At 47.7% G+C, this 72,089-nt stretch overlaps 2 protein-coding genes and 3 non-coding genes across 5 annotated transcripts in view; 3 read left to right on the top strand and 2 right to left on the bottom strand.

The window, feature by feature from the left end:
* Positions 1 to 3,722: 3,722 nt before the first annotated feature.
* TRNAN-GUU (transfer RNA asparagine (anticodon GUU)) lies at positions 3,723 to 3,796 on the top strand. The gene has a single exon. It is a non-coding gene; the product is annotated as a tRNA-Asn (tRNA).
* A 995-nt stretch (positions 3,797 to 4,791) lies between these two features.
* LOC142196866 (uncharacterized) lies at positions 4,792 to 35,767 on the bottom strand. The gene is made up of 9 exons (XM_075266847.1): positions 35,586 to 35,767; positions 22,744 to 22,815; positions 20,491 to 20,571; positions 9,860 to 9,955; positions 7,753 to 7,834; positions 7,420 to 7,607; positions 6,517 to 6,620; positions 6,252 to 6,372; positions 4,792 to 5,699 (listed from the first exon to the last, which is right to left on the bottom strand). Exons 1-8 carry the CDS (start codon positions 35,718 to 35,720, stop codon positions 6,261 to 6,263), a joined length of 870 nt encoding a protein of 289 aa, XP_075122948.1. The 5' UTR covers positions 35,721 to 35,767; the 3' UTR covers positions 4,792 to 5,699; positions 6,252 to 6,260.
* Positions 35,768 to 43,614: 7,847 nt separating this feature from the next.
* On the bottom strand, positions 43,615 to 43,688 carry TRNAN-GUU (transfer RNA asparagine (anticodon GUU)). Its single transcript has one exon. It is a non-coding gene; the product is annotated as a tRNA-Asn (tRNA).
* Positions 43,689 to 43,928: 240 nt separating this feature from the next.
* TRNAI-UAU (transfer RNA isoleucine (anticodon UAU)) lies at positions 43,929 to 44,000 on the top strand. Its single transcript has one exon. It is a non-coding gene; the product is annotated as a tRNA-Ile (tRNA).
* An 11,972-nt stretch (positions 44,001 to 55,972) lies between these two features.
* LOC142196867 (dystrobrevin beta-like) overlaps positions 55,973 to 72,089 on the top strand; it is a 21,778-nt gene continuing 5,661 nt past the window's right edge. Inside the window, exons 1-3 of the mRNA XM_075266848.1 lie at positions 55,973 to 56,062; positions 68,860 to 68,927; positions 69,034 to 69,114. Coding sequence (XP_075122949.1) covers positions 68,861 to 68,927; positions 69,034 to 69,114 — 148 coding nt within the window. The 5' untranslated portion in view covers positions 55,973 to 56,062; position 68,860. The remainder of the gene's footprint in view (positions 56,063 to 68,859; positions 68,928 to 69,033; positions 69,115 to 72,089) is intronic.

Consider the following 72,089-nt stretch of genomic DNA (forward strand, 5'->3'; position numbering starts at 1 on the left):
GAGATAGTGATGTGAGTTTGGGTTTTGTGGGGGTCCTGGGAAAAACGTATGTGCGATATTGTGACGAAAAGTAGCCTATTGCGCAATCCAGTGTAGTAACTATGTTTGTGGAAAATTTCAGCCAAATCAGTGGAGCGGGTTTTGCGTGATTGAGGAACAAACATCCAAACACACAAACCCACAAACATCCAAACACACAAACCCACAAACATCCAAACACACAAACCCACAAACATCCAAACTCACAAACTTTCACTTTTATAATATTAATAGAATTTTTAGCTATTGGGTTTTCAAATTGTTGGACCCTTTACCCTTTGGTTTGTTTTTTCTATATATAATTGGGTCAACTTTTGGCCTTTATTTTATTCTTAGAATCTGGATTTATATTTGCCTATTCAATGTTTGGAATAATAATTTATTAGTAGTTTTGATTTTTTATTTTATTATTTTTTGTTTGTCCATTTGGAATATTGTTTTTAATTGTTCTGTGTATCCTTTACTTGAATATTGTTTTTGTTTTTTTTGGTCTTTTTAACCAGTATATGCACTTGAAAAAGGGGCGTGAGGGCCCGAAACGCAGTGATTTAGCGTTGTGCACCTTTTAACCAATAAATTCTACTGTGACCTCCGAGCGCGGTCTATTGCCTTCTTCGTATCATTCTCTTTCCCGTTTCCTGCTCTTTGGACGCGCTGCTCCCTCCATCTATATACAAATAAAGAATTTCTTTACGTGGTCGTGAACGGGTCATAACCACATCAGGTGAGAGGCCATTTGGGTCACTATTATTACCATATATTTTGGATATCCTTCATTTTGGTTTCCACAAATATCTACACTAGAAGTCTGCTCGGTGTCTTCTCTTTTTTGTTTTGACCAGAGTTCTGCAAGGTTGAAGACAATCTAAACTTTAAAGGGATTCTACTATTAAAATACTTTTATTTTCTAGATAACATGTAGTAATAGCCATAACAAAGGCTATTCGTCTCCTACCTTTATCAGTCGCCTCTGGCTCGCCGTTCGGTAGAAATTCAGTTTTTTACCGATATGCAAATGAGTTCTCTCGCAGCACTGGGGGCTGTCCCCAGCGCTCAAACAGCACTGGGGGAGTCCCCAATGCTGCCAGAGAACTTTCTCCAGCGATGCCTCCATCTTCTTCTGCAACCACCTCTTCTTCCGGCTGGGGTCACACTCCGGCGCACAGGCCGGCCAGCGGTCATTTTTTTGAAGGCCGCTTACGTGCGCATGTGCAGTACGCTCCTGTTCTCCATAGAACTACAGGAGTGTACTGCACATGTGCGCATAAGTGTCCTTCAAAAAATGGCCACTGGCCTGTGCACTCGGCTCTTGCCTACGTCACAATGGCAGAGCCAACTGTGCAGGCGCTGGAGTGTGACCCCAGCCGGAAGAAGATGGCAGAAGAGGTGGTTGCAGAAGAAGATGGAGGCGTCGCTGGAGAGAGTTCTCTGGCAGCATTGGGGACACCCCCAGTGCTGTTTGAACACTGGGGCCCGCCCCCAGTGCTACGAGATAACTAATTTGCATACCGGTAAAAAACGGTATTTCTAAGGAACGGCGCGGCGGAGACCACGTCTAAAGGTAAGAGACGAATAGCCTTTCTAAAGGCTATTCCGACGTCTTAACCACAAAAAAAAAAGTTTTTAATGGTAGATTCCCTTTAAGTTTTTTCAGAACCATGAGCACCTGGCTGGTGTGGAATAGTCACTATTGGTTCACTACTGTGGTTCTCTGTTATCAGCCATTATCAGAGGATCATATATGTTCCTATATACAGCACTCGCTCACTGTTGTTCTCTGTTATCAGCCATTACTATTATATGTTTATTGGAGCATTAATCTATAGTAACCAGCCCGATTAGTTCTTTTATTTTCATTGGGGCCTTGGACACATGACAGCGGGATTGGTTGCTAGTAAATCCCGAGTTCCCGTGAAGACAGGATTGGGGCTTTACAGGAGGTTTTATTACCCTGTGATCAGTAACTGAAAACTGCAAAGTCTGAACAGCGCGCACACCCAGTGTAAGACAATCCTATGTTGTACTATGGCGCCATCTCCTGGAGATTGTCTGCACTACCATAACCTGTCCATAGAGAGTGCAGATAAACCGTATAAGGGCTAGTTCACACGTGGGCAAAGGGGAGGTTTTTGACAGCGGAATTCGCTTCAAAAACCTCTCCTTTAACATGGTGGTCTATGTAGACCACTAGCTTTTTTTTTTCCTCCTAGCGTTTTCCGCCTGAAGAAGCGACATGACCTTTCTTCAGGCGGAATACACCTGAAGAATTGCATAGAAGTGAATGGGAGGCGAAAACCGCGCGGTTTTCGCCTGCAGTTTCTATAGCACATATAGGAAAAAAAAAACCTAGCGAAAACCGCTAGCGAAAACCGCGTCAAAAACCTCGTCAAAAACCGCGTGGAATGCAAAAAACAGCGTCAAAAAAACTCCTCGAGGTTTTTTACCTCGCACAAATAAGCTAGGCGGTTTTCATGTGTGAACTGACCCTAAGACCTCATTCCGTCCGTAAGTTCGTCAGAGCTGCATTGTCTGGCACAATCCACTGCAATATTTGGGGACACGTGCAAAATCTTTAAAAAACCAAAAAAGTAAAATAAAACTACATTCACACAGTAGTCAGAGGATCAGGACAATGGACATCAATGTTTACCAGATTGACAGATACCTATGAAAGACTTTCCGTCTGTATCCGTCTCCATTGACTGTAATGTTAAATAAAACTCGTCATGTCCCTTCCGTCATCTTTATGTTGTTAGAGGCCAAAACTGTACAAATAAGGCTAAAAAGATGGAAGAAAAAACCCGTGCTCCCTATCTATAAAATAAAACTGTTATTACCTATTATTAAAACTCCAAGTAGATCTCACTAAGTGTAAATGATGACAGCTACAGCAGGGTTCTGTTACAGTGTGTCAGTATTTACTGCCTATGGGCCATGTGTGTATCAGCAGTGACACCTAGTGGCCAAGAGTGAGTCACCAGGACAGAAGTAATCTGACGTTTTGGAGCATTTAGGAGTCAATCCCATTACTGCTCTCCTGCAGGCTGCTCAAGTCTTCACTCACCACACCGGCTGATATTCAAGGAAAACCAAACTCTTATCATATAAGTATGTTCAAAGAATATGTGGAAAAGTCACTAATCTCCATGTCACTATTAGAAAACATTCTTTACCCTGCCTTTCTCACTCTGTCTACTAAACCTAAGAACAGGCTGACATGGCCCATTCTGTTGGGGGGTTTACTTTGCAGCAGTCACCTCGTTCACATCACAGACGAGACAGCTAGTGTTACAATGTAAGCTCACACCTCTAGAAGGATTTCAATAGAAGAGAACTGCTAAACTGATAAAATAAATAGAAATCCCAGCACTTAGCAGAGGATGGTTTCGATCCATCGACCTCTGAGTTATGGGCCCAGCACGCTTCCGCTGCGCCACTCTGCTGCCGTTGATTGCTGGCTGAGGAGAAGTTCTAACTTTTCTCTGAGCGCCATCAAGTCGATAACAGGGAGGCGCACTCTGTCTTGCCGTCCATGGAGGAGTTTAGCAGCCAAGCCATTTGTTGGTGATTAGGGGCCCACAGCTTTTTTTTGTTTTTCTTTTTCCATTTTGCTGTTTGGAAGGTCATCTGAGAGAGATGCCCTTAAAATGATGGACCTTTCCCTTAACACCGCCAGAAATGGCGTCTCTGTGGCGCAATCAGTTAGCGCGTTCGGCTGTTAACCGAAAGGTTGGTGGTTCGAGCCCACCCAGGGACGTTCCCAGCCTTTTTCCTTGCCCTGCATCTCGCACTTAAAGATGCTCATCTTGGCTGCGCTCTCCACTGAAAGAAACTTTTAAAAACCAAGTCATTGTAGATAGAAGTAGGAAGAAGAAGAGCCAAGAGCGCGGCGGGGAACATGCTTGCGGTCAGTTTGGAAGGTCCAATGTCATGTGATAGCAAAAAGGTCCTTCGAGCTGGAATCGAACCAGCGACCTAAGGATTGCTAATTTTTGACTACAGTCCTCCGCTCTACCAGCTGAGCCTTCATGGCATCATGTAGCATTTCCCAAATGAATGAAAAACAAGTAAGGCTTGATAATAAAGTCTTGGAGTTTTGGTGACGTCTTCTCCAATGTACTGAAGGTTCTCCGCAGCCACAGGAATGAAATCTGATTGGTCAGCCAAATACAGGTGGAGACATAGGGACTGAGCCACCCAAGGAGGAGGAATTAACAAAAAAAAACATGTTTTAGGGGGACACGGAGTCAGAGGTGGGTTGCAAGTATAGGGGTTGGATTCCTGCTATATGAGGTTTAGCCAAGGGAAGCTGGAAAGAGAAAGCAAAAAGGGCAGAGCAATGGAATCGGGATCCGGCTCGCTCATCTCCAATCCTGGGTAAAGCCTTATATAAGTTGTTCACCACCTGATCACTTGCACTGTCTTAGAGTCGGGCCTGGAGATAACACCACGGGACCAAAAATACCCATAGGGTCTGACAGACAGAAGCAAAAAATTTCCATGGTTTGGTCAGTATAGAAATGGCTGAAGTCCCACTGGATGATCTGTAAGGAGAGTTACCGTCTCTACAAGATCTAGGCCCCATAAATCTCAGGGGCCCCATAAATCTCAGGGGCCATGTCTTCCTATGGGCTGGACTGACTACAACTTACTTGTTAATGATGCAAACAGACCAAACACCTAAAATCTTCATAAACCAACGTTTTTCCTCATTTTAATCCTGGCACATCCGAAAGCTTCTGGAATCATCAATTAACATATTAATAGTTTATTTTCTCTTCTTTGTAAATAGAATAGAAAAATATGTACAAAATAATTTCATAAAAAAATCTGAACTAAACCCAGAAACCCTTCACCTATCACCACCATCCGGACCCATCACAGTATAAAAATAAAAAAGACTTGTATCAGGAGGAGCTGAGGTCCTGATAGGGAGAAAGTTGTGGGATTACTAAAGAAAAATTTGGTATATTCCATTTTTGTGTAGCCACACCCCTAACTTCCATGGCCACTCCCACAAACATGGTATGAACTGGATAGCTCCACCTTTGCTGCTAACTCCACCACCATTGCTAGTTTTACCTATTCAGACAGCTCCACCCATGCGAACAGCTCCACCCATGCAGACAGCTCCACCCATGCGAACAGCTCCACCCATGCAGACAGCTTCACCTATGCTGACAGCTCCACCCATGTAGACAGCTCCACCCCTCTGACAGCTCCGCCTATGCAGACAGCTCCACCCACACTGCCTGTGATCCTATAGCCCAGGCATGCCTGGTAAATGGGACTGGCTGTAGTTCCCTGGACAATGGGAATCCAGGAGGGCCGCTGGGCAGGTAAGATGTAGTAGGGGCCACTACGTTGTCCACATCAGGGACCCCCACTATTTATAAAGATATGACATACCCCAGCGATATGCTATGAAAGATCCTATAAGAGGTAAAATAACAGGGCAATAAGAGAGTCCTGGAGTCTTGTGGTGACGTCTTCTCCAATGTACCGGAGCAGAAATGAGAATCATCCAGTGCTCGGGGCCCTCACTGTCCTTCATAACACACACTGAGCAGCATTGGTCTCCGAGATGAGGGATGCGGGCCCTTTAAGGACTTGGGTTCCTGACTAATATCCCTAAGTATTATCCTGGATGTGCAACCAACCTGCAAGAGAAAGAAATGGTGACTATACTGTATACAACCTCTAGCTATTCCAAGACGGATTTGATCAAGAGAAAGGATTCTGCTTCTGAATTTCTAAAGAATTTTTCGGCTTCTACAAATTCCCCCATGTGAACCTAGCCTAAGTGAAGTGCGCCGCCATGTCCCCCTGTAAGTAGATGGTTGTCTGTGCCGGCCCCTGTGCCTGTTACGACCGTCATCCGATCTACTGTGCCTTCATTCCACCAAGAGCATCCCAAAACATGGGAGACACAGGGCAATGAGTGCCCCGGGGGACCCTACACCATCGCCCAAGTGCACCCCCAATACTGGGCCACCTCAAGGCCTCCAGGCATGACCAGAATAGCCTTCACCATCTTCGCCATCTTCACTCCGCTATCCCCAAGTTGTTGAACATGGGTCACCCTACAGTCCTATTATACAATGAGCCCTGGTGTATATTGTTGGGAGGGGCAGGTGTGATAAGTAGCAGCGGGATTAGGGGTGCACATACTTATGGCAATGTAAGGGTCTATATCACATCACACAACATACCGGCTGCTACTATGTGGAGTCCTTCACACAAATCCATTGTCGACGTGTAGAGCAGGCTAGCGCCCCCAGGTGTGAGTTCAGGTAGGCGCATCTCAGTAGGTGGATATTCGGATTCTCTATACTAGGAAATACAATTGTATAATCTATTATATGGGGTGTTATACAAAGATCCCCCCTCCATATATCTATGTCAGCCACATTGGCCATCACCCTGTTTCTCCGGGACAAGTATGGCCATATGGGTCATTGGGTCATGATTCCCTACCTGCCATCATACGGAGAGCCATTAACCCACATCCACCGATCCTCGTTGTTCATGCTGAGTCCAATCCAATAATTCACATTTTCCCGGTACCGTTTTATGGTTTCCTGGAAGATGAACAAGATTGTTATCAATGTACCTGCCCCCAAAAATCTACAGAAAATCATTATAACCTCAACCATCTTTTTCATTCTCTGACCTGGTTCCTTTGTCTTCTTCATCTCAATACCCCCCAATTTCCAGTTTGAGGGCAGTAAATGGATTTAAAGGGCATCTCCTCTATTATATACCGTAGATTACAGCTATGTTGGTGAGTATCCCTTTAAGGAGGACCTTTCACCACCTCCACAAATTTCATCTCTTTATGTCCTTTAAGAGGTCTCCCTCCACTGACTCTGGTGCAGTTGGAATTTTTTCTCTAGCCTCTACCATTCCTGAGTAATCTGCATTGTTAGTTTCAGCACTCAGGTGGGCAGGCCCAAGAAAGAGCAGTTAGTCTGGGACCCGCCCACCTAACAGTAGAGAGCCTAATTAGCATAATACATGCTGAAAACAATAACACTGATTGCTCAGGAATGGTAGGGGCTAGAGAAAAAATTCCAACTGCTCTAGAATCAGTGGAGCGGACTCTGTTAGAGGATGCAAAGAGATGAAGTTGCTGGAAGGTCCCCTTTAAAAGCAAGGGAACTGTGTAAAGAGGGGTTCTCCAACTAAATATCAGATTTTAATAAAATAAAAGTCAGGTGGAGATGCCCTTAAAGGTTTGGTACTCAAAGGTGAAGTAGTACTACATGGCCACAATCATTCACATTCCCCTTGAGGAGTGCGGTATGATGGGACCAGAGACAGGACTATGTGTATGAGGCTAAGGACAGGGTGAAGGAGGATGGGGTCAGATGAGGTCACCTCGGTTTCCTGGTCCAATAGTATGGCCAGTGTGGAGCCATGTGTTGTGCAGAACTCCAGGCTTTCATTCCAGGTGTTTCTGTCATCTGAGAAGTAGTAACAACGACCCCTAACCCAAATCCAGGAGTCTTCACATGGGGGTCCAGCAGGACTGAACTCCTTCACCGAACCCCGAGGTAACATAAAACCTGAAACCACAAAAATGGGAGGGCCTAAAAGTGTGAAAATTACTAATGACCCTGTACATACCCCATATATGCCCCACTCAACCGACCCTACACCACTTCACCCCAAGGGAATTGTCCCAAAAAATCCAAAAATGGTGTCACTCACCCAACAATACCCCTATTAGTATGATAGCGAACAAGAAGAAGGAACAAACAAGCAGCCACAGCGGCACCAATGTCCAACAGAACTACAAGAGAGAGAAATTACAAGACGTCAGCGCCATTATTAACCATGGTGTCCCCATGACAACACTCCCTGCTAACTAACGCTCCCTACTAACTAATGCTCCCTTCTAACTAACACTCCCTGCTAACTAATACTCCCTACTAACTAACACTCCCTACTAACACAACCTACTAACATTCCCTAATAACTAAAACTCCCTACTAACACTCCCTGCTAACTAATACTCCCTACTGATGAACAATGGATCCTCGCTTACCCTCCAAAACGTTTTTATTCAGTTTTTCAAAGACAACACCATACACAACACGTTTCGGAACAATGTCTAACACTCCCTACTAACGCTCCATACTAACTAACACTCCATACTAACGCTCCCTACTAACTAACACTCCCTACTAACTATCGCTCCCTACTAACACTCCCTACTAACTAATGCTCCCTACTAACTAACACTACCTACTAACTCTCCCTACTAACGCTTCCTACTAACTAACGCTCCGTACTAACTAACACTCCCTAATAACTAACACTCCCTACTAACTAACGCTCCGTACTAAGACTCCATACTAACGCTCCCTACTAACTATCGCTCCCTACTAACTAACACTCCCTACTAACACTCCCTACCTTACTAACCTAGTAGATAAAGAAGGGAGGTGTACAGCAGAATCCATTTGCTCAGGCTTACAGTCTGACAAGAAGCTGATTTTCAGACACTCAGTTGTGAGAGACCAAGAATAATGGTTGTTGGTCTTCTTGGACCTTATACACATTGCTGTATGAGCACCGCTGCTGCCTCTGCTGGTCGTGCGGTGACTGATCACGTGATGTCAGTGCTGGAGGAGAGCGGCTGGGCCTACATAGAGCCGACACAGTCCAAAAAGGTGCATGTGTTCAGGTGGCTGTAAGGTCCTTCAGCATGGTCATGTGACCAACAGACACAACATCTGACAAGAAGGCAGACAAGTTATGAGTGATCTCCAACTCCCCACCACTCCACATATTCTGCTGCAGCATAGACAGGGTAAGTTGGTGCGTGGTTTGGGCATCTATGGGCCCCCCATGGAGCCTCAGACCCCGGGCAGCCACCCAAACAACCACATACCTCCCAACTGCGGAACAAGCCCGATTATGGGTCCTGTCCCACAGTCCCGGTTGGCAGGAGGTATGTCCCGGATTGAATTCATTTGCGTCCGGACAAGACACAGATGAGTTGAATACAGGAGCGGACAGCCCCTACCTCACCACCTGCAGCTCCCTGTGCACTCCAGGAGAAGAGACAGAGCGAGGAGAGGTGAGTGATTTTATTATGTTAAACTTTGAGAGGGGGGACCAAATTGGAGGCAGATGAAGGGGGGCATTGAGCTGGAAGCAGATGAAGGAGGACATTAAATTGGTGGTAGATGAAGGGGGGAATTGAGCTGGTGGTAAATGGTGCTGGGGCAGATGGAGGGGGACATTTAGCTGGAAGAAGATGAAGGGGGACATTGAATTGGTGGTAGATGAAGTTGGACATTAAACTGGGGAAAGATGGAGGGAGAACATCAAACTGAAGACAGATGGAGAGAGAGTGACATTAAGCTGGGGTAGCAGATGGAGGGGTAAACATTAAACTGTGGGGCAACTGGAGGAAGACAATAAACAGTGGGATTAGCTGGAGGGAGACATGTCTGCCTCTAGTTTCCCCCAGTTTAATGTCCCCTTACAGCTGCCCCAGTTTAATGCCCCCCTCTAGTTGGCCCCAGTTTAAATTGGGGCATGAGGCGAGGGACTTCATACTGTAAGGCAATGGAAGGGAAATATTATAATGTGGGGACATATAACGTACGGGTGACTGTTGGCGTAGTCGACATAGAAGTGGGTGGAGCTAAATTTGCCTTGGCACGTATAGTGTCCCTCTTTCTGAAAGTTGGGAGGTATGGAACCCGATCAGTCATAGCCTATAGGAGGGATTACAGATCTGTATCAGGACATCCCCAACGATCATAAGGAAGATGACAGTAATGATGGCCGCCATTATCCTTACTGATCTCTTCTTCTTCTGCTCCTCCTTCTTCTCATTGTCTCCTGTCTCTCCAGAGTTATCAGTATTTAATTCTGGCTCTTGTAATGCCTCTCGCTCCTGTACAAAGAGACAACCCAATAGTAACCCAGACAATGCAGAAATCCCATAATACTACACAACCCCATCCTGGGATGTGAGGAGAGTGCGGAGTATGGAGTGTGAAGTATAGAGTGTGGGGTACAGATTGTAGGGTATGGAGTGTGGGGTATAGATTGTAAGGTATGGAGTGTGGGGTATAGAGTGTGGGGTATAGAGTGTGGGGTATAGATTGTAGGGTATGGAGTGTGGGGTATAGATTGTGGGGTATAGAGTGTGGGGTATAGATTGTAAGGTATGGAGTGTGGGGTATAGATTGTAGGGTATGGAGTGTGGGGTATAGATTGTAGGATATGGAGTGTGGGGTATAGATTGTAAGGTATGGAGTGTGGGGTATAGAGTGTGGGGTATAGATTGTAGGGTATGGAGTGTGGGGTATAGATTGTGGGGTATAGAGTGTGGGGTATAGATTGTAAGGTATGGAGTGTGGGGTATAGATTGTAGGGTATGGAGTGTGGGGTATAGAGTGTGGGGTATAGATTGTAGGGTATGGAGTGTGGGGTATAGATTGTAGAGTATAGAGTGTGGGGTATGGAGTGTGGGGTATGGAGTGTGGGGTATGGAGTGTGGGGTATAGAGTGTGGGGTATGGAGTGTGGGGTATAGAGTGTGGGGTATGGAGTGTGGGGTATAGAGTGTGGGGTATGGAGTGTGGGGTATGGAGTGTGGGGTATAGATTGTAGAGTATAGAGTGTGGTGTATGGAGTGTGGGGTATGGAGTGTGGGGTATGGAGTGTGGGGTATAGATTGTAGGGTATGGAGTGTGGGGTATAGATTGTGGGGTATAGAGTGTGGGGTATAGATTGTAAGGTATGGAGTGTGGGGTATAGATTGTGGGGTATAGAGTGTGGGGTATAGAGTGTGGGGTATGGAGTGTGGGGTATAGAGTGTGGGGTATGGAGTGTGGGGTATGGAGTGTGGGGTATAGATTGTAGAGTATAGAGTGTGGGGTATGGAGTGTGGGGTATAGAGTGTGGGGTATAGAGTGTGGGGTATGGAGTGTGAAATATAGAGTGTGGGGTACAGATTGTAGGGTATGGAGTGTGGGGTATAGATTGTAAGGTATGGAGTGTGGGGTATAGAGTGTGGGGCATAGATTGTAGGGTATGGAGTGTGGGGTATAGATTGTGGGGTATAGAGTGTGGGGTATAGATTGTAAGGTATGGAGTGTGGGGTATAGATTGTAGGGTATGGAGTGTGGGGTATAGATTGTAAGGTATGGAGTGTGGGGTATAGAGTGTGGGGTATAGATTGTAAGGTATGGAGTGTGGGGTATAGATTGTAGGGTATGGAGTGTGGGGTATAGAGTGTGGGGTATGGAGTGTGGGGTATAGAGTGTGGGGTATGGAGTGTGGGGTATGGAGTGTGGGGTATAGATTGTAGAGTATAGAGTGTGGGGTATGGAGTGTGGGGTATGGAGTGTGGGGTATGGAGTGTGGGGTATAGAGTGTGGGGTATGGAGTGTGGGGTATAGAGTGTGGGGTATGGAGTGTGGGGTATAGAGTGTGGGGTATGGAGTGTGGGGTATGGAGTGTGGGGTATAGATTGTAGAGTATAGAGTGTGGTGTATGGAGTGTGGGGTATGGAGTGTGGGGTATGGAGTGTGGGGTATAGAGTGTGGGGTATAGATTGTAGAATATAGAGTGTGGGGTATGGAGTGTGGGGTATAGAGTGTGGGGTATAGAGTGTGGGGTATGGAGTGTGAAATATAGAGTGTGGGGTACAGATTGTAGGGTATGGAGTGTGGGGTATAGATTGTAAGGTATGGAGTGTGGGGTATAGAGTGTGGGGTATAGATTGTAGGGTATGGAGTGTGGGGTATAGATTGTGGGGTATAGAGTGTGGGGTATAGATTGTAAGGTATGGAGTGTGGGGTATAGATTGTAGGGTATGGAGTGTGGGGTATAGAGTGTGGGGTATGGAGTGCGGGGTATAGAGTGTGGGGTATGGAGTGTGGGGTATGGAGTGTGGGGTATAGATTGTAGAGTATAGAGTGTGGGGTATGGAGTGTGGGGTATAGAGTGTTGGGTATAGAGTGTGGGGTATGGAGTGTGGGGTATAGAGTGTGGGGTATGGAGTGTGGGGTATAGAGTGTGGGGTATGGAGTGTGGGGTATGGAGTGTGGGGTATAGATTGTAGAGTATAGAGTGTGGGGTATGGAGTTTGGGGTATGGAGTGTGAGGTATGGAGTGTGGGGTATAGAGTGTGGGGTATGGAGTGTGGGGTATAGATTGTAGAGTATAGAGTGTGGGGTATGGAGTGTGGGGTATGGAGTGTGGGGTATGGAGTGTGGGGTATAGAGTGTGGGGTATAGATTGTGGGGTATGGAGTGTGGGGTATAGATTGTAGGGTATGGAGTGTGGGGTATAGATTGTAAGGTATGGAGTGTGGGGTATAGAGTGTGGGGTATAGATTGTAGGGTATGGAGTGTGGGGTATAGATTGTGGGGTATAGAGTGTGGGGTATAGATTGTAAGGTATGGAGTGTGGGGTATAGATTGTAGGGTATGGAGTGTGGGGTATAGATTGTAAGGTATGGAGTGTGGGGTATAGATTGTAAGGTATGGAGTGTGGGGTATAGAGTGTGGGGTATAGATTGTAGGGTATGGAGTGTGGGGTATAGATTGTGGGGTATAGAGTGTGGGGTATAGATTGTAAGGTATGGAGTGTGGGGTATAGATTGTAGGGTATGGAGTGTGGGGTATAGAGTGTGGGGTATGGAGTGTGGGGTATAGAGTGTGGGGTATGGAGTGTGGGGTATGGAGTGTGGGGTATAGATTGTAGAGTATAGAGTGTGGGGTATGGAGTGTGGGGTATAGATTGTAGAGTATAGAGTGTGGGGTATGGAGTGTGGGGTATAGAGTGTTGGGTATAGAGTGTGGGGTATGGAGTGTGGGGTATAGAGTGTGGGGTATGGAGTGTGGGGTATGGAGTGTGGGGTATAGATTGTAGAGTATAGAGTGTGGGGTATGGAGTTTGGGGTATGGAGTGTGAGGTATGGAGTGTGGGGTATAGAGTGTGGGGTATGGAGTGTGGGGTATAGATTGTAGAGTATAGAGTGTGGGGTATGGAGTGTGGGGTATGGAGTGTGGGGTATGGAGTGTGGGGTATAGAGTGTGGGGTATAGAGTGTGGGGTATAGAGTGTGGGGTATAGATTGTGGGGTATGGAGTGTGGGGTATAGATTGTAGGGTATGGAGTGTGGGGTATGGAGTGTGGGGTATGGAGTGTGGGGTATGGAGTGTGGGGTATGGAGTGTGGGGTATGGAGTGTGGGGTATAGAGTGTGGGGTATGGAGTATGGGGTATAGATTGTAGGGTATGGAGTGTGGGGTATAGATTGTAAGGTATGGAGTGTGGGGTATAGATTGTAGGGTATGGAGTGTGGGGTATAGAGTGTGGGGTATAGAGTGTGGGGTATGGAGTGTGGGGTATAGAGTGTGGGGTATGGAGTGTGGGGTATAGAGTGTGGGGTATGGAGTGTGGGGTATAGATTGTAGAGTATAGAGTGTGGGGTATGGAGTGTGGGGTATAGAGTGTGGGGTATAGATTGTAGAGTATAGAGTGTGGGGTATGGAGTGTGGGGTATGGAGTGTGGGGTATAGATTGTAGAATATGGAGTGTGGGGTATAGATTGTAGAGTATAGAGTGTGGGGTATGGAGTTTGGGGTATGGAGTGTGGGGTATAGATTGTAGAGTATAGAGTGTGGGGTATGGAGAGTGGGGTATGGAGTGTGGGGTATGGAGTGTGGGGTATAGATTGTAGAGTATAGAGTGTGGGGTATAGAGTGTAGAGTATAGAGTGTGGGGTATAGAGTGTGGGGTATAGAGTGTGGGGTATGGAGTGTGGGGTATGGAGTGTGGGGTATGGAGTGTGGGGTATAGATTGTAGAGTATAGAGTGTGGGGTATAGAGTGTGGGGTATAGAGTGTGGGGTATAGATTGTAGAGTATAGAGTGTGGGGTATGGAGTGTGGGGTATGGAGTGTGGGGTATAGATTGTAGAGTATAGAGTGTGGGGTATAGAGTGTGGGGTATGGAGTGTGGGGTATGGAGTGTGGGGTATAGAGTGTGGGGTATAGATTGTAGAGTATAGAGTGTGGGGTATGGAGTGTGGGGTATGGAGTGTGGGGTATGGAGTGTGGGGTATGGAGTGTGGGGTATGGAGTGTGGGGTATAGATTGTAGAGTATAGAGTGTGGGGTATGGAGTGTGGGGTATAGAGTGTGGGGTATAGATTATAGAGTATAGAGTGTGGGGTATAGAGTGTGGGGTATGGAGTGTGGGGTATGGAGTGTGGGGTATGGAGTGTGGGGTATGGAGTGTGGGGTATGGAGTGTGGGGTATAGATTGTAGAGTATAGAGTGTGGGGTATGGAGTGTGGGGTATAGAGTGTGGGGTATAGATTGTAGAGTATAGAGTGTGGGGTATAGAGTGTGGGGTATGGAGTGTGGGGTATAGATTGTAGAGTATAGAGTGTGGGGTATAGAGTGTGGGGTATGGAGTGTGGGGTATGGAGTGTGGGGTATAGAGTGTGGGGTATAGATTGTAGAGTATAGAGTGTGGGGTATGGAGTGTGGGGTATGGAGTGTGGGGTATGGAGTGTGGGGTATGGAGTGTGGGGTATGGAGTGTGGGGTATAGATTGTAGAGTATAGAGTGTGGGGTATGGAGTGTGGGGTAAAGAGTGTGGGGTATGGAGTGTGGGGTATAGAGTGTGGGGTATGGAGTGTGGGGTATGGAGTGTGGGGTATGGAGTGTGGGGTATGGAGTGTGGGGTATAGAGTGTGGGGTATGGAGTGTGGGGTATGGAGTGTGGGGTATAGAGTGTGGGGTATGGAGTGTGGGGTATAGAGTGTGGGGTATAGAGTGTGGGGTATGGAGTGTGGGGTATAGATTGTAGGGTATGGAGTGTGGGGTATAGATTGTAAGGTATGGAGTGTGGGGTATAGATTGTAGGGTATGGAGTGTGGGGTATAGAGTGTGGGGTATAGAGTGTGGGGTATGGAGTGTGGGGTATAGAGTGTGGGGTATGGAGTGTGGGGTATAGAGTGTGGGGTATGGAGTGTGGGGTATGGAGTGTGGGGTATAGATTGTAGAGTATAGAGTGTGGGGTATGGAGTGTGGGGTATAGAGTGTGGGGTATAGATTGTAGAGTATAGAGTGTGGGGTATGGAGTGTGGGGTATGGAGTGTAGGGTATAGAGTGTGGGGTATGGAGTGTGGGGTATAGATTGTAGAATATGGAGTGTGGGGTATAGATTGTAGAGTATAGAGTGTGGGGTATGGAGTTTGGGGTATGGAGTGTGGGGTATGGAGTGTGGGGTATGGAGTGTGGGGTATGGAGTGTGGGGTATAGATTGTAGAGTATAGAGTGTGGGGTATGGAGTGTGGGGTATGGAGTGTGGGGTATAGATTGTAGAGTATAGAGTGTGGGGTATAGAGTGTAGAGTATAGAGTGTGGGGTATAGAGTGTGGGGTATAGAGTGTGGGGTATGGAGTGTGGGGTATGGAGTGTGGGGTATAGATTGTAGAGTATAGAGTGTGGGGTATAGAGTATGGGGTATAGAGTGTGGGGTATAGATTGTAGAGTATAGAGTGTGGGGTATGGAGTGTGGGGTATGGAGTGTGGGGTATAGATTGTAGAGTATAGAGTGTGGGGTATAGAGTGTGGGGTATGGAGTGTGGGGTATGGAGTGTGGGGTATAGAGTGTGGGGTATAGATTGTAGAGTATAGAGTGTGGGGTATGGAGTGTGGGGTATGGAGTGTGGGGTAAGGAGTGTGGGGTATGGAGTGTGGGGTATAGATTGTAGAGTATAGAGTGTGGGGTATGGAGTGTGGGGTATAGAGTGTGGGGTATGGAGTGTGGGGTATAGATTGTAGAATATGGAGTGTGGGGTATAGATTGTAGAGTATAGAGTGTGGGGTATAGAGTGTGGGGTATGGAGTGTGGGGTATGGAGTGTGGGGTATGGAGTGTGGGGTATGGAGTGTGGGGTATGGAGTGTGGGGTATAGATTGTAGAGTATAGAGTGTGGGGTATGGAGTGTGGGGTATAGAGTGTGGGGTATAGATTGTAGAGTATAGAGTGTGGGGTATAGAGTGTGGGGTATGGAGTGTGGGGTATAGATTGTAGAGTATAGAGTGTGGGGTATAGAGTGTGGGGTATGGAGTGTGGGGTATGGAGTGTGGGGTATAGAGTGTGGGGTATAGATTGTAGAGTATGGAGTGTGGGGTATGGAGTGTGGGGTATGGAGTGTGGGGTATGGAGTGTGGGGTATAGATTGTAGAGTATAGAGTGTGGGGTATAGAGTGTGGGGTATGGAGTGTGGGGTATGGAGTGTGGGGTATGGAGTGTGGGGTATAGAGTGTGGGGTATAGATTGTAGAGTATAGAGTGTGGGGTATGGAGTGTGGGGTATAGATTGTAGAGTATAGAGTGTGGGGTATAGATTGTAGAGTATAGAGTGTGGGGTATAGAGTGTGGGGTATGGAGTGTGGGGTATGGAGTGTGGGGTATAGATTGTAGAGTATAGAGTGTGGGGTATGGAGTGTGGGGTATGGAGTGTGGGGTATGGAGTGTGGGGTATAGATTGTAGAGTATAGAGTGTGGGGTATGGAGTGTGGGGTATAGAGTGTGGGGTATAGATTGTAGAGTATAGAGTGTGGGGTATAGAGTGTGGGGTATGGAGTGTGGGGTATGGAGTGTGGGGTATAGATTGTAGAGTATAGAGTGTGGGCTATGGCGTGTGGGGTATGGAGTGTGGGGTATGGAGTGTGGGGTATGGAGTGTGGGGTATGGAGTGTGGGGTATAGATTGTAGAGTATAGAGTGTGGGGTATAGAGTGTGGGGTATGGAGTGTGGGGTATGGAGTGTGGGGTATAGAGTGTGGGGTATGGAGTGTGGGGTATGGAGTGTGGGGTATGGAGTGTGGGGTATAGAGTGTGGGGTATAGAGTGTGGGGTATGGAGTGTGGGGTATGGAGTGTGGGGTATAGAGTGTGGGGTATGGAGTGTGGGGTATAGAGTGTGGGGTATAGAGTGTGGGGTATGGAGTGTGGGGTATAGATTGTAGGGTATGGAGTGTGGGGTATAGATTGTAAGGTATAGAGTGTGGGGTATAGAGTGTGGGGTATGGAGTGTGGGGTATGGAGTGTGGGGTATAGAGTGTGGGGTATGGAGTGTGGGGTATGGAGTGTGGGGTATGGAGTGTGGGGTATAGAGTGTGGGGTATAGAGTGTGGGGTATGGAGTGTGGGGTATGGAGTGTGGGGTATAGAGTGTGGGGTATGGAGTGTGGGGTATAGAGTGTGGGGTATAGAGTGTGGGGTATGGAGTGTGGGGTATAGATTGTAGGGTATGGAGTGTGGGGTATAGATTGTAAGGTATGGAGTGTGGGGTATAGATTGTAGGGTATGGAGTGTGGGGTATAGAGTGTGGGGTATAGAGTGTGGGGTATGGAGTGTGGGGTATAGAGTGTGGGGTATGGAGTGTGGGGTATAGAGTGTGGGGTATGGAGTGTGGGGTATGGAGTGTGGGGTATAGATTGTAGAGTATAGAGTGTGGGGTATGGAGTGTGGGGTATAGAGTGTGGGGTATAGATTGTAGAGTATAGAGTGTGGGGTATGGAGTGTGGGGTATGGAGTGTAGGGTATAGAGTGTGGGGTATGGAGTGTGGGGTATAGATTGTAGAATATGGAGTGTGGGGTATAGATTGTAGAGTATAGAGTGTGGGGTATGGAGTTTGGGGTATGGAGTGTGGGGTATGGAGTGTGGGGTATGGAGTGTGGGGTATGGAGTGTGGGGTATAGATTGTAGAGTATAGAGTGTGGGGTATGGAGTGTGGGGTATAGATTGTAGAGTATAGAGTGTGGGGTATGGAGTGTGGGGTATGGAGTGTGGGGTATAGATTGTAGAGTATAGAGTGTGGGGTATAGAGTGTAGAGTATAGAGTGTGGGGTATAGAGTGTGGGGTATAGAGTGTGGGGTATAGATTGTAGAGTATAGAGTGTGGGGTATGGAGTGTGGGGTATGGAGTGTGGGGTATAGATTGTAGAGTATAGAGTGTGGGGTATAGAGTGTGGGGTATGGAGTGTGGGGTATAGAGTGTGGGGTATAGATTGTAGAGTATAGAGTGTGGGGTATGGAGTGTGGGGTATGGAGTGTGGGGTATGGAGTGTGGGGTATGGAGTGTGGGGTATAGATTGTAGAGTATAGAGTGTGGGGTATAGAGTGTGGGGTATGGAGTGTGGGGTATGGAGTGTGGGGTATGGAGTGTGGGGTATAGATTGTAGAGTATAGATTGTAGAGTATAGAGTGTGGGGTATAGAGTGTGGGGTATGGAGTGTGGGGTATGGAGTGTGGGGTATAGAGTGTGGGGTATGGAGTGTGGGGTATGGAGTGTGGGGTATGGAGTGTGGGGTATAGATTGTAGAGTATAGAGTGTGGGGTATAGAGTGTGGGGTATAGAGTGTGGGGTATGGAGTGTGGGGTATAGAGTGTGGGGTATAGAGTGTGGGGTATGGAGTGTGGGGTATGGAGTGTGGGGTATGGAGTGTGGGGTATAGAGTGTGGGGTATGGAGTGTGGGGTATGGAGTGTGGGGTATAGAGTGTGGGGTATGGAGTGTGGGGTATAGAGTGTGGGGTATGGAGTGTGGGGTATGGAGTGTGGGGTATAGATTGTAGAGTATAGAGTGTGGGGTATGGAGTGTGGGGTATAGAGTGTGGGGTATAGATTGTAGAGTATAGAGTGTGGGGTATGGAGTGTGGGGTATGGAGTGTAGGGTATAGAGTGTGGGGTATGGAGTGTGGGGTATAGATTGTAGAATATGGAGTGTGGGGTATAGATTGTAGAGTATAGAGTGTGGGGTATGGAGTTTGGGGTATGGAGTGTGGGGTATGGAGTGTGGGGTATGGAGTGTGGGGTATGGAGTGTGGGGTATAGATTGTAGAGTATAGAGTGTGGGGTATGGAGTGTGGGGTATGGAGTGTGGGGTATAGAGTGTGGGGTATGGAGTGTGGGGTATGGAGTGTGGGGTATAGAGTGTGGGGTATGGAGTGTGGGGTATAGAGTGTGGGGTATGGAGTGTGGGGTATGGAGTGTGGGGTATAGATTGTAGAGTATAGAGTGTGGGGTATGGAGTGTGGGGTATAGAGTGTGGGGTATAGATTGTAGAGTATAGAGTGTGGGGTATGGAGTGTGGGGTATGGAGTGTAGGGTATAGAGTGTGGGGTATGGAGTGTGGGGTATAGATTGTAGAATATGGAGTGTGGGGTATAGATTGTAGAGTATAGAGTGTGGGGTATGGAGTTTGGGGTATGGAGTGTGGGGTATAGATTGTAGAGTATAGAGTGTGGGGTATGGAGTGTGGGGTATAGATTGTAGAGTATAGAGTGTGGGGTATGGAGTGTGGGGTATGGAGTGTGGGGTATAGATTGTAGAGTATAGAGTGTGGGGTATAGAGTGTAGAGTATAGAGTGTGGGGTATAGAGTGTGGGGTATAGAGTGTGGGGTATAGATTGTAGAGTATAGAGTGTGGGGTATGGAGTGTGGGGTATGGAGTGTGGGGTATAGATTGTAGAGTATAGAGTGTGGGGTATAGAGTGTGGGGTATGGAGTGTGGGGTATAGAGTGTGGGGTATAGATTGTAGAGTATAGAGTGTGGGGTATGGAGTGTGGGGTATGGAGTGTGGGGTATGGAGTGTGGGGTATAGATTGTAGAGTATAGAGTGTGGGGTATAGAGTGTGGGGTATGGAGTGTGGGGTATGGAGTGTGGGGTATGGAGTGTGGGGTATAGATTGTAGAGTATAGATTGTAGAGTATAGAGTGTGGGGTATAGAGTGTGGGGTATGGAGTGTGGGGTATGGAGTGTGGGGTATAGAGTGTGGGGTATGGAGTGTGGGGTATGGAGTGTGGGGTATGGAGTGTGGGGTATAGATTGTAGAGTATAGAGTGTGGGGTATAGAGTGTGGGGTATAGAGTGTGGGGTATGGAGTGTGGGGTATAGAGTGTGGGGTATAGAGTGTGGGGTATGGAGTGTGGGGTATGGAGTGTGGGGTATGGAGTGTGGGGTATAGAGTGTGGGGTATGGAGTGTGGGGTATAGAGTGTGGGGTATAGAGTGTGGGGTATGGAGTGTGGGGTATAGAGTGTGGGGTATGGAGTGTGGGGTATGGAGTGTGGGGTATAGAGTGTGGGGTATGGAGTGTGGGGTATAGAGTGTGGGGTATGGAGTGTGGGGTATGGAGTGTAGGGTATGGAGTGTAGGGTATACATTGTAGAGTATAGAGTGTGGGGTATGGAGTGTGGGGTATAGAGTGTGGGGTATAGAGTGTGGGGTATAGATTGTAGAGTATAGAGTGTAGGGTATGGAGTGTAGGGTATGGAGTGTGGGGTATAGATTGTAAGGCTCTCAGTATACAGGATGCGGCTGCCCATCCCCCCTCCCCCTTGTACTGGACGGGTCTACTATCCATTATGCCTTATGTATAACTCCATCACTTACCTCCTCGACCCCATTGACCTTAAACCGGTTCAGCTCAATCCTGCTGCAATTGCTAATATTCGGAGCACTGGAATAATTTATCTATAAGAAAATAGCAGAAGGTCAGAGGGGACAATCCTTGTCCTATATATGGAAACGCTCTCACTGTAAAGAATCCCTGTCCTATATATAGTAACCAAGTTACAACTTACAGAATAAAAGTAGAAATGTGATTGGTTGATTTTCCCATCCTTAAAGGGCATGTCCGAACATGGATCCATAAGGTACCCAATGGCTAGGTGATAAATGTCTCATCACTGAGATCCAAACACTGTAAAACTAAGCGATCACCAGCAGGGGGATCTCTTGTTACCTGGTCAGGTGTGTGATCTCGTGATCTGTGGAGCTCACCAGTGATCGGCCACATATCACATACATGACAGTGACAAGAAAAGAAGAGTGGAGGGGGACTGAGAGGATATAGGGGTCTGGAGGGGGACTGAGGGGATATAGGGGTCTGGAGGGGGACTGAGGGGATATAGGGGTCTGGAGGGGGACTGAGAGGATATAGGGGTCTGGAGGGGGACTGAGGGGATATAGGGGTCTGGAGGGGGACTGAGGGGATATAGGGGTCTGGAGGGGGACTGAGAGGATATAGAGGTCTGGAGGGGGACTGAGGGGATATAGAGGTCTGGAGGGGGACTGAGGGGATATAGAGGTCTGGAGGGGGACTGAGAGGATATAGAGGTCTGGAGGGGACTGAGAGGATATAGAGGTCTGGAGGGGACTGAGAGGATATAGGGGTCTGGAGGGGACTGAGAGGATATAGAGGTCTGGAGGGGGACTGAGAGGATATAGAGGTCTGGAGGGGGACTGAGAGGATATAGAGGTCTGGAGGGGACTGAGAGGATATAGGGGTCTGGAGGGGGACTGAGAGGATATAGAGGTCTGGAGGGGGACTGAGAGGATATAGGGGTCTAGAGGGGGACTGAGAGGATATAGAGGTCTGGAGGGGGACTGAGAGGATATAGAGGTCTGGAGGGGGACTGAGAGGATATAGAGGTCTGGAGGGGGACTGAGGGGATATAGAGGTCTGGAGGGGACTGAGAGGATATAGGGGTCTGGAGGGGGACTGAGAGGATATAGAGGTCTGGAGGGGGACTGAGAGGATATAGAGGTCTGGAGGGGACTAAGAGGATATAGGGGTCTGGAGGGGGACTGAGAGGATATAGAGGTCTGGAGGGGGACTGAGAGGATATAGGGGTCTAGAGGGGGACTGAGAGGATATAGAGGTCTGGAGGGGGACTGAGAGGATATAGAGGTCTGGAGGGGGACTGAGAGGATATAGAGGTCTGGAGGGGGACTGAGGGGATATAGAGGTCTGGAGGGGACTGAGAGGATATAGGGGTCTGGAGGGGGACTGAGAGGATATAGAGGTCTGGAGGGGGACTGAGAGGATATAGAGGTCTGGAGGGGACTAAGAGGATATAGGGGTCTGGAGGGGGACTGAGAGGATATAGAGGTCTGGAGGGGGACTGAGGGGATATAGAGGTCTGGAGGGGGACTGAGAGGATATAGAGGTCTGGAGGGGGACTGAGAGGATATAGGGGTCTGGAGGGGGACTGAGGGGATATAGAGGTCTGGAGGGGGACTGAGAGGATATAGAGGTCTGGAGGGGGACTGAGAGGATATAGAGGTCTGGAGGGGGACTGAGAGGATATAGAGGTCTGGAGGGGGACTGAGAGGATATAGAGGTCTGGAGGGGGACTGAGGGGATATAGAGGTCTGGAGGGGACTGAGAGGATATAGAGGTCTGGAGGGGGACTGAGAGGATATAGCGGTCTGGAGGGGACTGAGAGGATATAGGGGTCTGGAGGGGGACTGAGGGGATATAGAGGTCTGGAGGGGACTGAGAGGATATAGGGGTCTGGAGGGGGACTGAGAGGATGTAGGGGTCTGGAGGAGGACTGAGAGGATGTAGGGGTCTGGAGGGGGACTGAGGGGATGTAGGGGTCTGGAGGGGGACTGAGAGGATGTAGGGGTCTGGAGGGGGACTGAGAGGATGTAGGGGTCTGGAGGAGGACTGAGAGGATGTAGGGGTCTGGAGGGGGACTGAGGGGATGTAGGGGTCTGGAGGGGGACTGAGAGGATGTAGGGGTCTGGAGGGGGACTGAGAGGATGTAGGGGTCTGGAGGAGATTTAGGCTGCACTACCCACTGTATTCATATAATGATAGTAATAGAGGAGATATTATCAGAAATGACTTTGCCTTACCTGCGAGTTACAAGACAACTGGACCTCATCCAGATCACTCAGAGAAACAGACTGTAACCAAGTTCTGGGGGTCTGGAAGAAAAACATGAAAGTGTCAGGCCGCCATCTTGTCATTACTTATTACATATCAAAACCGCCCCCTCGAAAGACAAGCCTATATCTCAATGATTATACAAACACAACACATGGGATTTGTCTGGGGTAAGACATTACCATGAGGAGCCTCCTACAGTTGTCCACTCCTAGTTCTGTAGCTATGGAGAAGACATGACATGGAGAAGTCATGGAGAAGTCATGGAGAAGTCATGGAGAAGACATGGAAAAGTCATGGAGAAGACATGGAGAAGACATGGAGAAGTCCGGGAGAAGACATGGAAAAGTCATGGAGAAGACATGGAGAAGACATGGAGAAGTCCGGGAGAAGACATGGAGAAGACATGGAGAAGTCATGGAGAAGACATGGAGAAGTCATCGAGAAGTCATGGAGAAGACATGACATGGAGAAGGCATGGAGAAGGCATGGAGAAGACATGGAGAAGTCATGGAGAAGACATGGAGAAGTTATGGAGAAGTCATGGAGAAGACATGACATGGAGAAGTCATGGAGAAGTCATGGAGAAGACATGGAGAAGTCATCGAGATGTCATGGAGAAGACATGACATGGAGAAGACATAGAGAAGACATGGAGACGTTATGGAGAAGACATGGAGAAGACATGGAGAAGTCATGGAGAAGACATGGAGAAGACATGGAGAGGACATTACATTGAGTACATCGGGACTTTATGGCAGAAGCACTCATATAGCTTTGGGACTGCACCCCAGGCCGTGTGTAAGAAGAACACATTATATAACTCATTGACATGATGAGGGTCTCCTTCCTCACTGTGGACTCCATCGTCCTTGTGGTGGAAACCAAGATGTCATCTTCTCTGGACTCCTTTGGGCTCCAGTGACCGGCCACTTCCTACCCTGTTCTTGAACATACCACATGCCAACAACGAAGATCATACAAAACCCTGGGTCTTCAATCTCTCACAGCTTGCCCACAACGGTAGAACCATAGCCGTATAGCGTGCCGGAGACTTGTGCTCTTTGTTACACTTCAACCCAACATTCTGTCCAGTTTGCGCTCAACCACCGAGCCATGGACAACCCTTCATTTCACCATGAACTTCGAGGACTGAACCTCTCCATGCTGAGCTGCAATCTTCTGTATGGAATAGACACGGCAAATAAATACAATAGGTAGCAGCTGTCCGGGCCGCCCTCCACTGCTGCCTGTAGGGTGCGCTGGTGTCTCTGTATACTGCAGGGTATATACTATCTTACCGATAAGTTTTATGTGTTTGTGTTTTCACTTGGTTACTCCTGGTTGTGGATTTCTGCCCCGTCCTCCTCTGGTTCCTGACCCTCGCCTCTCCCTTCTTCCAGGTCTTTGCTCCTTGTTTTCCCTCTTTTTCTGCACTTTCGCCTCTTTATCTTTATTTATCTTTCCGACGACCTCCTGTGTCTTGGCTTTCCTTTGTTCCTGACTTTCCCAGGTCATAAAATTATGAATGGATTATTTTTCAGCAGATACCACAAGACGTCTCACGTCCGATCTATAATGACGCCCCAGACCGAACTTTATACCCGCAGACACAGCGACCTCTGGGCGGGAAACTGTGTTGTTATATTTCATCAATGTTATTGTAGTTTGGTCTGGAATCCCCATCTACCTCCTGTCTACGAAAATCTTCTGATATCATCTTATTACATAGTCTTATTATTACATATTATATATCTTCTCCGATATCATGTAGCATAGTCTTATTATTACATACTAGCATTACCCGCGTCCTCACCCACTGCACGACCCACCTGCAGTGCGGCCGCGGCCCCCCCTCCCTTGCCTTTTCCTCCCATGCCATTGTGCCCACGGAACCCCAGGCCCCCTGCTCGTGCCCCCTGCCCCCCCATTGCTCGCCACCTGAGCCCCTGTTCCCCCCCCCACATGGCCCCCTCAACCCGTGACTCCGGACCCCCTTTTACCCCCCAACTCACAACCCCGGGCCCCCTCCCCCCCCACCTGGCCCCCTCAACCTGCGACCCCGGACCCCCTTTTACCCCCCAACTCACAACCCCGGGCCCCCCTTCCCCCCCCACCTGGCACCCTCAACCCACGATCCTGGGCTCCCTCACCCCCAACCCACGACCCCGGGCCCCCCTTATACCCCCCAACTCACAACCCCGGGCCCCCTTCCCCCCCACCTGGCCCCCTCAACCCACGACCCTGGGCCCCCTACCCCCAACCCACGACCCGGGCCCCCTTTTATCCCCCAACTCACAATTCCGGGCCCTCTCCCCCCCCCACCTGGCCCCCTCAACCCACGACCCCGGACACCCTTTTACCCCCCAACTCACAACCCCCGGCCCCCTTCCCCCCCACATGGCCCCCTCAACCCACGACCCTGGGCCCCCTCCCACCAACCCGCGACCCCGGGCCCCCTTTTACCCCCCAGCTCACAACCCGGGTCCCCTTCCCCCCCACCTGGCCCCTCAACCCGTGACCCTGGGCCCCCTCCTCCCCAACCCGCGACCCTGGACCCCCTTCACCTCCACGACCCCAGGCCCCCTCCCCCCCAACCCCAGCCTCCTCTCCCCCCACCAACCCACGATCCCGGCCTCCTCTTCCCCCTCCCCCCCAACTCGCGACCCCAGCCTCCTTCCCCCTCCAACCCGCGACCACGGCTCCCCCCCAAAAAAAACGCAACCCCGGCCTTCTCCCCCCCACCCCCCAAACCATGACCCCGCCCTCCTTTCCCCCTTTAGTCTTATTATTATGTGTCACCTTTTATATCATTCATCACTGGTTTAGTATTACTTATTACATATTATTACATATCACTTCTTATACAGTACTATCAGTCTCAGTATTACATATTATTATTAGAGATGAGCGAACACTAAAATGTTCGAGGTTCGAAATTCGATTCGAACAGCCGCTCACTGTTCGTGTGTTCGAACGGGTTTCGAACCCCATTATAGTCTATGGGGAACAGATACTCGTTAAGGGGGAAACCCAAATCCGTGTCTGGAGGGTCACCAAGTCCACTATGACACCCCAGGAAATGATACCAACACCTCTGGAATGACACTGGGACAGCAGGGGAAGCATGTCTGGGGGCATCTAACACACCAAAGACCCTCTATTACCCCAACATCACAGCCTAACAACTACACACTTTACACACTCAATACCACCTCTCTGACAGTAGGAAAACACCTTGAAACATGTGTATTTGGCACTTGCAGTGAGGAGAGCTTGTCACCAGCAGTGAATTTGGCCCTTGTAGTAAGTTGAGGTTGGCACCAACATTTGTTTTGAAAATCAGGGTGGATTGAGCCTCTAACCAGCAGAGTTTGGGCAAATTCATGGTGGAGGGAGCCTCTAAAAACCCCAGTTTGGACCAATTCATGGTGGAGGGAGCCTCTAACCAGCCCAGTGTGGGCAAATTCATGGTGGAGGGAGCCTCTAAAAACCCCAGTTTGGACCAATTCATGGTGGAGGGAGCCTCTAAAAAACCCAGTTTGGACCAATTCATGGTGGAGGGAGCCTCTAAAAACCCCAGTTTGGACGAATTCATGATGGAGGGAGCCTCTAAACAGCCCAGTTTGGGCAAATTCATGGTGGAGGGAGCCTCTAAAACCCCCCAGTTTGGACCAATTCATGGTGGAGGGAGCCTCTAAAAACCCCAGTTTGGACCAATTCATGGTGGAGGGAGCCTCTAAAAACCCCAGTTTGGACCAATTCATGGTGGAGGGAGCCTCTAAAAACCCCAGTTTGGACCAATTCATGGTGGAGGGAGCCTCTAAAAAACCCAGTTTGGACCAATTCATGGTAGAGGGAGCCTCTAAAAACCCCAGTTTGGACGAATTCATGATGGAGGGAGCCTCTAAACAGCCCAGTTTGGGCAAATTCATGGTGGAGGGAGCCTCTAAAACCCCCCAGTTTGGACCAATTCATGGTGGAGGGAGCCTCTAAAAACCCCAGTTTGGACCAATTCATGGTGGAGGGAGCCTCTAAACAGCCCAGTTTGGGCAAATTCATGGTGGAGGGAGCCTCTAAACAGCCCAGTTTGGGCAAATTCATGGTGGAGGGAGCCTCTAAAAACCCCAGTTTGGACCAATTCATGGTGGAGGGAGCCTCTAAAAACCCCAGTTTGGACCAATTCATGGTGGAGGGAGCCTCTAAAAACCCCAGTTTGGACCAATTCATGATGGAGGGAGCCTCTAAACAGCCCAGTTTGGGCAAATTCATGGTGGAGGGAGCCTCTAAAAACCCCCAGTTTGGACCAATTCATGGTGGAGGGAGCCTCTAAACAGCTCAGTTTGGGCAAATTCATGGTGGAGGGAGCCTCTAAAAACCCCAGTTTGGACCAATTCATGGTGGAGGGAGCCTCTAAAAACCCCAGTTTGGACCAATTCATGGTGGAGGGAGCCTCTAAAAACCCCAGTTTGGACCAATTCATGGTGGAGGGAGCCTCTAAACAGCCCAGTTTGGACCAATTCATGGTGGAGGGAGCCTCTAAAAACCCCAGTTTGGACCAATTCATGGTAGAGGGAGCCTCTAAACAGCCCAGTTTGGGCAAATTCATGGTGGAGGGAGCCTCTAACCAGCCCAGTTTGGACCAATTCATGATGGAGGGAGCCTCTAAACAGCCCAGTTTGGACCAATTCATGGTGGAGGGAGCCTCTAAACAGCTCAGTTTGGGCAAATTCATGGTGGAGGGAGCCTCTAAACAGCCCAGTTTGGGCAAATTCATGGTGGAGGGAGCCTCTAAACAGCCCAGTTTGGGCAAATTCATGGTGGAGGGAGCCTCTAAAAACCCCAGTTTGGACCAATTCATGGTGGAGGGAGCCTCTAAAAACCCCAGTTTGGACCAATTCATGGTGGAGGGAGCCTCTAAAAACCCCAGTTTGGACCAATTCATGATGGAGGGAGCCTCTAAACAGCCCAGTTTGGGCAAATTCATGGTGGAGGGAGCCTCTAAAACCCCCAGTTTGGACCAATTCATGGTGGAGGGAGCCTCTAAAAACCCCAGTTTGGACCAATTCATGGTGGAGGGAGCCTCTAAACAGCTCAGTTTGGGCAAATTCATGGTGGAGGGAGCCTCTAACCAGCCCAGTTTGGGCAAATTCATGGTGGAGGGAGCCTCTAACCAGCCCAGTTTGGGCAAATTCATGGTGGAGGGAGCCTCTAACCAGCCCAGTTTGGGCAAATTCATGGTGGAGGGAGCCTCTAAACAGCCCAGTTTGGGCAAATTCATGGTGGAGGGAGCCTCTAAACAGCCCAGTTTGGGCAAATTCATGGTGGAGGGAGCCTCTAAACAGCCCAGTTTGGGCAAATTCATGGTGGAGGGAGCCTCTAAACAGCCCAGTTTGGGCAAATTCATGGTGGAGGGAGCCTCTAAAAACCCCAGTTTGGACCAATTCATGGTGGAGGGAGCCTCTAAAAACCCCAGATTGGACCAATTCATGGTGGAGGGAGCCTCTAAACAGCCCAGTTTGGACCAATTCATGGTGGAGGGAGCCTCTAAACAGCCCAGTTTGGGCAAATTCATGGTGGAGGGAGCCTCTAAAAACCCCAGTTTGGACCAATTCATGGTGGAGGGAGCCTCTAAAAACCCCAGTTTGGACCAATTCATGATGGAGGGAGCCTCTAAACAGCCCAGTTTGGGCAAATTCATGGTGGAGGGAGCCTCTAAAACCCCCCAGTTTGGACCAATTCATGGTGGAGGGAGCCTCTAAAAACCCCAGTTTGGACCAATTCATGGTGGAGGGAGCCTCTAAACAGCCCAGTTTGGGCAAATTCATGGTGGAGGGAGCCTCTAAACAGCCCAGTTTGGGCAAATTCATGGTGGAGGGAGCCTCTAAAAACCCCAGTTTGGACCAATTCATGGTGGAGGGAGCCTCTAAAAACCCCAGTTTGGACCAATTCATGGTGGAGGGAGCCTCTAAAAACCCCAGTTTGGACCAATTCATGATGGAGGGAGCCTCTAAACAGCCCAGTTTGGGCAAATTCATGGTGGAGGGAGCCTCTAAAAACCCCCAGTTTGGACCAATTCATGGTGGAGGGAGCCTCTAAAAACCCCAGTTTGGACCAATTCATGGTGGAGGGAGCCTCTAAACAGCTCAGTTTGGGCAAATTCATGGTGGAGGGAGCCTCTAAACAGCCCAGTTTGGGCAAATTCATGGTGGAGGGAGCCTCTAAAAACCCCAGTTTGGACCAATTCATGGTGGAGGGAGCCTCTAAAAACCCCAGTTTGGACCAATTCATGGTGGAGGGAGCCTCTAAACAGCCCAGTTTGGACCAATTCATGGTGGAGGGAGCCTCTAAAAACCCCAGTTTGGACCAATTCATGGTAGAGGGAGCCTCTAAACAGCCCAGTTTGGGCAAATTAATGGTGGAGGGAGCCTCTAACCAGCCAGTTTGGACCAATTCATGATGGAGGGAGCCTCTAAACAGCCCAGTTTGGACCAATTCATGGTGGAGAGAGCCTCTAAAAACCCCAGTTTGGACCAATTCATGGTGGAGGGAGCCTCTAAACAGGCCAGTTTGGGCAAATTCATGGTGGAGGGAGCCTCTAACCAGCCCAGTTTGGACCAATTCATGTTGGAGGGAGCCTCTAAAAACCCCAGTTTGGACCAATTCATGGTGGAGGGAGCCTCTAAACAGCCCAGTTTGGACCAATTCATGGTGGAGGGAGCCTCTAAAAACCCCAGTTTGGACGAATTCATGGTGGAGGGAGCCGCTAAACAGCCCAGTTTGGACCAATTCATGGTGGAGGGAGCCTCTAACCAGCAGAGTTGGTGGAAATCAGGGTGGAGGGAGCCTCTAACCAGCAGAGTTGTGGGAAAGCAGGGTGGAGGGAGCCTCTAACCAGCAGAGTTGTGGGAAAGCAGGGTGGAGGGAGCCTCTAACCAGCAGAGTTGGTGGAAATCAGGGTGGAGGGAGCCTCTAACCAGCAGAGTTGGGGGAAATCAGGGTGGAGGGAGCCTAGTATTAGCAGAATTGTGCAACGCTTATGGTGGATGAGTATGAGGATGCGGAGGAATTGGAGAGGTTGAGTACAGACATGGAGTTTCATGTTGGGGTGCTTTACACAGGTGGGCACAAAAATGAAGGCTCTATCCAGTGGTGGTTCATTTTTATCAAAGTGAGCCGGTCGGCACTCTCAGCTGACAGACGGGTGCGCTTGTCAGTGATGATGCCACCGGCTGCACTGAACACCCTCTCAGATAGGACGCTGGCGGCAGGACAGGACAGCACCTCCAAGGCATATAGGGCAAGTTCAAGCCACAGGTCCAACTTCGACACCCAATACGTGTAGGGCGCAGAGGGGTCGGAGAGGACAGGGCTGTGGTCGGAAAGGTATTCCCGCAACATGCGCCTATACTTCTCACGCCTGGTGACACTAGGACCCTCCGTGGCGGCACTTTGGCAAGGGGGTGCCATCAAGGTGTCCCAGACCTTAGACAGTGTGCCCCTCGTTTGTGTGGACCGGTGAGAACTTGGTTGCCTACTGGAGGAACTGCCCTCCCTGCCGCCAACGTCACATGCTGGAAACATCTCCATCATATTCTGCACCAATTGCCTGTGGCAAGCATTGATGCGATTGGCCCTCCCCTCTACCGGAATAAAAGACGAGATGTTGTTTTTATACCGGGGGTCAAGGATAGCAAAGATCCAGTACTGGTTGTCCTCCATGATTTTGACAATACGCTTGTCGGTTGTAAAGCACCCCAACATGAACTCAGCCATGTCTGCCACAGTGTTAGTTGGCATGACTCCTCTGGCCCCACCGGAAAGTTCAATCTCCATTTCCTCCTCATCCTCCATGTCTACCCATCCGCGCTGCAACAATGGGACGATTCGAAGTTGCCCGGAAGCCTCCTGTATCACCATCACATCATCGGACAACTCTTCTTCCTCCTCCTCCTCCTCCTCCTCCATTAAACGCAGTGAAGCGGACAGATGTGTGGACCTACTCTCCAGCTGTGACGGATCGGATGCTATCCCTAACTCCTCTGTGTGATCTGAGTTATCCCTGATGTCAATCAGGGATTCTCTCAGAACACACAAGAGCGGGATTGTAAGGCTCACCATCGCATCCTCAGAGCTCACCCTCCTTGTGGACTCCTCAAAGACCCGTAGGATGTCACAAAGGTCTCTCATCCATGGCCACTCATGGATGTGAAACTGAGGCAGCTGACTTTGTGGCACCCTAGGGTTTTGTAGCTGGTATTCCATCAAAGGTCTCTGCTGCTCAACCACTCTATTCAACATCTGAAACGTTGAGTTCCAGCGTGTGGGGACGTCGCACAAAAGCCGGTGTTGTGGCACATATGGAGAGATTTTAAGCTAGCAGCGGCTACTGTCGACTTGCGAAAGTGGGCGCACATGCGCCGCACTTTCACCAGTAGCTCTGGAACATTGGGGTAGCTCTTTAGGAAACGTTGCACCACTAGGTTGAAGACGTGGGCCAGGCATGGAACATGTTGGAGTCCGGCAAGCTCCAGAGCTGCTACCAGATTCCGGCCGTTATCACAAACGACCATGCCTGGGCCCAGGTGCAGCGGCTCAAACCATATTGCCGTCTCATCGAGGAGGGCATCCCTCACCTCGGAGGTCGTGTGCTGTCTGTCCCCAAGCTGATCAGCTTCAGCACAGCCTGCTGACGTCTACCAACGCCAGTGCTGCAACGTTTCCAACTCGTAGCTGGGGTCAATCTAACAGCGGAGGAGGAGGCGGTGGCGGAGGAGGAGGCGGTAGAGGAGGAGGAGGAGGGGGGTGTTCTTCTCGTGTCCCTGCCAGGAATGTTAGGCGGGGAGACGAGGTACACCGGGCCAGTTTGGGAAGCAGTCCCAGCCTCAACTACATTCACCCAGTGTGCCGTCAGTGAAATGTAGCGTCCCTGTCCGCATGCACTTGTCCACGCGTCGGTGGTCAAGTGGACCTTTGTGCAAAGCGCGGAACTAAGGGCCCGCCTGATGTTGAGTGACACGTGCTGGTGCAAGGCGGGGACGGCACACCGGGAGAAGTAGTGACGGCTAGGGACGGCATAGCGAGGTGCCGCAGTTGCCATCAGGTCCAGGAAGGCGGGAGTTTCAACAAGCCGGAACGCCAACATCTCCTGGGCCAGCAGTTTAGCGATGTTGGCGTTCAAGGCTTGCGCGTGTGGGTGGTTAGCAGTGTATTTCTGCCGCCGCTCCAATGTCTGAGAGATGGTGGGTTGTTGTAAAGAAGCGCCTGATGGTGCCTTTGATGGTGCAGGAGAAGGAGATAAGACAGGAACAGGGGAGGATGAGGGAGAAGTCAACAAAGTGGCGGAGGCAGATGAAGTGGTGTCCTGGCTCGTCCTCTGGAGTGCATCGCCAGCACAGTCAGCAGTGGCAGTGGCAGAGGCAGAGGCAGTGGCAGAGGCAGTGGCAGTGGCGTGAACGGCAGGCGGCCTTTGTCCTGCCGTTGCTGCCTGCCACTGATTCCAGTGCTTGGATTCCAAATGACGGCGCATTGAAGTGGTGGACAGGTTGCTCTTCTCAGAGCCCCTAATCAATTTCGAGAGGCAAATTGTGCAGACAACACTATATCTGTCCTCGGCGCATTCCTTGAAAAAACTCCACACCTTCGAGAAACGTGCCCTCGAGGTGGGAGTTTTTCGGGGCTGGGTACGAACTGGAACATCTTGGGAGATTCCGGGTGTGGCCTGGCTTCGCCTAAGCTGCTGACCTCTGCCTCTGCCTCTAGCTACCCTTTTTGGTGCTGCACCTGCCTCAACATCCACACTACTTTCCCCGCTTGACATCCCCCCTGTCCAGGTCGGGTCAGTGTCCTCATCATCCACCACTTCCTCTTCCAACTCCTGTCTCATCTCCTCCTCCCGCACAATGCGCCGGTCAACTGGATGCCCTGACGGCAACTGCGTCACATCATCGTCGATGAGGGTGGGTTGCTGGTCATCCACCACCAAATCGAACGGAGATGGAGGAGACTCTAGTGTTTGAGCATCTGGACACAGATGCTCCTCTGTTAGGTTCGTGGAATCGTGACGTGGAGAGGCAGGTTGAGGGACAATGAAAGGAGCGGAGAACAGCTCTGGGGAGCAGGGACAGTTGGGGTTATTGTTCTGTGAAGCTTGGGAATTTTGGGAGGAAGGAGGACAAGACTGTTGGGTAATAGGAGGAGAGGAGGCAGAGTCTGACTGACTGCTGGACAATGTGCTGTAAGCGTTCTCTGACAGCCATTGCAAGACCTGTTCCTGGTTCTCGGGCCTACTAAGGTTTGTACCCTGCAGTTTAGTTAATGTGGCAAGCAACCCTGGCACTGTGGAGTGGCGCAATGCTTGCTGCCCCACAGGAGTAGGCACGGGACGCCCTGTGGCTTCACTGCTACCTTGCTCCCCAGAACCATTCCCCCGACCTCGCCCACGGCCTCGTCCACGTCCCTTTCCGGGAGCCTTGCGCATTTTGAATTCCCAGTTAGAAATTGGCACTATATACCAGTAGCAAAAATTGTGGGTGCACGTAACCCCAATATATTCTTTGAATTCCCAGTCAGACAATGGCACTATATACCAGTAGCAAGAAATGAGGGTATTTATAACCCCAATATATTCTTTGAATTACCAGTCAGAAACTGGCACTATATGGCAGTAGCAAGAAATGAGGGTATTTGTATTCCCAATATATTCTTTGAATTCCCAGTCAGACAATGGCACTGTATACCAGTAGTAAAAATTGTGGGTGCACGTAACCCCAATATATTCTTTGAATTCCCAGTCAGACAATGGCACTATATACCAGTAGCAAGAAATGAGGGTATTTATAACCCCAATATATTCTTTGAATTACCAGTCAGAAACTGGCACTATATGGCAGTAGCAAGAAATGAGGGTATTTGTAACCCCAATATATTCTTTGAATTCCCAGTCAGACAATGGCACTATATGATGGAACAAATATAAAATCCAGCATGCCCAAAAACCAGTTGAATAAGATAAAATATAACTTTTACTTCATATTGGTTAAAAAAGACAAAAAAATTTTCATCTTACAACATGGATCCAGAGAAGACAAAAACAGATGGCCTACGCGTTTCGAGACCTAGTTCATGGTCTCTTAGTCATGGCATATGCCATGACTAAGAGACCATGAACTAGGTCTCGAAACGCGTAGGCCATCTGTTTTTGTCTTCTCTGGATCCATGTTGTAAGATGAAAATTTTTTTGTCTTTTTTAACCAATATGAAGTAAAAGTTATATTTTATCTTATTCAACTGGTTTTTGGGCATGCTGGATTTTATATTTGTTCCATCATTGCAATTCACCTTTCTGTCAAAGGTTTCCGTGCAGCCCTAGCCACTATAATACACCATTCCTAGTTGATTCCGCAAGGTTGAGCGTGATTTTTTCTGGACTTTCTTCTATTAATGGCACTATATACCAGTAGCAAGAAATGAGGGTATTTGTAACCCCAATATATTCTTTGAATTCCCAGTCAGACAATGGCACTATATGGCAGTAGCAAGAAATGAGGGTATTTATAACCCCAATATATTCTTTGAATTACCAGTGAGACAATGGCACTATATACCAGTAGCAAAAATTGTGGGTGCACGTAACCCCAATATATTCTTTGAATTCCCAGTCAGACAATGGCACTATATACCAGTAGCAAAAATTGTGGGTGCACGTAACCCCAATATATTCTTTGAATTCCCAGTCAGACAATGGCACTATATGGCAGTAGCAAAAATAGTGGGTGTATATAGCCCCAATTCTATTGCTAGGGGACTTGCAGGGTATTTCTGGGGTGAAGGTGGGGGGGCACACCATTGGAACGGGTATCGGGGTATATATGGGGTATACGGGAATACACTGACAGTGTATTCCATTCAGGATCCTGGGAAAGCTGGGTTGCGGCGATTGAGCCCGTCAGTGCCACGTTACACTGACAAGCTTCTCCCTGGAATTTAGCTCTTATAAGAGCTGTTGGTTGTCTTCTCCTTCCTATCCTAGCCTGTCCCTGCCTACCCAGAATCTAAGCCCTAGCTAACTGGACGGAAACCTCCGTCCCCGGTGAATTGCAAGCTCAGAATGACGCGAAGCTGGGCGTCGCTGTTCTTTTAAATTAGAGGTCACATGTTTTCGGCAGCCAATGGGTTTTGCCTACTTTTCTCAACGTCACCGGTGTCGTAGTTCCTGTCCCACCTACCCTGCGCTGTTATTGGAGCAAAAAAGGCGCCAGGGAAGGTGGGAGGGGAATCGAGTAATGGCGCACTTTACCACGCGGTGTTCGATTCGATTCGAACATGCCGAACAGCCTAATATCCGATCGAACATGAGTTCGATAGAACACTGTTCGCTCAGCTCTAATTATTATATGTGTTCTACCCCATCGAGCTTTATACACGACTGTGGTTAGTCCTAAGAGCCGGCGTTGAGTTTTTCTTCTGCTCACTTGTAGGGTTAATGTTTCTTTAGTATATTCCCAGCAGAGATATCTCACAGTCTTATCTGCTACATGTAACAGGAGAGAATCTGCCCCCAGGACAGGAATAATAGCAGTGCAGGGGCTGCGGAGGTCACTTCTGGGCCCCGTAATTCAGGGGCCCTGCACACAAGGTCCTGACATATGGCGCTCTATCACTGATAGGACAGCAGATATAAGCCCTGGGCATGGGGCTCAGCACTTTGTGGTTACACCCTGACGGATACAGGACGTCTTCTGTGACCAAAATCTACCAGCTCAGAATTATAAGAGGATTCCTGCCTCAACTTTCTCCCTCCGTCACTCACCTGCCATGGACCTAAGAACGGCTCCTTCAGCTGCTCCTCACTGACAAAACAACTTTCCCTGGGGGTTGAGAGACAGGAATTGTGGCCTCCTGTTAGAAAGCCGGACTCCGCTCGGGTGCAATTCATGTCCTCCATGTTGCTCCCGCGGCTGAGGGACTTAGATGTTCTGTGCTGCAAGAAAAGTGAGGAGAAAACCAGAAGGCAGCAAACTACAGAGAATGGAAGAAGTGCAAGGAGGGGGAGGAGAAAGAGAAGGAGGTGGAGAAGACAACCCCGTGACGTCACCCCTGCACTCATACAGAACACCAGCGAATGTCTCTAATATCATATCCTTGCTCTATCTGGAACTAAATCTCTCTAAGACTGAACTACTACTGTTTCCACTATCTAATAGATCTGTCCCTGATACAGTGCAGACAAGTAGTATTCAACCCCCTGCAGATTTAGCAGGTTTACACATTCGGAAGTAACTTGGCATTGTGACATTTGGACTGTAGATCAGCCTGGAAGTGTGAAATGCTCTGCAGCAAAAAAGAATGTTATTTCTTTGTTTATTTTTTTTTTAAATTGTGAAAAGTTTATTCAGAGGGTCATTTATTATTCAACCCCTCAAACCACCAGAATTCTGTTTGGTTCCCCTAAAGTATTAAGAAGTAGATCAGGCACAAAGAACAATGAGCTTCACATGTTTGGATTAATTCTCTCTTTTTCCAGCCTTTTCTGACTATTTAAGACCCTCCCCAAACTTGTGAACAGCACTAATACATGGTCAACATGGGAAAGACAAAGGAGCATTCCAAGGCCATCAGAGACAAGATGGTGGAGGGTCACAAGGCTGGCAAGGGGTACAAAACCCTTTCCAAGGAGTTGGGCCTACCTGTCTCCACTGTTGGGAGCATCATCCGGAAGTGGAAGGCTTATGGAACTACTGTTAGCCTTCCACAGCCTGGACAGCCTTTGAAAGTTTCCTCCCGTGCCGAGGCCAGGCTTGTCCGAAGAGTCAAGGCTAACCCAAGGACAACAAGGAAGGAGCTCCGGGAAGATCTCATGGCAGTGGGGACATTGGTTTCAGTGAATACCATAAGTAACGTACTCCACCACAATGGTCTCCGTTCCAGACGAGCCCGTAAGGTACCTTTACTTTAAAGGCGTCCTGTCAAGGCTCGTCTACAGTTTGCTCATGATCACTTGGAGGACTCTGAGACAGACTGGTTCAAGGTTCTCTGGTCTGATGAGACCAAGATCGAGATCTTTGGTGCCAACCACACACGTGACGTTTGGAGACTGGATGGCACTGCATACGACCCCAAGAATACCATCCCTACAGTCAAGCATGGTGGTGGACCCTTGGTGCTTCTCAGCCAAGGGGCCTGGCCATCTGGTCCGCATCCATGGGAAGATGGATAGCACGGCCTACCTGGAGATTTTGGCCAAGAACCTCCGCTCCTCCATCAAGGATCTTAAGATGGGTCGTCATTTCATCTTCCAACAAGACAACGACCCAAAGCACACAGCCAAGAAAACCAAGGCCTGGTTCAAGAGGGAAAAAATCAAGGTGTTGCAGTGGCCTAGTCAGTCTCCTGACCTTAACCCAATTGAAAACTTGTGGAAGGAGCTCAAGATTAAAGTCCACATGAGACACCCAAAGAACCTAGATAACTTGGAGAAGATCTGCATGGAGGAGTGGGCCAAGATAACTCCAGAGACCTGTGCCGGCCTGATCAGGTCTTATAAAAGACGATTATTAGCTGTAATTGCAAACAAGGGTTATTCCACAAAATATTAAACCTAGGGGTTGAATAATAATTGACCCACACTTTTATGTTTAAAATTTATTAAAATTTAACTGAGCAACATAACTTTTTGGTTTGTAAGATTTATGCATCTGTTAGTAAATCCTGCTCTTGTTTGAAGTTTGAAGGCTCTAACTTATTTGCATCTTATCAAACCTGCTAAATCTGCAGGGGGTTGAATACTACTTGTAGGCACTGTATATCCATTGCAGTCTCAGGCCTTACTATACAGTGTTGGCCAATAGTATTGGCCCCCCTGCAGTCCTGTCAGATAATCCTCGGTGTCCCCAGATAATGATTACAAGCACAAACTCTTTGGTAATATCTTCATTTATTTTGCTTGCAATGAAAAAACACAAAAGAGAATGAAAAAAAAGTCACATCATTGATCATTTTACAGAAAACTCCAGAACTGGTGCGGACAGAAGTATTGGCGCCCTCAGCCTAATACTTGGTAGCACAACCTTTAGACACAATATCTGCGTACAACCGCTTCCGCTAACCAGCAATGAGTTTCTTACAAGGCTCGGCTGGAATCTTAGACCTTTCTTCTTTGGCAAACTGCTCCAGGTCCCCCCTGAGATGTGAAGGGGGCCTTCTCCAAACTTCCCCCAAGAGATCTCTCCCCCTCCCCCACAGGTGTTCTATGGGATTCAGGGCTGGACTCATTGCTGCCACTTTACAAGTCTCCAGGGCTTTCTCTCACCACCATTTTCTAGTGCTGACCTGAAGTGTGTTTTGGGTCATTGTCCTGCTGGAAGACCCCTGACCTCTGAGGGAGACCCCGCTTTCTCACACTGGGCCCTACATTATGCTGCACAATGTGTTGGTCGTCTTCAGACTTCATAATGCCATGCACACGGTCAAGCAGTCCAGTGCCAGAGGCAGCAAAGCAACCCCAAACCATCAGGGACCCTCCGCCATGTCTGACTGTAGGGGGCGTCTTCTTCTCTTTGAAGGCCTCTTTTTTTCCTGTAATCTCTATGTTGAGGCCTTCTCCTACTTTTGTCTCATCTGACCAGAGAACATTCTTCCAGAACGGTTTTGGCTTTCTCAGGTAAGTTTTGGCAAACTCCAGCCTGGCTTATGTCTCTGGGTAAGAAGTGGGGTCTTCCTGGGTCTCCTCCCATACAGTCCCTTCTCATTCAGACGCTGACACTGGATAGTACGGGGTGACACTGTTGTACCCTCGGACTGCAGGGCAGCTTGGACTTGTTTGGATGTTAGTCGCGGTTCTTTATCCGCCATCCGCACAATCTTGCGGTGAAATCTCTGGTCAATGTTTCTTTTGCGTCCACATCTAGGGAGGTTAGCCACAGTGCCATGGGCTTTACACTTCTTGATGACACTGCGCACGGTAGACACAGGAACATTCAGGTCTTTGGAGATGGACTTGTAGCCTTGAGATTGCTCAGGCTTCCTCACAATTTTGCTTCCCAAGTCCTCAGACAGTTCTTTGGTCTTTCTTTTCTCCATGCTCAATGTGGTCACACAAGGACACAGGACAGAGGTGGAGTCAACTTTAATCCATTTCAACTGCCTGCAAGTGGGATTTAGTTATTGCCACCACCTGTTAGGTGCCTCAGGTAAGTAACAGGTGCTGTTAATGACACAAATTAGAGAAGCATCACATGATTTTTCAAACAGTGCCAATAATTTTGTCCACCCCCTTTTTTATTTTTTTATGTTTGGTGTGGAATTAGACTTTTTGACAATTCTTTTTGTGGTTTTCCATTGAAGACAAATTAAATGAAGATAATAATACCAAAGAGTTTGTGATTGTAATCATTTTCTGGAAGAACACGAGTATTATCTGACAGAATTGCAGGGGGGCCAATACTTTTGGCCAACACTGTAACTCCCATGCAGTACGCCCGCTGCCTCGGGGTCATGACGCAGACCTTTCCTTCACCCCTCATATTGAATCACTCGCACGTTCATGTCTCCTCCACTTCAAAAACATCTCCAGAATACGCCCTTTCCTCACCAGAGATACACTAAAGACACTTATTGTCTCTCTGATTCATTCTCGCCTTGACTACTGTAACTCCTTACTTATCGGAACTCTCCCCTCACTAAACTCTCCCCTCTATAATCTACTCTGAATGCCGCACCGTGCCAGTCACTACAGTGATGTCCCCGATCTGTGCCAGTCACTACAGCGAGGACTCCGGTCTGTGCCGGTCACTACAGCGAGGCCTCCGATCTGTGCCGGTCACTACAGCGAGGCCTCCGGTCTGTGCCGGTCACTACAGCGAGGCCTCCGGTCTGTGCTGTCACTACAGCGAGGCCTCTGGTCTGTGCCGGTCACTACAGCAAGGCCTCTGGTCTGTTCCGGTCTCTACAGCGAGGCCTCTGGTCTGTGCCAGTCGTTACATTGGCTGCCTATCCATTACAGAATACAATATAACCTTCTCCCCCTCCCCCACAAGGCTCTCCATAATGCCGCACCCCCATACATTTCCTCCCTCATCTCTGTCTACCGCCCAAAACGTGCTCTCCGCTCACTCAATGACCTAACACTTACATCCTCTATTATCAGAACCTCCCCCCCTCGTATACAAGACTTCTCCCGAGCTGCACCACTTCTCTGGAATGCTCTACCCCGGACAATCAGATTAACTATACAAATAAAATGTATTATTATTAATCAGAAGGAGAAGAGGTTGGAGGTCAAGGAGATCTGATACAGAAAGCTTTGAGACAATGAGACCTTCCGCCTCCCTCTCAGATTTCCAGACGTCTTTTCACTTCCATGGAAGGTGCCATGTTTGGCTTATGTCCTGTCTAGAGATGAGTAAGCTACTTGGTAACAAGCTGGGTCGGGACATTTTTGCCAGTCTCTTGGTACGCTACAGTATAACATTTGATATTCCCCTTTCCTCATCTCTTCCTTCCCAGGTTGCAGCTTTCACCCACCATCTTGTAGCTTCTTCTGGTATCTTATTGGACATCCCGCACCCTGGTAAGGTCTGTGATAGGTCCTCAGAGGTCACATGGGGTGAACCAGCGTCATGACACTTTGACCCAGGTGACTACTGATGCAACAAGAAAGTGTGAAGATCAGACACCCAGGAGGGGCGAGGAGAGATGAGCCTGAATGATTTTTTATTCTCCAACACCCCCCTCCCCCGTCTTGTGACCCCAGAATATTCTTTTGCTTCAGACTGAACCTCACAAATATAACATATCCTCTGCACTACTGCCTCAGTCACCTGTCCTCTGCACTACTGGTCAGTCACCTGTCCTCTGCACTACTGCCTCAGTCACCTGTCCTCTGCACTACTGGTCAGTCACCTGTCCTCTGCACTACTGGTCAGTCACCTGTCCTCTGCACTACTGGTCAGTCACGTCTCCTCTGCACTACTGCCTCAGTCACCTGTCCTCTGCACTACTGGTCAGTCACCTGTCCTCTGCACTACTGCCTCAGTCACCTGTCCTCTGCACTACTGGTCAGTCACCTGTCCTCTGCACTACTGGTCAGTCACCTGTCCTCTGCACTACTGCCTCAGTCACCTGTCCTCTGCACTACTGGTCAGTCACCTGTCCTCTGCACTACTGGTCAGTCACCTGTCCTCTGCACTACTGCCTCAGTCACCTGTCCTCTGCACTACTGGTCAGTCACCTGTCCTCTGCACTACTGGTCAGTCACCTGTCCTCTGCACTACTGGTCAGTCACCTGTCCTCTGCACTACTGCCTCAGTCACCTGTCCTCTGCACTACTGCCTCAGTCACCTGTCCTCTGCACTACTGCCTCAGTCACGTCTCCTCTGCACTACTGCGCACAGCATGTATTGACTATATGTCCCACCATCTCCTACTTCTCCACACTCGTCTCTTCCTTGTCTCTCACTTATCTCTCCTTATGTTGATCTTTTTTGCCTTCTTTTCCGATTTCACGAACGACTGCTCAGGAACGAGCTCCTTGTGACTGTTCAGTCCTTCAGGGCAGACTTTATTGCGGCCACTTTCTGTGTATGGGACGAGCGGTGTGTAATAATATCTGGCTGCCAGGTGTTTAGGGGTTAAAGAGCAGAGCTGGTCCTTCTGTCTGTTCCGGTGACGTTCCTTCCACCTCTGTCGTTTTGGCAACCGTACCCTGGAATTCCCCAAAGTGAAAAGGGAAAGTCCCACAGGGTCAGCAATGCCAAAGCTCCGAACCTCTACCCCGCCCCACCTGTATCCCGCCCTGCCTCCACCTGCACACACCCCACCTCTACTACTATCTGTTATCAGCCATATCAGGAGAGGAGAGGCCGACTGTAGGACAGGAGAATACAATCTATTACTATCTGTTATCAGCCATGTCAGGAGGAGAGAGGCCGACTGTAGGACAGGAGAATACAATCTATTACTATCTGTTATCAGCCTTGTCAGGAGAGGCTGACTGTAGGACAGGAGAAAACAATCTATTACTATCTGTTATCAGCCATGTCAGGAGAGGAGAGGCCGACTGTAGGACAGGAGAATACAATCTATTACTATCTGTTATCAGCCTTGTCAGGAGAGGCTGACTGTAGGACAGGAGAAAACAATCTATTACTATCTGTTATCAGCCATGTCAGGAGAGGAGAGGCCGACTGTAGGACAGGGGAATACAATCTATTACTATCTGTTATCAGCCATGTCAGGAGAGGAGAGGCCGACTGTAGGACAGGAGAATACAATCTATTACTATCTGTTATCAGCCATGTCAGGAGAGGAGAGGCCGACTGTAGGACAGGAGATTACAATCTATTACTATCTGTTATCAGCCATGTCAGGAGAGGAGAGGCCGACTGTAGGACAGGAGAATACAATCTATTACTATCTGTTATCAGCCATGTCAGGAGAGGAGAGGCCGACTGTAGGACAGGGGAATACAATCTATTACTATCTGTTATCAGCCAGGTCAGGATAGGCTGATTGTAGGACAGGAGACTACAATCTATTACTATCTGTTATCAGCCATGTCAGGAGAGGAGAGGCCGACTGTAGGACAGGGGAATACAATCTATTACTATCTGTTATCAGCCATGTCAGGAGGGGAGAGGCCGACTGTAGGACAGGGGAATACAATCTATTACTATCTGTTATCAGCCATGTCAGGAGAGGAGAGGCCGACTGTAGGACAGGGGAATACAATCTATTACTATCTGTTATCAGCCATGTCAGGAGAGGAGAGGCCGACTGTAGGACAGGGGAATACAATCTATTACTATCTGTTATCAGCCATGTAAGGAGAGGAGAGGCCGACTGTAGGACAGGAGAATACAATCTATTACTATCTGTTATTAGCCATGTAAGGAGAGGAGAGGCCGACTGTAGGACAGGGGAATACAATCTATTACTATCTGTTATCAGCCATGTAATGGCAGGAGTGGGGATTTGCTCAAATGGTAGAGCGTTCGCTTAGTATGCGAGAAGTAGCGGGATTGATGCCCGCGTCTTCCAGAGGTTAAGTTGGCATTTTTTTTTCATGAAAGGAAGTAAAGACATTTTGTGCTCTCCGGCCCGCCACGCTCACATACAAGTCTAGATAGCGTGCGCCCACTGACCAAGCCAGCCTTCGATAGCTTAGCACTCCCTTTTGAAGGATGTAATAGTTTTATTTTTATATGTATTTTAGAGTTCTGATTGCACTTCAAAAAGGGCCTGCAGTGGCCCGAAACGCGTTGTGCTGTACTACAATAAAAAAAATTTCTACTGGACCATCTGGTATTCACATCATTTTCATACCAGTGAGCGCAGATTCAACACGAACCTCTGGTTCTTGGTTTTTATATTTCTCCGGTCACTCGGTGTATTGCTGATTCTGCTGCCACTCCCATCTGACTTCCAACCAAACGTGCATAGAGGTTGTGACTATTCACAACCTTTTCAGGTGAGAGGCCAACTGGTTTTTATTTCTACCACTGATTATATCCTTTTAACAAACTAACGTTGATACTACACTTAGAGCGTTTGGTGTTTATCTTTTTGTGTTTTATAGCTCAGCTGGTAGAGCGGAGGACTGTAGTCAAAAATTAACAATCCTTAGGTCGCTGTTCGATTCCGGCTCGAAGGACCTTTTTGCTATCACATCACATTGGACCTTTCAAACTGGCCGCAAGCATGTTCCCTGCCGCCCTCTTGGCTCTTCTTCTTCCTACTTATATCTACAATGACTTTGTTTTTAAAAGTTTCTTCCAGTGGAGAGCGCAGCCAAGATGAGCATCTTTAAGTGTGAGATGCAGGGCAAGGAAAAAGGCTGGGAATGTCCCTGGGTGGGCTCGAACCACCAACCTTTCGGTTAACAGCTGAACGCGCTAACCGATTGCGCCACAGAGACGGCACGTCCAGCAGTGTTAAGGGAAAGGTCCATCATTTTAAGGGCATCTCTCTCAGATGACCTTCCGAACAGCAAAATGGAAAAAGAAAAACAAAAAAAAGCTGTGGGCCCCTAATCACCAACAAATGGCTTGGCTGCTAAACTCCTCCGTGGACGGCAAGACAGAGTGCGCCTCCCTGTTATTGACTTGACGGCGCTCAGAGAAAAGTTAGAACTTCTCCTCAGCCAGCAATCAACGGCAGCAGAGTGGCGCAGCGGAAGCGTGCTGGGCCTATAACCCAGAGGTCGATGGATCGAAACCATCCTCTGCTAAGTGCTGGGATTTCTATTTATTTTATCAGTTTAGCAGTTCTCTTCTATTGAAATCCTTCTAGAGGTGTGAGCTTACATTGTAACACTAGCTGTCTCGTCTGTGATGTGAACGAGGTGACTGCTGCAAAGTAAACCCCCCAACAGAATGGGCGATGTCAGCCTGTTCTTAGGTTTAGTAGACAGAGTGAATATTCCAAGACATAGTTGTTTTTTTTGTTTGTTATGAAATTAAATATAATCAACATATTCAGGTCATTTTCTGAGGACATTCCCTTTAAGAGGAAATGCATCTGTATATGGTTAATGGTTTTATATAACCAGTAATATTTTATTACTTAATGGTTTTTATTTTTTGATGATATTTTTAGTTACAATGTATTAGAATACTTCCATATGGTGCCGGGTGGTAAGGGGTTAAACATTTCCGCACTTCCCCCACAGTGTACGGTGCTTTTTGTCATTACTTTTGGTTTTTATGTCTTTCTTTCCCACTTCAGTTCTGCTTTTTGTTTTTGCTTATAGCATGACATTGCTGCAGATGACGGAACGCACCCTCAGCAGCGCACCCCATGTCCAGGCCTCCCCTATGGGATGTACGTGATCTTACGCGACATTCTGTAAATCTTATATACAGGGTTATATTTGCCACCAAACTATAGACTTTACCCCAGGGGTCCCCCAGTATACGGCAATGGGGTCTGTCCGGTTCCAGTATGATCCATGTGATGCAGCCGCTGGGGACCCACTGTGGCCCAGGACTGGCGGGGATTGGGCTATTCCTAAGGACAGTGACCAGCGGGCACATGGAGGAAGCAGCTCAGCTACCAGTCCTTAATGCTACAAAGCAGCATGGTGCCCACTGCCTGGCGTAACACACATCTGTAGTCCACTGCACCGGCTTAAAGGGATGGTCCAGAATAATAGATTTTGCATTCTTAGGATAGGACATGGACATGAGACTGAAGGGGGCATCCAGCACCCTCACCGAACAGTGCCGGAAGTGTCACCATGCACCAAGCCAGAACATCACAGCTCCCCCATTGTGTAGTGGCCGTGCTGGGTTACTGCAGCTCCTGCTCTCTGCTGATCGGTGGGGGTACTGCTTGTCAGACCTATCCTAATATCTAAGTCCTGGAAACCCCTTTATCTCACCCCTTCCTGTGAACATAATACAAACATATATATAAGTTACATGTATACACTCTGTGAAGAGACACATATATACATGTATACAGTCACTGACAGAGGAAGTTACACAAACAGGCACATGAGAAACACAAAGCGACACATTGCGTCATCATAGGAAGGAACCCAAGAAGTCTGACGGTATTAGCAGGGCTCAGTACACGGATCTGTCTGCGGGCCAAGAGTCCGGGCCACCGAGCTCAGGGCAAGTCCTAGTCCTGTCCCTACAATAAGCGACAGCATTGTCACAATACCTGTGCTAACCACAAGGTGGCGCTGTGCAGCTAATGTCACAACCTCCAGACAACACTGGTGACACTACAAATCCCAGCAGGCCAAGTCTGCAGCCATGTAGTCACACAGAGACGGGAAGTGTCAGACAGCAGATCACTGATAGAAATGTATAGTCAGTATATATAGGACATCACATATATAGGAAGCAGACCGATCCAATGTGGACTAAGTGGAGGTGTCAAAGGGTTAATCACTTTATAAAAGGTGGGGGCACACACACTATATATATCCTTCTATATACAGTATCTAGTATACAGAGCCCACCAGAGCGCCTCCATCTGATAACCCCCAGAACTACTAGTACCAGCCCCCATCACATGAGCAGTCAGGACTTAGCGAGTACATTTACTAGGCCCTGGTGTAAAAAGCAGAAAAGGTCACAAGTTTTGGGGCTACACGGGGTTCTGTACAAAAATATGGCAAGTTTTTTATACTCTGCGCTGCCTTCAGCACTTTTACGAAAAGGGGGCATGACATGGGTGTACCCCAACAAATCTATCATCATTTATGCCATACATCTGGGGTAAATGATGGGGGAATGTAGGTATAGGTGGGGTAGCTGAAGGGGGACATTATAATGTGGGGGTAGGTGGAGGACATTATAATGTGGGGGTAGGTGGAGAACATTATAATGTGGGCGTAGCTGGGGGGGGACAGTAAACTGGGGACAGATGGAGAGGATATTATACTGTGGGGGCAGATGAAGGGGGACATAATAATGTGGGGGTAGCTGGGGGGACACTATAATGTGATGGTAACTGGGCGGACATTATATTGTGGGGGCAGATGAAGGGGGACATTAAACTGGGGACAGATGGAGGGGGACATTATAATGTGGGGGCAGCTGGAGGGGACATTATTATGTTGGGGTAGCTGGAGGGGGACATTATAATGAGAAGGTAGCGGGGGGGGACATTATAATGAGGGGGTAACTGGGTGGATATTATAATGTGGGGGCAGATGAAGGGGGACATTATAATGTGGGGGCAGCTGGGGGGGACATTATAATGTAGGGGCAGATGAAGGGGGACATTATAATGTGGGGGTAGCTGGGGGGACACTATAATGAGGGGGTAGCTGAAGGGGGACATTATAATGTGGGGGCAGCTGGAGGGGGACATTATTATGTTGGGGTAGCTGGAGGGGGACATTATAATGGGGGGTAGCTGGGGGGACATTATAATGTGGAGGTAGCTGGATGGGGACACTATAATTCGAGGATAACTGGGGGGAGATTATAATGTGGGGCAGATGAAGGGGGACACTATAATGAGGGGGTAGCTGGAGGGGGACATTATAATGTGGGGGCAGATGAAGGGGGACATTATAATGTGGGGCAGCTGGGGGGTACATTACAATGTAGGGGCAGATGAAGGGGGACATTATAATGTGGGGGTGGCTGGGGGGACACTATAATGAGGGGGTAGCTGAAGGGGGACATTTTAATTTGAGGGCAGATGAAGGGGGACATTATAATGTGCAGGTAGCTGAAGGACGACATTAAACTGTGTGTGTACCAGGAGGGGGACATTATAATGTTGGGGCATATCATGTTAGGGTGACCGTAGGGCGTTATACTGCATGGGGGCACAAAGAGAATTGGATGGGGAGGGGTGAAGTTAAAGAAGAAGTGGGTGTGGCTAAATTCGTCACCACATTCGGCCCCTCCTCCCGGGAGGTCTGTATAGTATATGATATTGTCTGTTACCCTCTCGCTGGGTATACATTAGGATAAGACCGTCCTATATAATATCCGTTGCGGATATTGATCACCTGATATCTGCTATTTACAGTCGCCGCATTGCTATGGTGACGGGCTGATGGGTCAGTACAATTATTTCCCCTCTGTCAGGTCGATGATTTTCTCTCCTGGTTTATTTTGCAGCGATCGATCCGTCACTTCATTCCCCTCGCTGTCTGCTTTTCCTGGTGGGGGGGGGGGGGGGGACACTGGGGGTCAATCAAGCCAAAATGCAGCCGAGACTGAGGAGAAGCAGCAGCAGTTTTGGTTGTGACTAGAGTATAGCTCGTGTGGGGCTCAGGATACGTAAACCCGAGAATCTGCAAATGTTAGACGCGAGCCTCAGCCTCTCATAGAACCAGGTGACTTCCCCTTTAAGAGAGGTAACACTTTATATACTGATAATAAAGGATTAGCGGCGGCTGCGGGACGTGTCAGGATGCACACGCCCTAATAACTGAGTGTGTCCTCTATAAACAGAGCCCGGGGCGCAGGGATGGGTGCGGGCACGGCTCAGGTATCATTAAATAGAATGTACTATATACAGGGCCATGGGCACCGCACACCTGCATCACATTCCCTCCCCAACACACATGGCCACCATGTCTCTCGGGAGGGGTATAGGGCGCGTAACACATTGGGGGGCAGGGGGTTCTCATCTCCTTAGATTCGAGCAGGCAGATTATGAATAAACCCATATGCTCATTTCCCCAACAGCTCCCCCGCAGGCAGAACAGAGTATTACACCCTCAGCGGATACTTTCAAATCAACTATATACACAAGACCACCACCAACTACCCCAATAGTACGTGATACAAGGGGTATGTCAGCTGAGTTGCTGTATCTAAGCCTATCATGTAAGATACCGTCTGTGGAGGAGGTGTGTGTTCTTGTGTACGTGGCGCCCTGCTTCATATTGGGGGGGAGGGGGGAGTCGGTGAGTTTTATACTCACAAACTAAGCTGCAAATATTTTACATTGATTTTCACTGCAGCTCCCCCGAAGGAAGACCAGAGGATTACAACTAAAATCTGGTCAATCAGAAAATAGTCAATAGATTTGTTGGCCATAAGCTTTCTACTGAGCACCCAAAAGGGGTCACACAATATGGGGTACTTGTGACTAAAACAGGGTCCCAGCTGTGATTCAGTAATTTACAGCAATAGACAGGAATATATACTGGCAGTACAGGGGGGTGTATATACTTCCAGCAGTATAAAGAACTATATAGTGGCAGTACCAAGGAGGTGTGAATATACTTCCAGCAGTATACAGGAAAATATACTGGCAGTCCAGGGGATGTGTATATACAGTACAGACCAAAAGTTTGGCCGCACCTTCTCATTCGCAGTTTTCTGTATTTTCATGACTATGACAATTGTAGATCACACTGAAGGCATCAAAACTCAGAAGTAACACATGTGGGATTATAGACTTACCAAACAGTGTGACACAACTGACAATCTGTCTTATATTCTTGCTTCCTTTTGCTTTGATTACTGCTTTGCACACTCTTGGCATTCTCTTGATGAGCTTCATGAGGTAGTCACCTGAAATGGTTTTCCAACAGTCTTGAAGGAGTTCCCAGAGATGCTTAGCACTTGTTGGCCCTTTTGCCTTCACTCTGCGGTCCAGCACACCCCAAACTATCTGGATTGGGTTCAGGTCTGGTGACTGTGGAGGCCAGGTCATCTGGTGTAGCCCCCCCATCACTCTCCTTCTTGGTCACATAGCCCTTACACAGCTGGAGGTGTTTGGGGTCATTGTCCTGTTGAAAAATAAATGATCGTCCAACTAAACGCAAATCGGATGGAATAGCATTCCACTGCAAGATGCTGTGGTAGCCATGCTGGTTCAGTATAAATTCCTAACAGTGTCACCAGCTTGGCACCCCCACACCATCACACCTCCTCCTCCATGCTTCACGGTGGGAACCAGGCATGTATAGTCCATCCGTTCACCAAAGAGATGGTGGTTGGAACCAAAGATCTCAAATTTGGACTCATCAGACCTTGGCACAGATTCCCACCGGTCTAATGTCCATTCCTTGTGGTCTCTTCTGCTTGTTGCCGGTCCTTAGCAGGGGTTTTCTAGCAGCTATTTTACCATGAAGGCCGGCGGCTGCACAAAGTCTCCTCTTACCAGTTGTTGTAGAGATGTGTCTGCTGCTAGAACTCTGTGCGGCATTGACCTGCTCTCTAATCTGAGCTGCTGTTAACCTGCGATTTCTGAGGCTGGTGACTCGGATGAACTTCTCCTCCGCAGCAGAGGTGACTCTTGGTCTTCCTTTCCTGGGGCGGTCCTTATCCTCCACAGCAGAGGTGACTCTTGGTCTTCCTTTCCCGAGGTGGTCCTTATCCTCCACAGCAGAGGTGACTCTTGGTCTTCTTTTCCTGGGGCGGTCCTTATCCTCCACAGCAGAGGTGACTCTTGGTCTTCCTTTCCCGGGGTGGTCCTTATCCTCCACAGCAGAGGTGACTCTTGGTCTTCCTTTCCTGGGGAGGTCCTCATCCTCCGCAGCAGAGGTGACTCTTGGTCTTCCTTTCCTGGGGCGGTCCTCATCCTCCGCAGCAGAGGTGACTTTTGGTCTTCCCTTCCTGGGGCGGTCCTCATCCTCCGCAGCAGAGGTGACTCTTGGTCTTCCTTTCCTGGGGCGGTCCTCATGTCAGCCAGTTTCTTTGTAGCGCTTGATGGTTTTTACAACTGCACTTGGGGACACTTTCAAAGTTTTCCCAATTTTTCGGACTGACTGACCTTCACTTCTTACAGTAATGATGGCCACTCGTTTTTCTTTACTTAGCTGCTTTTTTCTTGCCGTAATACAAATTCTAAGAGTCTATTCAGTAGGACTATCAGCTGTGTATCCACCTGACTGCTGCACAACACAACTGATGGTCCCAACCCCATTTATAAGGCAAGAAATCCCACTTATTACACCTGACAGGGCACACCTGTGAAGTGAGAACCATTCCCGGTGACTACCTCATGGAGATCATCAAGAGAATGCCAAGAGTGTGCAAAGCAGAAGTCAAAGCAAAAGGAAGCGAGAATATAAGACAGATTGTCAGTTGTCACACTGTTTGGTAAGTCTATAATCCCACATGTCTTACTTCTGAGTTTTGATGCCTTCAGTGTGATCTACAATTGTCATAGTCATAGAAATAAAGAAAGATCTTTGAATGAGAAGGTGTGTCCAAACTTCTGGTCTGTGCTGTACTTCCAGCAATATATAGGAACATATACTGGCAGTCCAGGGGGTGTAGTATTGCTCGCAGTGCACACCTCTGCAGATTTGAGGAGAGCTGCTGATCCAGCAGTGACCTGACGTCTGCTCGGTGTATGGAGCGCAGGTAGTTTATGGGTTCTCATATCCCGTACTCAGCGAGAGCTCCGGCCGTGTCTACACCAAGCTAATAAAGGAGCTGACGGCACACCAGGGAAATATAACAGGAGCACAACACACACCGCACCACCTACAGAGGTACTGTACTACAGCCGAGGATCTGGTGAAGGTGCACAACACATACCACACCACCTGCAGAGGTACTGTACTACAGCCGAGGATCTGGTGAAGGCGCACGACACGTACCACACCACCTGCAGAGGTACTGTACTACAGCCGAGGATATGGTGAAGGTGCACAACACATACCACACCACCTGCAGAGGTACTATACTACAGCCGAGGATCTGGTGAAGGTGCACAACACATACCACACCACCTGCAGAGGTACTATACTACAGCCGAGGATCTGGTGAAGGTGCACAACACATACCACACCACCTGCAGAGGTACTATACTACAGCCGAGGATCTGGTGAAGGTGCACAACACATACCACACCACCTGCAGAGGTACTATACTACAGCCGAGGATATGGTGAAGGTGCACAACACATACCACACCACCTGCAGAGGTACTATACTACAGCCGAGGATCTGGTGAAGGTGCACAACACATACCACACCACCTGCAGAGGTACTGTACTACAGCCGAGGATATGGTGAAGGTGCACAACACACACCGCACCACCTGCAGAGGTACTGTACTACAGCCGAGGATCTGGTGAAGGTGCACAACACACACCGCACCACCTGCAGAGGTACTATACTACAACCGAGGATCTGGTGAAGATGTACAACACACACCACACCACCTGCAGAGGTACTGTACTACAGCCAAGGATATGGTGAAGGTGCACAACACATACCACACCACCTGCAGAGGTACTGTACTACAGCTGAGGATCTGGTGAAGGTGCACAACACGAACCACACCCTCTGCAGAGGTACTGTACTACAGCCGAGGATCTGGTGAAGGTGCACAACACGTACTACACCACCTGCAGAGGTCCTGTACTACAGCCAAGGATATGGTGAAGATGCACAACACACACCACACCACCTGCAGAGGTACTGTACTACAGCCAAGGATATGGTGAAGATGCACAACACACACCGCACCACCTGCAGAGGTACTGTACTACAACCGAGGATCTGGTGAAGGTGCACAACACATACCACACCACCTGCAGAGGTACTATACTACAGCCGAGGATCTGGTGAAGGTGCACAACACGAACCACACCCTCTGCAGAGGTCCTGTACTACAGCCAAGGATATGGTGAAGATACACAACACACACCACACCACCTGAAGAGGTACTGTACTACAGCCGAGGATCTGGTGAAGGTGCACAACATGTACCACACCACCTGCAGAGGTACTGTACTACAGCCAAGGATATGTTGAAGATGCACAACACACACCACACCACCTGCAGAGGTACTATACTACAGCCGAGGATCTGGTGAAGATGTACAACACACACCACCTGAAGAGGTACTGTACTACAGCCGAGGATCTGGTGAAGATGTACAACACACACCGCACCACCTGCAGAGGTACTATACTACAGCCGAGGATCTGGTGAAGATGTACAACACACACCACCTGAAGAGGTACTGTACTACAGCCGAGGATCTGGTGAAGATGTACAACACACACCGCACCACCTGCAGAGGTACTATACTACAGCCGAGGATCTGGTGAAGATGTACAACACACACCACCTGCAGAGGTACTGTACTACAGCCGAGGATCTGGTGAAGATGTACAACACACACCACCTGCAGAGGTACTGTACTACAGCCGAGGATCTGGTGAAGGTGCACAACACACACCGCACCACCTGCAGAGGTACTGTACTACAGCCGAGGATCTGGTGAAGGTGCACAACACACACCGCACCACCTGCAGAGGTACTATACTACTGCCAAGGATCTGGTGAAGACGCACAACACACACCGCACCACCTGCAGAGGTACTGTACTACAACCGAGGATCTGGTGAAGATGCACAACACACACCACACCACCTGCAGAGGTACTGTACTACAGCCAAGGATATGGTGAAGGTGCAAAACACATACTGCACCACCTGCAGAGGTACTATACTACAGCCGAGGATATGGTGAAGATGCACAACACATACCACACCACCTGCAGAGGTACTATACTACAGCCGAGGATATGGTGAAGGTGCACAACACATACTGCACCACCTGCAGAGGTACTATACTACAGCCGAGGATATGGTGAAGATGCACAACACATACCACACCACCTGCAGAGGTACTGTACTACAGCCGAGGATATGGTGAAGGTGCAAAACACGTACCACACCACCTGCAGAGGTACTGTACTACAGCCAAGGATATGGTGAAGATACACAACACGTACCACACCACCTGCAGAGGTACTGTACTACAACCGAGGATCTGGTGAAGATGCACAACACGTACCACACCACCTGCAGAGGTACTATACTACAGCCGAGGATCTGGTGAAGGTGCACAACACATACTGCACCACCTGCAGAGGTACTATACTACAGCCGAGGATCTGGTGAAGGTGCACAACACACACCGCACCACCTGCAGAGGTACTGTACTACAGCCGAGGATCTGGTGAAGGTGCACAACACATACCACACCACCTGCAGAGGTACTGTACTACAGCCGAGGATCTGGTGAAGGTGCAAAACACGTACCACACCACCTGCAGAGGTACTGTACTACAGCCAAGGATCTGGTGAAGGTGCACAACACACACCACACCACCTGCAGAGGTACTGTACTACAGCCGAGGATCTGGTGAAGACGCACAACACATACTGCACCACCTGCAGAGGTACTGTACTATAGCCGAGGATCTGATGAAGGCGCACAACATGTACCACACCACCTGCAGAGGTACTGTACTACAGCCAAGGATATGGTGAAGATACACAACACATACCACACCACCTACAGAGGTACTGTACTACAGCCGAGGATCTGGTGAAGATGCACAACACACACCGCACCACCTGCAGAGGTACTGTACTACAGCCGAGGATATGGTGAAGATGTACAACACACACCACCTGCAGAGGTACTGTACTACAGCCGAGGATCTGGTGAAGATGTACAACACACACCACCTGCAGAGGTACTGTACTACAGCCGAGGATCTGGTGAAGGTGCACAACACACACCGCACCACCTGCAGAGGTACTGTACTACAGCCGAGGATCTGGTGAAGGTGCACAACACACACCGCACCACCTGCAGAGGTACTATACTACTGCCAAGGATCTGGTGAAGACGCACAACACACACCGCACCACCTGCAGAGGTACTGTACTACAACCGAGGATCTGGTGAAGATGCACAACACACACCACACCACCTGCAGAGGTACTGTACTACAGCCAAGGATATGGTGAAGGTGCAAAACACATACTGCACCACCTGCAGAGGTACTATACTACAGCCGAGGATATGGTGAAGATGCACAACACATACCACACCACCTGCAGAGGTACTATACTACAGCCGAGGATATGGTGAAGGTGCACAACACATACTGCACCACCTGCAGAGGTACTATACTACAGCCGAGGATATGGTGAAGATGCACAACACATACCACACCACCTGCAGAGGTACTGTACTACAGCCGAGGATATGGTGAAGGTGCAAAACACGTACCACACCACCTGCAGAGGTACTGTACTACAGCCAAGGATATGGTGAAGATACACAACACGTACCACACCACCTGCAGAGGTACTGTACTACAACCGAGGATCTGGTGAAGATGCACAACACACACCGCACCACCTGCAGAGGTACTATACTACAGCCGAGGATCTGGTGAAGATGTACAACACACACCACCTGAAGAGGTACTGTACTACAGCCGAGGATCTGGTGAAGATGTACAACACACACCGCACCACCTGCAGAGGTACTATACTACAGCCGAGGATCTGGTGAAGGTGCACAACACATACTGCACCACCTGCAGAGGTACTATACTACAGCCGAGGATCTGGTGAAGGTGCACAACACACACCGCACCACCTGCAGAGGTACTGTACTACAGCCGAGGATCTGGTGAAGGTGCACAACACATACCACACCACCTGCAGAGGTACTGTACTACAGCCGAGGATCTGGTGAAGGTGCAAAACACGTACCACACCACCTGCAGAGGTACTGTACTACAGCCAAGGATCTGGTGAAGGTGCACAACACACACCACACCACCTGCAGAGGTACTGTACTATAGCCGAGGATCTGATGAAGGCGCACAACATGTACCACACCACCTGCAGAGGTACTGTACTACAGCCAAGGATATGGTGAAGATACACAACACATACCACACCACCTACAGAGGTACTGTACTACAGCCGAGGATCTGGTGAAGATGCACAACACACACCGCACCACCTGCAGAGGTACTGTACTACAGCCGAGGATATGGTGAAGATGCACAACACACACCGCACCACCTGCAGAGGTACTGTACTACAGCCACAGTACATGTCATACATGTGGTTGCATTATTGGTGATAAGACCTGACCACTAATTAAATACTGAGGATGTTCGGGGGGTCCAGCGCTTCCTGTCACCTCTTGCTAGTGTGTGCAGTGCCCCCTCCTGATAACCATGTAATGACGGGCGCTGTCACTTAAATGAATAGAAGGCAATAATAGCGCTGATGATGTCATCACCCTACAAAGAAAATTGATGATCGGGGACTCCTTGTACAGTGACAGGGTCACTAGCCTTGGTAGTAATGGTATCCTGTGCCCATAAACCTCACAAATACTAGGGCCTTCGATTGCCTGTGTGAACACAGCTCTAGTGACCACTGGTCCATTCACTTCTATGGGACTGATGGAGAACTGGACAGGACTTTTGGAGGGTCCTTTATTCTTCTGATAGGTTGGGGGTCCAGCAGTGAGACCCCCAGTCATCATACACTGACCACCTATCCTTTGCATTGGTCAGACATGTTGTTCTTGTTCCTCTGTCAAGCAAAGGTTGTGAAAATGGAAACATAAAGTCTCTTATAAAGTTGTAGATATTGAGTCTTCCTCTCCGAGAACCCCAATCATGTCTACTGTGTAAAACAGAATGTAAGCGGGGGCAGGGTTAGGATAATCAGGGGCGGGGTTTATGACTAAACCATATCACAGACCTCCTAGACAGCTATATTATCTATAAGAGGTATATACCTGTATCACAGACAGTATCCTCTGTGTTATATTACAGTAATAGCATTACATGAAGATATAAAGAGGAAAAGAAAAGCCCAGCCTGGCACACTCTGCCAGTAAGAAAGATGGCGCCGGCTGTGATGTACGTACAACGTGAAGGGGGCGGAGCTCATGAGGACGCGCAGCAAGAGCGCGCCTCCGGGGCTGGCAGGAAGAGGGAGCGCGCCCCCCGCCGGTGCCGAAGAGTTGTGAGCGCGCTGCGGGGACCGGGAGCGGAGACCGGAGAGAGGTGAGAACCGGGGCCATGTCCGTGTATGTGGGGGGCTGTATACTGCCAGTACAGCCTGTGTGTGACACCCCCATCCTGCCTGCACTATGGCACATTCCGTTATGTCTATAGACTCCCCCTCATCATGATGTATCCTGTGTGTAGCCCTGTATACCCCCTCCAGAGTCATTGGTATATTCCATATAGACATCATATACATTGTATAGAGAGGACCTGCTGTCCATATGTCATCCACTGTCTATAGGTGACCTCCTCTGTATACTGTATATATGTCACCTCCTGGATACAACACTGTATATAGAGGACCTGCTGTCCATATGTCATCTACTGTCTATAGGTGACCTCCTCTGTATACTGTATATATGTCACCTCCTGGATACAGCACTGTATAGAGAGGACCTGCTGTCCATATGTCATCTACTGTCTATAGGTGACCTCCTCTGTATACTGTATATACTGTATATATGTCACCTCCTGGACACAACACTGTATAGAGAGGACCTGCTGTCCATATGTCATCTACTGTCTATAGGTGACCTCCTCTGTATACTGTATATATGTCACCTCCTGGATACAACACTGTGTATACTGTATATAGAGGACCTGCTGTCCATATGTCATCTACTGTCTATAGGTGCCCTCCTCCATATACTTTATACACTGTATATATATCACCTCCTGGACACAACACTGTATATAGAGGACCTGCTGTCCATATGTCATCTACTGTCTATAGGTGACCTCCTCTGTATACTGTATATATGTAACCTCCTGGATACAACACTGTGTATACTGTATATATGTCACCTCCTGGACACAACACTGTATATACTGTACATATGCTACCTCCTGCCTATAACACTTTATATATTGTATACAGAGGACCTGCTGTCCATATGTCATCTACTGTCTATAGGTGACCTCCTCTATATACTGTATACACTGTATATATCTCATCTCCTGGTTCTAACACTGTATATACTGTATATAGAGGACCTGCTGTCTATATGTCATCTACTGTCTATATGTCACCTCCTGGATACAACACTGTATATACTGTACATATGTCACCTCCTGGATATAACACTGTATACACTGTATATATGTCACCTCCTGGATATAACACTGTATACACTGTATATATGTCACCTCCTGGATATAACACTGTATAGAGAGGACCTGCTGTCCATATGTCATCTACTGTCTATAGGTGACCTCCTCTGTATACTGTATATATGTCACCTCCTGGATACAACACTGTGTATACTGTATATAGAGGACCTGCTGTCCATATGTCATCTACTGTCTATAGGTGACCTCCTCTGTATACTGTATATACTGTATATATGTCACCTCCTGGATACAACACTGTATACAGAGGACCTGCTGTCCATATGTCATCTACTGTCTATAGGTGACCTCCTCTGTACACTGTATATACTGTATATATGTCACCTCCTGGACACAACACTGTATAGAGAGGACCTGCTGTCCATATGTCATCTACTGTCTATAGGTGACCTCCTCTGTATACTATATATACTGTATATATGTCACCTCCTGGATACAACACTGTATATACTGTATATAGAGGACCTGCTGTCCATATGTCATCTACTGTCTATAGGTGACCTCCTCTGTATACTGTATATATGTAACCTCCTGGATACAACACTGTGTATACTGTATATATGTCACCTCCTGGACACAACACTGTATATACTGTACATATGCTACCTCCTGCCTATAACACTTTATATATTGTATACAGAGGACCTGCTGTCCATATGTCATCTACTGTCTATAGGTGACCTCCTCTATATACTGTATACACTGTATATATCTCATCTCCTGGTTCTAACACTGTATATACTGTATATAGAGCACCTGCTGTCTATATGTCATCTACTGTCTATATGTCACCTCCTGGATACAACACTGTATATACTGTACATATGTCACCTCCTACATATTACACTGTATATAGAGGACCTGCTGTCCATATGTCATCTACTGTCTATAGGTGACCTCCTCTATATACTGTACATATGTCACCTCCTGCATATAACACTGTATACAGTGTATATATGTAACATCCTGCGTATAACACTGTATATACTGAAATTAGTAAGACGGAATAGAAAGTATCTAGGGACAGACGTCTTAGTAACAAAAGAGTGAACTGCAAATTACAAGGGAGACACCTAGTGGCAGGAATGTTACAGAGGGTTTTTTAGGCAAAAATCAGCCACATTTTTAATTCAAGTGCATTCATCTTGGTCCAGACTCACCTGATCTATGGAAGGAGACTGAGGCCGAGTTCACACACAGTTTTTTTGTTCGGATTTTGACGTGGAATCTGCCTAAAAAAAACACCTCCCATTGACTTCAATGGGAGCCGTTCACTTCTTTTTATGTTGCCGCGGATTCCGCAGGTGAATCCGCCTTGGGCATCCGCGGTGCAACACTCCCTCCCGACTAGGCCCTTCATTTGGGCCTAATCCGGAGTGGAATGCACTGCACCGGCATCGAATCGCGGCGGGAGGTGTTATTTGGAGCGGATTTTGAGTCCTGGATTTTGAGTCCCGTGTCAAAATTCGGGCCAAAGAACTCTGTGTGAACTCCGCTTAAGTTGAAAAGTTACTGACTGTTTAAATAACCCCTTTAACCCTTTCCTGACATCTGCCGTACTAGAGTTTAATGATGGTGACTGTTCGGGAGCCGGGCGGTCGCCATTGCCACTGGGTATCTGCTGTTTTATACAGCAGACACCCGGCACTAATGTCCGCGATTGGTGCCCACACTGATCATGGGCATTAACCCATGACCGAGGAGCCATTTCACCGGCAGCATGTGGATGCCGCCATTTTGCCAGGGATCGCTGACACCGGAAGTGATCTCCGGAGCTGGTGCCCCATAGTCATGACAGCAGGGAGCCTTGTGAAGGCAGGCGGTACTATAAAGGGATCAAATCCATAACAATTCCCCAAAATGGTGGAACTAAAAATTACATCCGGCCCTGCAAAATAATGTCCTATGTACACGGGAGTATAAAAAAAAGTTACGGGTGTCAGAATATGGCGACTTTTAGAAAAAACATTTTTTTAAGGGGTTAAAATGTAAAAAAAATAAAAATAAATTTCGTATCCCCAGAATCTCACCGAAACATAGAATACAGAGGACAGGTCATTGTGACTGAAAAGTGACGGCTGTAAAACCGAAACCCGTAAGAATGTCACACAAATGCAGTTTTTCTTCAAATCCCCCCCATTCAGAATTTTTTTCCAGCTTCCCAATACAATGTGCAGAATAATTAATGATGTCATCAGGAAGAAAAAATTGTCCCACAAATATTAAGACCTCATATGGCTCTGAGAGCAGAGAAATAAAAAAGTTATTGAGGTAGTAGGAGCGGTATTATAGTAGTTATATTCTTCTACATAGGAGCAGTATTATAGTAGTTATATTCTTGTACATAGGAGCAGTATTATAGTAGTTATATTCTTGTACATAGGAGTAGTATTATAGTAGTTATATTCTTGTACATAGGAGTAGTATTATAGTAGTTATATTCTTGTACATAGGAGCAGTATTATAGTAGTTATATTCTTGTACATAGGAGCAATATTATAGTAGTTATATTCTTGTACATAGGAGGTAGTATTATAGTAGTTATATTCTTGTACATAGGAGTAGTATTATAGTAGTTATATTCTTGTACATAGGAGTAGTATTATAGTAGTTATATTCTTGTACACAGGAGTAGTATTATAGTAGTTATGTTCTTGTACATAGGAGCAGTATTATAGTAGTTATGTTCTTGTACATAGGATTAGTATTATAGTAGTTATATTCTTGTACATAGGAGTAGTATTATAGTAGTTATATTCTTGTACATAGAAGCAGTATTATAGTAGTTATATTCTTGTACATAGAAGCAGTATTATAGTAGTTATATTCTTGTACATAGGAGGTAGTATTATAGTAGTTATATTCTTGTACATAGGAGCAGTATTATAGTAGTTATATTCTTGTACATAGGAGTAGTATTATAGTAGTTATATTCTTGTACATAGAAGCAGTATTATAGTAGTTATATTCTTGTACGTAGGAGGTAGTATTATAGTAGTTATATTCTTGTACATAGAAGCAGTATTATAGTAGTTATATTCTTGTACATAGGAGGTAGTATTATAGTAGTTATATTCTTGTACATAGGAGCAGTATTATAGTAGTTATATTCTTGTACATAGGAGTAGTATTATAGTAGTTATATTCTTGTACATAGGAGTAGTATTATAGTAGTTATATTCTTGTACATAGAAGCAGTATTATAGTAGTTATATTCTTGTACATAGGAGGTAGTATTATAGTAGTTATATTCTTGTACATAGAAGCAGTATTATAGTAGTTATATTCTTGTACATAGGAGGTAGTATTATAGTAGTTATATTCTTGTACATAGGAGTAGTATTATAGTAGTTATATTCTTGTACATAGGAGCAGTATTATAGTAGTTATATTCTTGTACATAGGAGTAGTATTATAGTAGTTATATTCTTGTACATAGAAGCAGTATTATAGTAGTTATATTCTTGTACATAGAAGCAGTATTATAGTAGTTATATTCTTGTACATAGGAGGTAGTATTATAGTAGTTATATTCTTGTACATAGGAGCAGTATTATAGTAGTTATATTCTTGTACATAGGAGTAGTATTATAGTAGTTATATTCTTGTACATAGAAGCAGTATTATAGTAGTTATATTCTTGTACGTAGGAGGTAGTATTATAGTAGTTATATTCTTGTACATAGAAGCAGTATTATAGTAGTTATATTCTTGTACATAGGAGGTAGTATTATAGTAGTTATATTCTTGTACATAGGAGCAGTATTATAGTAGTTATATTCTTGTACATAGGAGTAGTATTATAGTAGTTATATTCTTGTACATAGGAGTAGTATTATAGTAGTTATATTCTTGTACATAGAAGCAGTATTATAGTAGTTATATTCTTGTACATAGGAGGTAGTATTATAGTAGTTATATTCTTGTACATAGAAGCAGTATTATAGTAGTTATATTCTTGTACATAGGAGGTAGTATTATAGTAGTTATATTCTTGTACATAGGAGTAGTATTGTAGTAGTTATATTCTTGTACATAGGATTAGTATTATAGTAGTTATATTCTTGTACATAGCAGCAGTATTATAGTAGTTATATTCTTGTACATAGGAGCAGTATTATAGTAGTTATATTCTTGTACATAGGAGCAGTATTATAGTAGTTATATTCTTGTACATAGGAGTAGTATTATAGTAGTTATATTCTTGTACATAGAAGCAGTATTATAGTAGTTATATTCTTGTACATAAGAGGTAGTATTATAGTAGTTATATTCTTGTACATAGGAGCAGTATTATAGTAGTTATATTCTTGTACATAGGAGGTAGTATTATAGTAGTTATATTCTTGTACATAGGAGCAGTATTATAGTAGTTATATTCTTGTACATAGGAGTAGTATTATAGTAGTTATATTCTTGTACATAGGAGTAGTATTATAGTAGTTATATTCTTGTACATAGGAGGAAGTATTATAGTAGTTATATTCTTGTACATAGGAGTAGTATTATAGTAGTTATATTCTTGTACATAGGAGTAGTATTATAGTAGTTATATTCTTGTACATAGGAGCAGTATTATAGTAGTTATATTCTTGTACATAGGAGGTAGTATTATAGTAGTTATATTCTTGTACATAGGAGCAGTATTATAGTAGTTATATTCTTGTACATAGGAGCAGTATTATAGTAGTTATATTCTTGTACATAGGAGGAAGTATTATAGTAGTTGTATTCTTGTACATAGGAGCAGTATTATAGTAGTTATATTCTTGTACATAGGAGTAGTATTATAGTAGTTATATTCTTGCACATAGGAGCAGTATTATAGTAGTTATATTCTTGTACATAGGAGGTAGTATTATAGTAGTTATATTCTTGTACATAGGAGCAGTATTATAGTAGTTATATTCTTGTACATAGGAGTAGTATTATAGTAGTTATATTCTTGTACATAGGAGTAGTATTATAGTAGTTATATTCTTGTACATAGGAGGAAGTATTATAGTAGTTATATTCTTGTACATAGGAGTAGTATTATAGTAGTTATATTCTTGTACATAGGAGTAGTATTATAGTAGTTATATTCTTGTACATAGGAGGAAGTATTATAGTAGTTATATTCTTGTACATAGGAGGAAGTATTATAGTAGTTATATTCTTGTACATAGGAGTAGTATTATAGTAGTTATATTCTTGTACATAGGAGGTAGTATTATAGTAGTTATATTCTTGTACATAGGAGCAGTATTATAGTAGTTATATTCTTGTACATAGGAGCAGTATTATAGTAGTTATATTCTTGTACATAGGAGGAAGTATTATAGTAGTTGTATTCTTGTACATAGGAGCAGTATTATAGTAGTTATATTCTTGTACATAGGAGTAGTATTATAGTAGTTATATTCTTGTACATAGGAGGTAGTATTATAGTAGTTATATTCTTGTACATAGGAGCAGTATTATAGTAGTTATATTCTTGTACATAGGAGTAGTATTATAGTAGTTATATTCTTGTACATAGGAGTAGTATTATAGTAGTTATATTCTTGTACATAGGAGGAAGTATTATAGTAGTTATATTCTTGTACATAGGAGTAGTATTATAGTAGTTATATTCTTGTACATAGGAGTAGTATTATAGTAGTTATATTCTTGTACATAGGAGTAGTATTATAGTAGTTATATTCTTGTACATAGGAGGAAGTATTATAGTAGTTATATTCTTGTACATAGGAGTAGTATTATAGTAGTTATATTCTTGTACATAGGAGGTAGTATTATAGTAGTTATATTCTTGTACATAGGAGCAGTATTATAGTAGTTATATTCTTGTACATAGGAGCAGTATTATAGTAGTTATATTCTTGTACATAGGAGGAAGTATTATAGTAGTTATATTCTTGTACATAGGAGCAGTATTATAGTAGTTATATTCTTGTACATAGGAGTAGTATTATAGTAGTTATATTCTTGTACATAGGAGTAGTATTATAGTAGTTATATTCTTGTACATAGGAGGAAGTATTATAGTAGTTATATTCTTGTACATAGGAGTAGTATTATAGTAGTTATATTCTTGTACATAGGAGTAGTATTATAGTAGTTATATTCTTGTACATAGGAGTAGTATTATAGTAGTTATATTCTTGTACATAGGAGGAAGTATTATAGTAGTTATATTCTTGTACATAGGAGTAGTATTATAGTAGTTATATTCTTGTACATAGGAGTAGTATTATAGTAGTTATATTCTTGTACATAGGAGTAGTATTATAGTAGTTATATTCTTGTACATAGGAGTAGTATTATAGTAGTTATATTCTTGTACATAGGAGGAAGTATTATAGTAGTTATATTCTTGTACATAGGAGTAGTATTATAGTAGTTATATTCTTGTACATAGGAGTAGTATTATAGTAGTTATATTCTTGTACATAGGAGTAGTATTATAGTAGTTATATTCTTGTACATAGGAGCAGTATTATAGTAGTTATATTCTAGTACATAGGAGTAGTATTATAGTAGTTATATTCTTGTACATAGGAGGAAGTATTATAGTATTTATATTCTTCAAAAAACAACACTTTTAGAAAAAATAGAGAAGTAGCTCACCTATCTTCCGTTCATTTATCCTCCTGTGGTGCACGACCCTGTTCTCCTTGACCTCCTGGAGGTAAAACGATGAGAAAAAATTCCAAAAAGGATTCAAACAAAGTTTGAAGGATCTGCAGCTCAGAGGAGGTTAAAACTCAAAAAAAAAACTTTATTTCATACTTTTAAAAGGACTCACCCCAAGTGGGTGAATACATTCAGAGGTTTAACAACAGAACATAGTGAGAAAAAGATAGAAAAAATGTGAAAATAAAACCAAAACCGCTGACGCGTTTCGGGACAGATTTTTAATGTCCCTTAATCATAGCGGAATACAGCCTGTTTTCCGCTATGATTAAGGGACATTAAAAATCTGTCCCGAAACGTGTCAGCGGTTTTGGTTTTATTTTCACATTTTTTCTATCTTTTTCTCACTATGTTCTGTTGTTAAACCTCTGAATGTATTCACCCACTTGGGGTGAGTCCTTTTAAAAGTATGAAATAAAGTTTTTTTTTTGAGTTTTAACCTCCTCTGAGCTGCAGATCCTTCAAACTTTGTTTGAATCCTTTTTGGAATTTTTTCTTATTTATATTCTTGTACATAGGAGTAGTATTATAGTAGTTATATTCTTGTACATAGGAGTAGTATTATAGTAGTTATATTCTTATACATAGGAGTAGTATTATAGTAGTTATATTCTTGTACATAGGAGCAGTATTATAGTAGTTATATTCTTGTACATAGGAGTAGTATTATAGTAGTTATATTCTTGTACATAGAGCGCAGTATTATGTACAGTGCTGGGATATAATGTCTCTGTGATACAATATACCGTATGACAGTCCTGTACTACAGCATCACCTGCTTATGTTATAGGGGCTTTGTGACAACATTAAGAGGTTGTTTTCTTAAGATGACTTCTGCACATGTGCACTATTAGAGGGCACTTGTACATTATAGAGGGGTACATGGGACATTTGTTAATGATGGCTCTTTATGAGTCAGACTAGAGAGTCGCTCCTTGCAACATTCTACAGTTGAGTACATCGGGTTCTTGGTAATATTATAGGTTGCATGTTTTTTGATGTTATAGAAAGAAATTATGTTGTCACTGGTGTAGGGGAGGGTTATGTTTTGTGATGTCACTGGTGTAGGGGTGGGTTTGTTCTCTGATGTCACTGGAAGGGCGGATTATGCTCTCTATGATGTCACTGGTGGAGGGGTCAGTCATGTTCTCTGATGTCACTGGTGTAGGGGCGGGTTATGCTCTTTGTGATGTCACTGGTGTAGGGGCGGGTTTTGCTCTTTGTGATGTCACTGGTGGAGGGGCGGGTTATGCTCTCTGTGATGTCACTGGTGGAGGGGCGGGTTTTGCTCTTTGTGATGTCACTGGTGTAGGGGCGGGTTTTGCTCTTTGTGATGTCACTTGTGTAGGGGCGGGTTTTGTTCTCTATGATGTCACTGGTGTAGGGGCGGGTTTTGTTCTCTATGATGTCACTGGTGTAGGGGCGGGTCATGTTCTCTGTGATGTCACTGGTGTAGGGGCGGGTTTTGCTCTTTGTGATGTCACTGGTGTAGGGGCGGGTTATGCTCTCTGTGATGTCACTGGTGTAGGGGTGGGTCATGTTCTCTGATGTCACTGGTGTAGGGGCGGGTCATGTTCTCTGTGATGTCACTGGTGTAGGGGCGGGTTTTGCTCTTTGTGATGTCACTGGTGTAGGGGCGGGTTTTGTTCTCTATGATGTCACTGGTGTAGGGGCGGGTTTTGTTCTCTATGATGTCACTGGTGTAGGGGCGGGTTTTGTTCTCTATGATGTCACTGGTGTAGGGGCGGGTTTTGTTCTCTGTGATGTCACTGGTGTAGGGGCGGGTTTTGTTCTCTGTGATGTCACTGGTGGAGGGGTGGGTGGGTCATGTTCTCTGTGATCCCAGTTATTTTGTCCCCGTAGTGATAGCCGTGCACCTCCATCATGGAGTGGTATCTTGTAATTCTCCTACGTGTAGCTTGCGGTTGTGTGTTGCCTCTCTGCAGATGTTGTGTTGACATTGGTGTGATGTCCTGACCGGACTACACAGAAGTGTCCGGGGATTGTCACACTACAAACACTACAAAGTTTTACTGCATTGCAGAGCTGGGTGTGCGGAGCTGCGTGGTGGCCCTGGATGCGTGTGCTGGTTGTCAGGACACATGAAGGTGCGAGGCCGCCTGTTATCACTAGATAAACACCAGTGGAAAGAACAACATAGGCTGCGGCTGTTTCCATTACACCGTCCTCCGGGCAGCGCTGTCACTGCTGTCCGCGCTGCGCTGGGGGTCATTCACTGAGGAGCCAGATCGCTGCAGTGCTGCGTGTACAGGGGCTTCTACAGGTGTGTACAGGGACGTAGTGTAGTATCATACATAGGGGGCAGCCTGGAGCAAGATGTGTTGTGCTGATGTCACCGGTGTAGGGGTAGGTTGTTCTCTTACTGATGTCACCGGTGTAGGGGTAGGTTGTACTCTTACTGATGTCTCCAGTGTAGGGGTAGGTTGTGCTCTTAGTGATGTCTCCAGTGTAGGGGTAGGTTGTGCTCTTACTGATGTCTCCAGTGTAGGGGTAGGTTGTGCTCTTACTGATGTCACCGGTGTAGGGGTAGGTTGTGCTCTTAGTGATGTCACCGGTGTAGGGGTAGGTTGTGCTCTTAGTGATGTCACCAGTGTAGGGGTAGGTTGTACTCTTACTGATGTCACCGGTGTAGGGGTAGGTTGTGCTCTTAGTGATGTCACCAGTGTAGGGGTAGGTTGTGCTCTTACTGATGTCACTGGTGTAGGGGTAGGTTGTACTCTTACTGATGTCTCCAGTGTAGGGGTAGGTTGTGCTCTTACTGATGTCACCAGTGTAGGGGTAGGTTGTGCTCTTACTGATGTCACCGGTGTAGGGGTAGGTTGTACTCTTACTGATGTCTCCAGTGTAGGGGTAGGTTGTGCTCTTACTGATGTCACCAGTGTAGGGGTAGGTTGTACTCTTACTGATGTCACTGGTGTAGGGGTAGGTTGTGCTCTTAGTGATGTCACCGGTGTAGGGGTAGGTTGTACTCTTACTGATGTCACCGGTGTAGGGGTAGGTTGTACTCTTACTGATGTCTCCGGTGTAGGGGTAGGTTGTGCTCTTACTGATGTCACCGGTGTAGGGGTAGGTTGTGCTCTTAGTGATGTCACCGGTGTAGGGGTAGGTTGTGCTCTTACTGATGTCTCCAGTGTAGGGGTAGGTTGTGCTCTTAGTGATGTCACCGGTGTAGGGGTAGGTTGTGCTCTTAGTGATGTCACCGGTGTAGGGGTAGGTTGTACTCTTACTGATGTCTCCAGTGTAGGGGTAGGTTGTGCTCTTACTGATGTCACCGGTGTAGGGGTAGGTTGTGCTCTTACTGATGTCATTGGTGTAGGGGTAGGTAGCTCACCTATTTTCAGGTCTCTAGTAGGCTATCCTTGTACATTGTGCTGTTTTCTGCAGGTATATATCCTCACTCTCTGTATATAGAGGACAGTGCTGGTGTCTGTAGGTGTATATCCTCACTCTATGTATACAGAGGATAGCCCTGGTGTCTGCAGGTATATATCCTCCCTCTCAGTATATAGAGGACAGTGCTGGTGTCTGCAGGTATATATCCTCACTCTATGTATACAGAGGATAGCCCTGGTGTCTGCAGGTATATATCCTCACTCTCTGTATACAGAGGATAGCCCTGGTGTCTGCAGGTATATATCCTCACTCTCTGTATACAGAGGATAGCCCCGGTGTCTGCAGGTACATATCTTCTCTCTTTGTATACAGAGGATAGCCCCAGTGTCTGCAGGTGTATATCCTCACTCTCTGTATACAGAGGATAGCCCTGGTGTCTGCAGGTGTATATCCTCACTCTCTGTATACAGAGGATAGCCCTGGTGTCTGCAGGTGTATATCCTCACTTTATGTATACAGAGGATAGCCCCGGTGTCTGCAGGTGTATATCCTCACTCTCTGTATACAGAGGATAGCCCCGGTGTCTGCAGGTACATATCGTCTCTCTTTGTATACAGAGGATAGCCCTGGTGTCTGCAGGTGTATATCCTCACTCTCTGTATACAGAGGATAGCCCCGGTGTCTGCAGGTGTATATCCTCACTCTCTGTATACAGAGGATAGCCCCGGTGTCTGCAGGTGTATATCCTCACTCTCTGTATACAGAGGATAGCCCTGGTGTCTGCAGGTGTATATCCTCACTCTCTGTATACAGAGGATAGCCCTGGTGTCTGCAGGTGTATATCCTCACTCTCTGTATACAGAGGATAGCCCTGGTGTCTGCAGGTGTATATCCTCACTCTATGTATACAGAGGATAGCCCTGGTGTCTGCAGGTACATATCGTCTCTCTTTGTATACAGAGGATAGCTCTGGTGTCTGCAGGTGTATATCCTCACTCTATGTATACAGAGGATAGCCCTGGTGTCTGCAGGTGTATATCCTCACTCTATGTATACAGAGGATAGCCCCGGTGTCTGCAGGTGTATATCCTCACTCTCTGTATACAGAGGATAGCCCCAGTGTCTGCAGGTGTATATCCTCACTCTATGTATACAGAGGATAGCCCTGGTGTCTGCAGGTGTATATCCTCACTCTATGTATACAGAGGATAGCCCTGGTGTCTGCAGGTGTATATCCTCACTCTATGTATACAGAGGATAGCCCCGGTGTCTGCAGGTGTATATCCTCACTCTCTGTATATATTGAGGATGTTCCCACCACGTCCGCTCCTGTAATGTACAGATAAAGCTGCAGCCGCCTGGTGATAATGTGTCACTCCGATCCTTATCCGCTGGCTCACTATGGATGTGCAGGAGGGTAAACAAACAGATCTGGGGGAACCGGCAATACCGAAACAGCCCTGTAATCTGGGAAATCTTCATAGTATGGAGATGCTGTCATGTATGTGTGCTCTTCAGCGCCCCCTGTCATTTATAATGTGTGCTCTGCAGCGCCCCCTGTCATGTATAATGTGTGCAGTATAGCGCCCCCATCATGGATGTGGCAGTCTGACCTGTGACTCTTTACCTGGCAGGATGATTGAGGAGAGCGGCAGGCACCGGAGGACGATGGCGGAGAAGCGGCAGCTCTTCATGGAGATGAGTGAGTACCTGTAGGGTATTCAGGGCTCTAGGAAAGCTGGGTGCTTTGTGCGCTAGAGTGGCAGCCATGTTGGTTGTTCCTGTCACTGACGTCTCTCCTTTATCAGGGGCACAGAACTTTGACGTGATCCGGCTGTCGACCTACCGGACGGCGTGTAAGCTGCGCTTCGTACAGAAGAGATGTAACCGTGAGTATCGGCGCAGACTAGTCACAGCTGAGGGTTTGTTACAGCGACGTCCGGCCTGGACCCATCCATTGTAACAGGACACCGGATACAAAAGCAGTCTCTTATCATCTGTCTCATATCTGGCATTCTCTGTCACATCCGGCGCTCTCTCACTTCTCTCACATCTGGTGCTCTCTCCCCTCTCTGACATCCGGCGCTCTCTCTCCTCTCTGTCAGATCCGGCGCTCTCTCTCCTCTCTGTCACATCCGGCGCTCTCTCCCCTCTCTGTCACATCCGGCGCTCTCTCCCCCCTCTGACATCCGGCGCTCTCTCCCCCCTCTGACATCCGGCGCTCTCTCCCCCCTCTGACATCTGGTGCTCTCTCCCCTCTCTGACATCCGGCACTCTCTCTCCTCTCTGTCAGATCCGGCGCTCTCTCTCCTCTCTGTCACATCCGGCGCTCTCTCCCCTCTCTGTCACATCCGGCGCTCTCTCCCCCCTCTGACATCCGGCGCTCTCTCCCCCCTCTGACATCCGGCGCTCTCTCCCCCCTCTGACATCCGGCGCTCTCTCCCCCCTCTGACATCCGGCGCTCTCTCCCCCCTCTGACATCCGGCGCTCTCTCCCCCCTCTGACATCCGGCGCTCTCTCCCCCCTCTGACATCCGGCGCTCTCTCCCCTCTCTGTCACATCCAGCGCTCTCTCCCCTCTCTGTCACATCCAGCGCTCTCTCTCCTCTCTGATATCCGGCGCTCTCTCTCCTCTCTGATATCCGGCGCTCTCTCCCCTCTCTGACATCCGGTGCTCTCTCCCCCCTCTGACATCCGGCACTCTCTCCCCTCTCTGTCACATCCGGCGCTCTCTCCCCTCTCTGACATCCGGCGCTCTCTCCCCTCTCTGACATCCGGCGCTCTCTCCCCTCTCTGACATCCGGCGCTCTCTCCCCTCTCTGACATCCGGCGCTCTCTCCCCTCTCTGACATCCGGCGCTCTCTCCCCTCTCTGATATCCGGAGCTCTCTCACCCCTCTGATATCCGGCACTTTCTCTCCCCTCTCTGACATCCGGTGCTCTCTCCCCCCTCTGACATCCGGCACTCTCTCCCCTCTCTGTCACATCCGGCGCTCTCTCCCCTCTCTGACATCCGGCGCTCTCTCCCCTCTCTGACATCCGGCGCTCTCTCCCCTCTCTGATATCCAGCGCTCTCTCCCCCCTCTGACATCCGGCGCTCTCTCCCCTCTCTGACATCCGGCGCTCTCTCCCCTCTCTGATATCCGGAGCTCTCTCACCCCTCTGATATCCGGCGCTCTCTCCCCTCTCTGATATCCGGCGCTCTCTCACCCCTCTGATATCCGGCGCTCTCTCCCCTCTCTGATATCCGGCGCTCTCTCCCCCTCTCTGATATCCGGCGCTCTCTCCCCTCTCTGATATCTGGCGCTCTCTCCGCTCTCTGATATCTGGCGCTCTCTCCGCTCTCTGATATCTGGCGCTCTCTCCCCTCTCTGATATCCGGCGCTCTCTCCCCTCTCTGATATCCGGCGCTCTCTCCCCTCTCTGATATCCGGCGCTCTCTCCCCTCTCTGTCACATCCAGCGCTCTCTCTCCTCTCTGATATCCGGCGTGTAAGCTGCGCTTCGTACAGAAGAGATGTAACCGTGAGTATCGGCGCAGACTAGTCACAGCTGAGGGTTTGTTACAGCGACGTCCGGCCTGGATCCATCCATTGTAACAGGACACCGGATACAAAAGCAGTCTCTTATCATCTGTCTCATATCTGGCATTCTCTGTCACATCCGGCGCTCTCTCACTTCTCTCACATCTGGTGCTCTCTCCCCCCCTCTGACATCCGGCGCTCTCTCCCCTCTCTGACATCCGGCGCTCTCTCACCTCTCTGACATCCGGCGCTCTCTCCCCTCTCTGTCACATCCGGCGCTCTCTCCCCCCTCTGACATCCGGCGCTCTCTCCCCCCTCTGACATCCGGCGCTCTCTCCCCCCTCTGACATCCGGCGCTCTCTCCCCTCTCTGTCACATCCAGCGCTCTCTCTCCTCTCTGTCACATCCAGCGCTCTCTCTCCTCTCTGATATCCGGCGCTCTCTCCCCTCTCTGATATCCGGCGCTCTCTCCCCTCTCTGACATCCGGCGCTCTCTCCCCCCTCTGACATCCGGCACTCTCTCCCCTCTCTGTCACATCCGGCGCTCTCTCCCCCCTCTGACATCCGGCGCTCTCTCCCCCCTCTGACATCCGGCGCTCTCTCCCCCCTCTGACATCCGGCGCTCTCTCCCCTCTCTGTCACATCCAGCGCTCTCTCCCCTCTCTGATATCCGGCGCTCTCTCCCCTCTCTGTCACATCCAGCGCTCTCTCCCCTCTCTGATATCCGGCGCTCTCTCCCCTCTCTGATATCCGGCGCTCTCTCCCCTCTCTGATATCCGGCGCTCTCTCCCCTCTCTGTCACATCCGGCGCTCTCTCCCCCCTCTGATATCCGGCGCTCTCTCCCCTCTCTGATATCCGGCGCTCTCTCCCCTCTCTGATATCCGGCGCTCTCTCCCCTCTCTGACATCCGGCGCTCTCTCCCCCCTCTGACATCCGGCACTCTCTCCCCTCTCTGTCACATCCGGCGCTCTCTCCCCCCTCTGACATCCGGCGCTCTCTCCCCCCTCTGACATCCGGCGCTCTCTCCCCTCTCTGTCACATCCAGCGCTCTCTCCCCTCTCTGATATCCGGCGCTCTCTCCCCTCTCTGTCACATCCAGCGCTCTCTCCCCTCTCTGATATCCGGCGCTCTCTCCCCTCTCTGATATCCGGCGCTCTCTCCCCTCTCTGTCACATCCGGCGCTCTCTCCCCTCTCTGTCACATCCGGCGCTCTCTCCCCTCTCTGATATCCGGCGCTCTCTCCCCTCTCTGATATCCGGCGCTCTCTCCCCTCTCTGATATCCGGCGCTCTCTCCCCTCTCTGATATCCGGCGCTCTCTCACCTCTCTGATATCCGGCGCTC

This window comes from Leptodactylus fuscus, chromosome 3 (assembly GCF_031893055.1).
Source record: "Leptodactylus fuscus isolate aLepFus1 chromosome 3, aLepFus1.hap2, whole genome shotgun sequence".
Taxonomy (NCBI): domain Eukaryota; kingdom Metazoa; phylum Chordata; class Amphibia; order Anura; family Leptodactylidae; genus Leptodactylus; species Leptodactylus fuscus.

Coding starts and splice junctions, on each gene's coding strand:
- LOC142196866 (XM_075266847.1), bottom strand. CDS start 35,720: ATGGAGGACATGAATTGCACCCGAGCGGAGTCCGGCTTTCTAACAGGA. Junction 7,608..7,752: donor ACTAATAGGGGTATTGTTGG/GTGAGTGACACC, acceptor TTGTGGTTTCAG/GTTTTATGTTACCTCGGGGT. Junction 6,373..6,516: donor GGCTCTCCGTATGATGGCAG/GTAGGGAATCAT, acceptor TGTATTTCCTAG/TATAGAGAATCCGAATATCC.